Source organism: Colletotrichum acutatum, assembly GCF_030867785.1.
Source record: "Colletotrichum acutatum strain CBS 112980 chromosome Unknown BDZ83scaffold_80, whole genome shotgun sequence".
Classification (NCBI taxonomy): Eukaryota; Fungi; Ascomycota; class Sordariomycetes; order Glomerellales; family Glomerellaceae; genus Colletotrichum; species Colletotrichum acutatum.
In genome coordinates, this window is record NW_026849074.1 from 117,383 (window position 1) to 184,215 (window position 66,833).

The 66,833-nt window shown below is 53.9% G+C and overlaps 16 protein-coding genes and 1 non-coding gene across 17 annotated transcripts; 5 read left to right on the forward strand and 12 right to left on the reverse strand.

Moving 5' to 3' along the window:
* Positions 1 to 343: 343 nt before the first annotated feature.
* On the reverse strand, positions 344 to 2,340 carry BDZ83DRAFT_583186 (uncharacterized protein; the record flags this gene model as incomplete). The annotated part of the gene is made up of 3 exons (XM_060505627.1): positions 344 to 706; positions 773 to 2,028; positions 2,079 to 2,340. 3 exons carry the CDS (start codon positions 2,338 to 2,340, stop codon positions 344 to 346), a joined length of 1,881 nt encoding a protein of 626 aa, XP_060362450.1.
* Positions 2,341 to 5,316: 2,976 nt separating this feature from the next.
* Positions 5,317 to 6,521, reverse strand: BDZ83DRAFT_428326 (uncharacterized protein). The gene has a single exon (XM_060503028.1). It carries the CDS (start codon positions 6,297 to 6,299, stop codon positions 5,589 to 5,591), a length of 711 nt encoding a protein of 236 aa, XP_060362451.1. The 5' UTR covers positions 6,300 to 6,521; the 3' UTR covers positions 5,317 to 5,588.
* Positions 6,522 to 7,265: 744 nt separating this feature from the next.
* Positions 7,266 to 8,362, reverse strand: BDZ83DRAFT_428373 (uncharacterized protein). Its single transcript, XM_060503029.1, has one exon. The coding sequence runs from the start codon at positions 7,940 to 7,942 to the stop codon at positions 7,322 to 7,324; it is 621 nt and encodes a 206-aa protein (XP_060362452.1). The 5' UTR covers positions 7,943 to 8,362; the 3' UTR covers positions 7,266 to 7,321.
* A 2,099-nt stretch (positions 8,363 to 10,461) lies between these two features.
* On the reverse strand, positions 10,462 to 11,226 carry BDZ83DRAFT_653991 (uncharacterized protein; the record flags this gene model as incomplete). Its single annotated transcript, XM_060510680.1, has 1 exon — positions 10,462 to 11,226. One exon carries the CDS (start codon positions 11,224 to 11,226, stop codon positions 10,462 to 10,464), a length of 765 nt encoding a protein of 254 aa, XP_060362453.1.
* Positions 11,227 to 12,636: 1,410 nt separating this feature from the next.
* On the forward strand, positions 12,637 to 15,008 carry BDZ83DRAFT_754424 (uncharacterized protein; the record flags this gene model as incomplete). Its single annotated transcript, XM_060514475.1, has 3 exons — positions 12,637 to 12,676; positions 12,734 to 12,812; positions 12,884 to 15,008. 3 exons carry the CDS (start codon positions 12,637 to 12,639, stop codon positions 15,006 to 15,008), a joined length of 2,244 nt encoding a protein of 747 aa, XP_060362454.1.
* A 727-nt stretch (positions 15,009 to 15,735) lies between these two features.
* BDZ83DRAFT_754425 (major facilitator superfamily transporter) lies at positions 15,736 to 17,588 on the forward strand (the record flags this gene model as incomplete). Its single annotated transcript, XM_060514476.1, has 3 exons — positions 15,736 to 16,118; positions 16,175 to 16,700; positions 16,749 to 17,588. 3 exons carry the CDS (start codon positions 15,736 to 15,738, stop codon positions 17,586 to 17,588), a joined length of 1,749 nt encoding a protein of 582 aa, XP_060362455.1.
* Positions 17,589 to 17,784: 196 nt separating this feature from the next.
* BDZ83DRAFT_428396 (uncharacterized protein) lies at positions 17,785 to 18,720 on the reverse strand. Its single transcript, XM_060503030.1, has one exon. It carries the CDS (start codon positions 18,593 to 18,595, stop codon positions 17,981 to 17,983), a length of 615 nt encoding a protein of 204 aa, XP_060362456.1. The 5' UTR covers positions 18,596 to 18,720; the 3' UTR covers positions 17,785 to 17,980.
* Positions 18,721 to 21,284: 2,564 nt separating this feature from the next.
* On the reverse strand, positions 21,285 to 23,194 carry BDZ83DRAFT_784084 (uncharacterized protein; the record flags this gene model as incomplete). The annotated part of the gene is made up of 6 exons (XM_060515604.1): positions 21,285 to 22,306; positions 22,357 to 22,414; positions 22,502 to 22,606; positions 22,698 to 22,853; positions 22,923 to 22,941; positions 23,177 to 23,194. 6 exons carry the CDS (start codon positions 23,192 to 23,194, stop codon positions 21,691 to 21,693), a joined length of 972 nt encoding a protein of 323 aa, XP_060362457.1. The 3' UTR covers positions 21,285 to 21,690.
* Positions 23,195 to 24,946: 1,752 nt separating this feature from the next.
* On the forward strand, positions 24,947 to 26,072 carry BDZ83DRAFT_428578 (uncharacterized protein). Its single transcript, XM_060503031.1, has 2 exons — positions 24,947 to 25,705; positions 25,765 to 26,072. Exons 1-2 carry the CDS (start codon positions 25,038 to 25,040, stop codon positions 25,916 to 25,918), a joined length of 822 nt encoding a protein of 273 aa, XP_060362458.1. The 5' UTR covers positions 24,947 to 25,037; the 3' UTR covers positions 25,919 to 26,072.
* BDZ83DRAFT_t202 lies at positions 25,369 to 25,440 on the reverse strand. The gene has a single exon. It is a non-coding gene; the product is annotated as a tRNA-Thr (tRNA).
* Positions 26,073 to 26,225: 153 nt separating the features above from the next.
* Positions 26,226 to 28,086, reverse strand: BDZ83DRAFT_583127 (WSC domain-containing protein; the record flags this gene model as incomplete). Its single annotated transcript, XM_060505619.1, has 2 exons — positions 26,226 to 27,805; positions 27,861 to 28,086. 2 exons carry the CDS (start codon positions 28,084 to 28,086, stop codon positions 26,226 to 26,228), a joined length of 1,806 nt encoding a protein of 601 aa, XP_060362459.1.
* Positions 28,087 to 32,098: 4,012 nt separating this feature from the next.
* Positions 32,099 to 36,198, reverse strand: BDZ83DRAFT_428605 (eukaryotic translation initiation factor 3 subunit A). Its single transcript, XM_060503032.1, has 3 exons — positions 35,976 to 36,198; positions 35,559 to 35,822; positions 32,099 to 35,495 (listed from the first exon to the last, which is right to left on the reverse strand). Exons 1-3 carry the CDS (start codon positions 35,976 to 35,978, stop codon positions 32,469 to 32,471), a joined length of 3,294 nt encoding a protein of 1,097 aa, XP_060362460.1. The 5' UTR covers positions 35,979 to 36,198; the 3' UTR covers positions 32,099 to 32,468.
* A 1,029-nt stretch (positions 36,199 to 37,227) lies between these two features.
* On the forward strand, positions 37,228 to 39,343 carry BDZ83DRAFT_721444 (GGL domain-containing protein; the record flags this gene model as incomplete). The annotated part of the gene is made up of 3 exons (XM_060512385.1): positions 37,228 to 37,393; positions 38,770 to 39,115; positions 39,223 to 39,343. The coding sequence occupies 3 exons, from the start codon at positions 37,228 to 37,230 to the stop codon at positions 39,341 to 39,343; spliced, it is 633 nt and encodes a 210-aa protein (XP_060362461.1).
* A 3,383-nt stretch (positions 39,344 to 42,726) lies between these two features.
* On the forward strand, positions 42,727 to 43,375 carry BDZ83DRAFT_529344 (Rdx type Seleno protein; the record flags this gene model as incomplete). Its single annotated transcript, XM_060503314.1, has 2 exons — positions 42,727 to 42,789; positions 43,133 to 43,375. Coding segments are annotated over 2 exons (306 nt in total), but the record flags the coding sequence as incomplete, so codon positions are not given.
* A 2,014-nt stretch (positions 43,376 to 45,389) lies between these two features.
* On the reverse strand, positions 45,390 to 46,609 carry BDZ83DRAFT_754432 (calcineurin-like phosphoesterase; the record flags this gene model as incomplete). The annotated part of the gene is made up of 4 exons (XM_060514477.1): positions 45,390 to 45,488; positions 45,553 to 45,852; positions 45,929 to 46,330; positions 46,430 to 46,609. The coding sequence occupies 4 exons, from the start codon at positions 46,607 to 46,609 to the stop codon at positions 45,390 to 45,392; spliced, it is 981 nt and encodes a 326-aa protein (XP_060362463.1).
* A 7,587-nt stretch (positions 46,610 to 54,196) lies between these two features.
* On the reverse strand, positions 54,197 to 57,897 carry BDZ83DRAFT_754433 (PHD-finger domain-containing protein; the record flags this gene model as incomplete). The annotated part of the gene is made up of 3 exons (XM_060514478.1): positions 54,197 to 55,271; positions 55,323 to 56,356; positions 56,416 to 57,897. 3 exons carry the CDS (start codon positions 57,895 to 57,897, stop codon positions 54,197 to 54,199), a joined length of 3,591 nt encoding a protein of 1,196 aa, XP_060362464.1.
* Positions 57,898 to 64,921: 7,024 nt separating this feature from the next.
* BDZ83DRAFT_428964 (biotin-requiring enzyme) lies at positions 64,922 to 66,357 on the reverse strand. The gene has a single exon (XM_060503034.1). It carries the CDS (start codon positions 66,225 to 66,227, stop codon positions 65,046 to 65,048), a length of 1,182 nt encoding a protein of 393 aa, XP_060362465.1. The 5' UTR covers positions 66,228 to 66,357; the 3' UTR covers positions 64,922 to 65,045.
* Positions 66,358 to 66,833: the final 476 nt, after the last annotated feature.

A 66,833-nucleotide genomic window follows, 5' to 3' on the forward strand; every position in this document is an offset into this window, starting at 1 on the left:
ACACATTGTCCCTTTTCTCTCTCCGTCATCCGGGGGAAGTAGTTTCGGAGTTTTTCTTTTGTTTGTTTGTTCTTGACTCATCCAAAAAGATTCCAACACCCTTTAGCACCCTCCCAAAATTTTGTCCCATCCTCCAAAGGTATCCCGTGATGCCCAAGTCTATAAAAAGGTAGGTCAGGAAAAGGTTCGTTGTTTTTCGTGACGACGTTTCGGTAGTGTACCACAGGCACGCGCTGCGGCGGGGGTAAGTCTGCGTGACAAAGGAAAAGAATAACAGGAAAAAAAGTGGTATCAGTCGTGTTTGTGTGTTGTTTCTCTGCCATATCAAGACCAAGGAACCGCATCAAATCATGCCAGGCATGCCTTCCATAGGATTGATGACGTTCCTCTGTTGGACTTGGTTCTGTACCATCTGCCCTTGGTTCATCTGAGGCATGGGCGGCGGCACCTGTTGAAGGTGTTGGTGTTGTTGAACCTGATGCTGGTGCTGGTGCTGCTGTTGCATCTGCGCGGGCGTAGGCGTGCTTGTGACGGATGCCGACGAAGTTTGAGGCGTGATTGGAGTCTGCTGCGGCATTGGAGGTGCTTGCTGGGGTTGTTGAGGCTCAACCTTTGGCTTGGCCATCTGCGATGCTGCAAGGTTGCGGTTGTGATTGCTCTCACGCCGACGCTTTGGCGCATCCTTGATCTTGGGATGGGTGTGACACTACATTACTGTTAGCCTGCTGTGCAACGATAAAAGACCCTTCACGATCGATGCCGTGTCACATACCTTGTACGCGTGCCTGAACCATGTGGTGCCTTTCTTCTTGCTGCTGACGAGCGCAATCCAATCGTTGCAGCTACCGCACAAACCTTCCCATACATCTGGGTTCCCGTCCATTCGTCGCGTCTCTTGAGGCTCTTGGAATGGGTTGCCCGTGGCGGCGCTGATACCGTGAGTGAACGACTTGTCGTACCAGAAGGCCGAGTTCTTCAGCACCAGCCAGCGGCCCGGCTTGCAGATTCCACACCATCCCTCGCGCTTGTTACCGTGACCTCTCACCCATCTCGGCGTGTACAGGTCGCCCTCGAACCGCAACTCTTGCTCGTGGGGAACAAGATCGGGGTCAGACGGGTTCATGTCCTCGGGAGGCGGTGGGATCTGCTCCTCGTGAAGTGAAGCGTAAAGATCGGGCGGGTCGGACAGATCCGTGTAGTGGCTGTGAAGCGAGTGAGGATCGGCGTTGCTCTGGAGCATGCGGAAGAGGCCATGGGACAGAAGCGGCGGCGGGGCCTCAAAGTGATGAGCATCGGGATGGAAGCCATTGGATGGCAATTGCGACGGCAAAAGCATACTGTTCATGCTGTTTCTCTGATACTGCGGCGGGGCGGCCATCATGAAGGGATGCTGCTGGGCGGCCTGGAGATTGGTGAAGTTCAATGGGACCTGCTGGTGCTGGATCGTCGGCGATGAGTGTCTCGAAGACATGCGCTGGTGGGCACCAAATGCATCGTGCCCCTGATGAAACACGAACGGTGTCTGACGTCTGTTCTGTTGAGTTCCGTACGATCCCGTAGACCATCTCTTTGTCGTTCCACGCTCGACGCTGTAGGGAGCAGATCGCATGCCTGGGCGAGGCGAAGGGGAAGCACGACCGCGGCTTTGAGTCCTAACAAGTTCAGATCGGCTTTGGGGAGTCATCCGAGGAGACGCAACCGGGGACAATTGGGTTGACGACATCAATGAGTTGCGGTTAGACGGCGGCGGGTAGTCTGAACTGAATGATGGCGCCTCTGACAAAGCAGCCGAGAAGTCTTCGTACGAAGGCATGTCCGAAAGGGCACCGGACGTAGACATGGTGAAAGATGAGCCTGACATGCGTCGCGGGTTGGGGCCACAGTCAAAGTTGAACGGTTCGTTGTCCTGTTGCTGGTACCTCAGATCAAGCACAGGAATGGCCTCATCGGTGGTGTATGCCTGGCCAATCATCTCCGTATCCAATCCATGGAACTCAAAAGTGTCTTCACACGGCTTTTGTTGCCAGTCTTGTAGAAATGATTAGCAAAAGAGTTAACCTCTGATGAGGTTGACTCACTGTTCTCCATGGTGGTGACGGGGTAGAAGTCTTGTTGATGAACTGATACCGGTCGGGACATGGCATCGCTGGGAGTCTGCTGCATCGGCAGTGGCGAAGAGTCCCACGATGGGAGGGTGCCATAGTCATCGCCCATGCTGTAGGAGAAGCCTTCGTGGATGGTCGCGGGTCTGGGCCTCATGCCTTGAGACGTTGGAGTTGTCCATACACCAGCGGGTGCTCCCACGCCCTCTTGCTTGATGGGCATATCATTACCGTTCATGTTGATGATGGTCGTTGTACGAGGCGGGACGTCTCTTCTGAACTTGTTGTTGGGGTTGAAGGTGAAGGAAGGTGTGTGTATTTGTTGCCGACTAAATTGTACTTGTAAGTCATGTATGCCGGAAGCTGCAGGGACGGGATGGGGCCTACAGCTGTGCCTGACCAGAGTCCATGGTGCTTAGACAGGAACAAGGGAGCGTGCGGTTAATCAATTATCGGGTTGATGCTGAACGGGGACGGTGGGTTGTTAGCATTGATCCTCGGACGAGGGACATCAAGGGTGGCAGTTGTATCTGACGGCAGTCGGGGGTGAGGGGGATCCACACTGCCCACGTATCGACGAGCGCGATCCGGCAGGCCGACAGAGAAGGGCTTCCAGGAACTTACTTGGAAGAATCTGGCGCAGTGGCCAACCTGAGCGGAGAGAGACAAATAATCTCCGGACCCGACGAGTAATGGATGGCGACGTGAGTGGTTATGTTTGTTGGGGCCAGGGGACGCGTAGATTTTTCCTTTCCCTTCTTGGCTCCTTTCTCTTTCTGCTTCCTCTTGCTCCCTTTTCCGGTCTCCTTCCCTCGGGGACGGGTGGACGATGATGAGCGTTAAGGACAGCGGGTCCTCGCGATGAGGCTAGTGGTGGTGTATAGATGGCAGGCGGTAGGGATTCCCGTCCTCAGCTAGACAGCGCTGTTGAGGATCTTTTGTAATAAGAGTTTGTGTCGGGTACTCTGTATTTATATTGTATGTATGTATGCGAACGACCCTCAAAGGCAGTAAAGGAGCGTGGTGAGTTTGCAATAATCGGCAACCTCGTTTGGTGCTTTGATGGCTGAAGGTGTGTGTGTGTGTGTGTGTGTGTGTGTGTGTGTGTTGGAGCACGCAGCTGGCCGTCCTGGTTCCTGGCGGGATGAAGAGAGCCAGCTCCCGGAGAGTAGGTATTATAGATGCGAAGAGGCAGCCCCCTCGAAAAAGGAAAAAAAGTATTATAGGTTACAAGGCTCGAAAAAAGGAGTGACTAGCAGAGAATCAAGGGCAGTGAGGCCTTGGTAAGTGGGACGCGAAAGGAGAGCAAAAAAGAAGACAGGTCGAGGGGCGGTGCAGACGGATCCTGGAGGTATAAAAGAAGTAGTGCGGAAAAAGAAGCATCATCCATGAACGGACCAATAAGTCAGCACGGTCAGGTTCGGAACGTCGGTTGGAGCTAAGCCGGATTTCCCTGATACAAACCTCTTCCTGTCTGTGAACTTGGGGCCAGAGGCAGGTGTGCGAGAATCTGGCTTGGCCTGGCTCAGCAAGAGGACAAGAATTGCAGGGGGGTTCTTATGGTGGTGGACAAGGTAACATCTGTTCGTCGATGTGGATGTGTGGGAGTAAGATGCCGATGAACCAGGGAGCAGCCTACTCCCGACTGCTTTTGGAAGACGGGGACAAGGATCAAACACGCCGACAGGGCTGTACCCAGATGATGGATGTATGCTCATAAACTATGTACATGGCACGAACTCGGGTCTGCGATGAGAGCGTGATGGAAAATATAGTTGAGGAAGAGGCAGAGAGAGGTCCGGATAGAGAGTATAATGAAGGAAGCAGAGGGGAGGAGGCCTGATGGTGGTGTGGAGAGTCCGAGGGACTGAGAGTCGGAGGGGGGTGGAGGACCAAAAAGACAGACAGACAGGAAAGCCGGGAGTGAGCCAGAGAAAGAGAGAGAGAAAAAAAAACAGAGATATGAAGAGTGTGAGTAAAAAGCGTAAGGAATAGCCCATGAACATAGCAAAACTAGCCAGTCAGGAAGAGAGTAGCGATGGGATGGAAAAAAGAGGGTAGACGGTAGGAAAGACATTTGCCATAACGTATGGAGGTTCACTTGCACCTAACCGTGGGCCATGGGATACTTCCTTTCACACTTACTCTGGAGTCTGGCCTGGTTCTCCATCCACCCATCCACCCATTCACTTCCATACGGATACACCTGCAAGACCTTGTCAAGACCCCTCCCCCTTCTAGACCTTTTAGCCCCCCCTCACCTCCCCGTCCCCTCGCCATATTTTGCAGCCCACGGCGGCGGTGCAGCTGTGGGTTTGTAGCAGAGAAATTCGTCGTGACGAAATACAGGACCAAACTTGGACCAAAGGCCATCCACTAGATCGCCCTGTATCGACGATAACCGCACTTGACGTATGAGCTAGAAGGGCACTTTCGGTGGTCTCCGATTAGGGCCGTCAGTTATTCAGGGCTGAGAATTGGCGAGGACCCTAGCGATCCGAAGGAAATAGCTCCCGAGGAGGTGGCTTGTCTCATCCCATACACCCACATGTGGCGACATGGCCCCCAGGGGCCGAGGGGCAGAGGGGCAGAGGGCAGAGCCTAGAAGGAGAGTATCGGGGAGGAGGAAAGTGAGGCAGCGGAATGGATCACGGCTACTGCTAGTGGCTTGCAGCCGGCGGTCGGTACGTTGAACTTGCTGAATGTATGATTAGTGAGAAGTGGGCGCGGAGCCGAAACCACCTGAACTGGGCCTGATCTGGAGCGGGCCTCACCTCAGTCATCGTTATTGGTTTCTTTCCTCGGGAGTTCCAAGTGACCACAGGTAACACTGGACAGTAAGGTATTCTCATGTCCACCCCTTGTCCGTAACTCTACCCTTCTTCCCTCGTCTCTTTTAGCGGACAAGTTTTGCGTTGCGTTCCAACCTTTCGCAGCGGAAACCATGGAAAAGGCAGGGTTCACGGACGAACCTCAGTCCAGTATCGGAATGATACGATACGACTTGGTCTGGAGTGTCAGTAGGCCGAGTACGGCACGTCTGCAAGGTAAATCCGCCGCGGTACAAGGCCCAGTCCCTCATCCCGTCCCAGGCCAATGGGGCATGGGGGCCATGGGGAGGGGCCTCGGGCAGAGACTGCAGAGCGACTGGTGTGGAAACCTGAGATTTTACCCATGAGTACCTGGGGCCAATCAAGCTCGGGTATGAAGATCATGAACGAGAGTGTTTGGCAGGAGAAGCAAGAGAATCCTGACGTCGGGCTCTTGTTTTGGCAGCGAGTGCGGTGCAGGGATCATGCCTGTTACTGTTTTGTCAAATCCCTGGTTCCCCACATGATGAACCTGGCATCCTATCCTTTCCAGCAGATCCGCTCTCGGGCTTCTTTTTTCTTGTTCGGCCGTTGTGCCAATGGCGAGAACAGGAGCGGCAGGCATAAAGTAGCACAGATGGAGGTACGTGCTCCTGGGTCGATGCGTACAGAAATGTCAGTTTTCAGATAGGCTGATGGCTCGGTGACGGAGGCAGCGGCGGCTGAGGAGGAGGAGAGATTGCCTTCGATCGCAGCTTGATTTAGCTAGCTGAGCTTGAGCTAAGGTAGCTTGGCTAGCTGCAGCATGCAGAGCACACACGGCTGGAGATCGGAGAAAATGCGTGAAAGGTTGCGGCGAGTGGATGACAGTTTGTTCGTCTCTCCATATGTCTTCTGTCTGTCTACGGAGTACAATCTGTCTGGCTGCGTTCCGGGAGGGCTGCAGGGGATTCAGGAGCGGAGGGTTGCCGAGAGGAGGGAGCCTCGGGACCATGTGGATGAGGGGGTCAGACGAAGAAGTTCCAGTCGCAGCTCCAGTTCCAGTTCCATTTCCAGTTTCCAGGCCAGTCCATTTGTTGATATCCTGAGGCGATCCATCGAAGAAATGGAATCTTCGGGCTGTCTGCCTAGGATAGCGAGTGGATTCAGATGTTTTGGACATGGTCGAGTGAGAGGAGTCAATCGCAGTTGCTGAGCAGCAGCAGTGACTGTGAGCACGAGCCGAACATGGAGAATGTCCACGCGACAGGCATCGCGTCTCCAAAATGGACGACACGATGCCGCACAGAAACCTTCTTGTGCCTAGGATGCAAAGGAGAGACAGAGACCAGATCACGCGGATATTACCAGACCAGAGACGCATCTCGAAAAGGGGGGAAGAGGTCATAGGTAGGCGTGCCCGTATTCAACAATTAAGGAGGGTATATGAGTGCGCCATGATGAAGCTGGGACGTCTTCAACATCGTTGACATTGTTGGTGGGCAGACGTTGTCGTGGTGGTGGTGGTAATGATGGTGATGGTGAGGGTGATGGTGAGGGTGATGGTTGCTGTTGCTGCCGTTGCTGGTGGTGGCACGGAGCAAGCACGTTTGAAGTTGACTTTGAGCTGCCCGGCGGCGCAATATGATTTGTCGCTGAGGTAAGCATCTGCAGGGGGTAGTCGAGGGGGGGTGGGAGGGGGTGCTGCACTGCAGCCTGCGGGTGTGTGGGTTGGTTGGTCTTGGCCTTGGTTTCTTCCTGTCCCGTTGTTCCGTTCCTGACGACAGTACGTACCCCTTGGGCTCGTCCTCTCTCTCTGCCTCTCTGTCTCTTGTGCGGCGTGCCGCGTGCCTCGTCAGACTCGATGATGGATGCACCAGTGTGTGGATGATTGTGTGTGTGGTGTCCTGCTGTAGTGCATGGTGCGGCGTGCCTTGCAGACTGCAGTGTTGGCACGTCGTCTACCTGCGAATATCCGTACTCTGCGCGTACTGAAGTTGTTCGTCCATAGCTCGTAGGTGCCTATCGTTCCATCCATCTATACTTTTCTTGAGTCTGAAAGTTACGAACGGATGGATGATGCGGATGATCATGATGGAAGTTCATCATTCTCTCATGCGTTCCATCTCTCAAATCAACTGGCCAAACTTTGCGTCCTATTCGGTGCCGAACACTCTCAACGTTCTCCGGTATCGATCCCGTCTTGTCCTGCGATATGCTCCCACTGGGCCCTCTAGGCCGCCTTCTCATCGTCTATCCAGTTGTTGCCATGCCTTTGATCTCATCCGACTCTCGCCTCGTTCTCACCCTGTAGCGTAGCGTAGCTTCCTCTCCATTCAGCGGGTCACTGGCCATGTCCAGGCGTTGGCAGTGACACATCGCGGTAGAATGAGAACCACGGTACGCCATACGGAAAACCTGTCGGGGACACTATCCTCTGGGCCTCTTGTACAGCGTGTCGAAATCCCACCCACTCGTTGCTGACTCGTGGTCGTGACTCGCTGAATTTGGGTCCAGCCTACTGCAAGTCCACCGGGGACGCGGGGGCTGTGCCAGGGGTTGAGCAGGGGCAGAAGCTGTCTCAGATCTGTCGCAGAACGACGCACCCTTGTCTCGCTTCAGCCCCTCGACTGGGTTGACCGTTGACCGCAGTCCTTCTCTTTGCGAGTCTGTCACTGTCGCCCTCATCCCCGCCGGGACGGCCTGCCTCTCGCATCTTTTGCTTTCTCCGCGCCTTTCGTATGTCGCTGGCCTGCCAGGCCTTCTCTCGACAATCTTGCCAGCTGCTAAAGGCAATCGATCGTGTTGGCTGTGAGGCACACAAACAAACGAAAATGTGCCGTCTCGTCTCGTGCAGTGTCCTGATAAGAGGGTCGCCAGTTTAGAGGTGCTCGAAAACGATGCTAGGCATCTTCGTGCAGCAATATCTCCCATCACCAAGCAAATGTTCTTCCCACATAGATCCGTAGTGCCTTGAACTTTAGTGATCCGTCGCCCGTCACCCCGTCTAAGATCGATCTGCCCAGCATCTGGATGCCCGCCTCGTCCCATTTGCTTCCATACATGGCCGGCTGGCCCTGCATCTGCCACACCACGCCTATAGCAGCTGCTGTCAACTGCTCTGCGGCTTCGTTCTAGCCCCGATCGCTTTCGTTTGCACTTGTACTTCTTTTGCGAAGGCCGTCAATCACCTGTGACACGCCTTGCTTGGTCCCAAATCAGACATGTGCGGCGCCGTCCGTGTGGTTTGTCCCCCATCTACTATTATTTCTTGAAAACTGTCCTCTTTGAGACTCTGCCAATACTTCAGCTTCGACGGAAATCAAATCAAGATGGACTCGAATTCAAATACGCCGCACAGATCATGGCGTTTGGGCTCTTGTATGAGACGTGAGACTTGTCCAGAACTGGTCATCTCAGGACGAAACCCAGTGTGAGCTCGACTGCAGTCGACCTGCTTAGACGTGGCTTTCTGTTCCGCCTGTCGTGACTTGTCCGCTTACTCAACCAATTTTTCTGGGTGCCGCAACCTAAACCTTTTTTTTCCCCTCTGACGTGCTTGCCTGCTGTATCCGTAGAGACAACTTCGGTTTGGCTGTCGCGCCAAGAGGGTTCACCGGGGCTGGCGATCCAACATGCCTGACTACGCGACTGGCTGTTCTTCCCCCTTCCCCTCACATTCAACCCGGGTTGCCATTCATTGACGCGCCTGTTTGTGAGCCGCGCCCACCTCGCCGCCAGCAGCCTGTGATTCGCTCCATCGTCTGCTCTAGTATGCACAGAGAGTTGCCCCTCTAGGCACCCATACTACCGCGATGAGCTGATGTGGATCATGACCATCAGGTTTGACAGCCATGGGTCGGGCTGAAAGCCGGCTGAAGACCAGCGTAAATGGGAAAAGGAACTTCTTGTTCCTGTAACCAAGAATCAGTGAAGAAAAGACCAATCATTCAGCAACTTACAGGCGACTTGGCGGCAATAACACGTGTCACGTTAATGCCTCTGGCCTTTGCTGCTCTATTCGTGTTGTTGGTGGAGAGTCGTTCATCCATATAATGGTCACCCGCTATAGCTCCTTCAACCATGGATGTCCTTGATAGAACCCATAATGCCCTCGCCTAAGACGGTCGCCAGCTCCCGCCATCGCTATCCAGATTGCGGGCGCGACTTGACGCCCGGGGACCGCCATCCGGCACGGATTGTACACGCGTAAAGTGGCTCCCCCCTTCCATCATTCGTCGCTAGGAAGAAGGCCGTGTGCTGTTAAAGCTTGTTGAGCGAATACGTTGGCGACAGTCTACCCGCCGTAAATATTGAGGTGGCGCTAACGACGCACATCGCTTGTCCGTCAAAAACTCTGTCGTAGGGCTCTGTGTGTTGTACAGCGTTAGTGAAACTTAGCGTTCACTTCCTCAGTCAGGCAACGGTCGCGGGTATCCATCTCGACGCCGTGGTACGCCGTAAAGCATCTCGACAAACGACACTTCCGTTAGATCAGACGTGCGAATCTGAGAGCAATCACATACGAGGCCGTCTTTGACAATTTTGTCTGTGCGAAAGTGCAACGTCTCGCGCCGGTGGCCTCCAAGAATCCCCCAGTATCCGCCGTCAGCTTCTACCGAGCCTTCGATGAGTTGTTCTGTGGATCCTCCGGGCTGGCCGCCGACAAGGAGTGGCTGTCTAGCTTGCATAACAACCTCGGACGTTTTGGGAAATTACGCCAACTCTCCAGCCGTGGCCGCTGTCTATAGCTCGGCTCTTATGGAGATCATAGACCAATGATGACGCGACTTTACCCCGCCATCGGTTGCTTGTCGACTGGACTCGATACTGAGAACCGGACATCAGGCGGATCATTGGGAGAGGCTGACAAGATTCCATCTGCAGCCGCAAGGGGAAAAGGGGCGGCGAACAGGGTAGCGATGAACTCTCTCCAGTACGCTATGTTAGTCGGCGTTTTATCAGTCTTATCGATGTGTTTGATGTTTACCATAGCCAGAACGATTCCAGCTCTCTGACGGGATGGCTAGGAAATGACGGGCTCGACAAGGTAGAAGTTCCGGCCGACGTTAGTGTAAGTTTAGCACCAACGATTGCAACGATGGAAATAGAAAGTTGGAGGTGACATAGACTGTGTTAGCCTTCGGTCTTGGACGCGCTGCTGCCACATCGTGACCCGGGCAAGTCTCGGTTTCTCAAAAAGAAAGCAATTAAGACAGAACCGCTTGCAGTGATCAAGGAGACAAAGATGGAATCGCGAAGCCGAAAAAACCTGCGCTACTTAGTCTACTGGTGCGAGGTGTTAGAATGGATCAACCTGGGAAGAAGATGAGTAAGGGTGAGGGGCTTAGAGAGCTAGGCGCCTGATGCCTACGGTTGGAGACTGACAACATATCGCCAGCTGCACCCGGCCAAGATAGCGCAAAATAGCCGATGGCAAGGCTTCGAATCGATTCTCATTGAATCCACAAAGGTGCCCATCCGAAGCTAGAGCTCAAAGTGATGGGCTTGGTATTTGATAGTGTGAAGTTGATTGATACGGTGGCACGGAAAACTCGTGACTGGCTATGCTAGTCTTTGTTGATTCTTCGCCAGACTTCTTGCTCGGCCGCAGCCAGACTGCCACCAGCAGCTTGCGCCCATTTCTTCGCAGTGTCCCATACTCCTTCTTCCGGTTGACTCTGATAGCCTTTCTCTGCCGATGATGCTACGGCAGCTTGGTGAGCAGCTCTTTGATGGCTACTGAATTCAGACGCACTAACGTCTTGCTGGTATCCTGGAGGGTGTTCAAGGCTGAGTGGAGGATCGCCTCCTAGTGGGACAGGTCGCGGCCCAGTCATCTGAGGTCCATTAGTAGTAGACGTGGAAGATCCTCGCAACGCCGCGTGTGACATGGTTGGAGGAGGGATACCCATTTGTGGAGGGTAAGAAACGGTGGCCGTAGTGGCGGGCGTTGGGGCTGGAGGCTGGTAGGTCTGGCCTGCCTTCGGCGGAGGAGGCAGAGTCGATGTGCCCGGGACCGGCACGGGGGCAGCACCTGGTTGGGGCGGCGGAGGACTGACATCATTCGTCTTCTGAGTTGGAGTTGGGCGCGGAGCAGGATATGCTTGTGCGGAAGCTGTCTGGACAGGGAAAGACGGGGCGGCACCAGGCTGTGCCGGCGGGTATGGCTGCTGGCGGGTGGATGATGGTGCGGGTGCGCCGACTTGACTTTGCGATGATTCGGCGACGTTATTGGAATGGTCCTTGGCTTGTGGTTCCTCGGTCTGCGGAGTGGCTCCCGATGCCTTGGAGGCGTTGATCGGAGTGTCCTTGAAGATGGGAATGGCAGGCATGGCTGATGATGATGCTTTTGGCCAAGGTATGAGAGGGGGGACTAAGCTGTGGGGTTTGGGCGCGGGCGAACAGTGGGAAATGTCTAGGCTGTTGGAGAGTTTTAGTTGAAATGGGCGAGATCGCGAGCGTCCTCGGTGAGATGTATCTGAAGTCGGCTCGGAGTCATGAAGCAAACGTGGCACAATGTGTGGTTTCCCATCTGGCAGGCGAAACCTTACGTGACGACGTCATTGCTTGGTGGTTGGGGCGATGTCAGGTGACTCAAGGTGAGCGAGTGCCTACCACTTTAGTAGTCAAATGCCTAGACCTAGAAGGTGAGCACGTAGGTAAGGTACCAGCTGCCTAAGGTAGACCTCATTGCTACCTTGAAAAGAGGAAGGGCGCATCGCCTTGGAAGGAAACAAGGTCGCCATCGTACCTAGGTGAACAAAGAGAAAGATAGACAATGGCCCTCTAGGCACCTTACACTAACGTCGATAGAGGAAGCTGCTGAACGTTGGAATCAAGTCGTAGAACCTGATGCAGCATCGCTTTCCAAAAGTCACATCCTGGTAAAGAAATGCAATTGCAACGCGGAAACTTTCAATAAGTCGAACGGCTCCCGCCAAGGCTTCCAGGAGATGCTGGTATCGAATCGTGTTGTTTGAAATCTTGATTCGGCGGAAGTCGTGTCAAGTTCATCCACTCAGTGATCGCTCATGCAAAACAAGCAACAGTTGAGCTGCAGAGCAGCAAGCAACCAAACATCCAAGGCCGAGTCCGAGCAACCCAGCTCATGACCAGTGGTTTGCTGCTTCTGGAGCCGCAAAATGGTCTGCCACCGCGTGGTGCTTGGACCCCCCTGAGTCGCGGATCTAAGCTTCTTTGGACGAGAGAACGGAATCGTATCGTTGATGACCTGACTTGACCTTAACTGTGCCCAACTGTGCACTCAATGCAAAGATCCCACAAGGATCGCCTAGCGGACGTCGTGCCAATGTGGTCAATAGAGCAGCTTTCACCAGACACACTTCGTGCCGCGCCAAGAAAAGTGGTTATGTCGTAGGGTAGAGTCGAGACGTGACATGCGACGTGTCGGCGGTGTTCTTTTGGGCATACACCGGGCGAAGAAGGCCCGACCTGACGATATTGAGGATATTACATAATATCTAGCATGTCCTCGGACTTTTGTACTTCCGTTCCTGCATGCTTAGCCACAGGTCTCTCACGTTCGTTCGGCGATAGCAATACCAGCCACACTTTTCTGCACGGGCCAGCGGGCTGCCAGGCGCGATGGTTGGCTGCATGTAGGAGGCTGAGAGCTATCCGAACCTTGAGGCTGGCGATTCTAACTGTTCTTCTGCTTGGAAACCCATAACACCAACGCCAGCTCGCTCTCTGGCTTCAATTCCGAGGAGTAAGCCGACATTATGGTAGGAAAAGTCAGCGAGAGGGTTCTCCTTCGGGAGGGTAAGTGAAAGTGGAATCCTTCAGCCTTGAGAGCGGCAAGCTGACCGTGTACCATAGGCCTGGAGAGAACCGACAATGGAATGAAGCAGACCAGCTGGCCAGACGTCACACCGATCAATCAGAAGAACTACTACACGTACGTACTCAACATCAGACTATCTCGCGTTAAATTCATTGTAGCGATGCTGACAATTGTCTGTTCAACAGGGATTATATGAAGCGCGATGACCAGATTCTCGCTTTGCGACTTCAAGGCGATGCCACCCGCGACAGGATCGTTCAAGCTGCTAAGGACAGAGATCGTGCTCTTGCGCAAAGCGGGCGCGCCGAGGTTCCTCTCGTTATACCCGAACTTCAACCTGACGAAGCACCTGCCGATGCGAATGCCGGCCTCGATCCTTCCAAAGTTATCGTCATTCACCCTGGCAGTCAAAACCTCCGAATTGGGTTCGCCAGCGACGCACTTCCAAAGTCCATCCCCATGACACTTGCGACAAAGTTCCCTCAAACCGAGGCGGAGATGCACGAAGCGCTGCCCCGGCGCCAATTCGAAGCAAAGACACAAGACCAACAATATGGCGAGGAGTGGTCAAAGAAGTATACCAAAATGTGCAGCGATCTCAAGTTGGAGATGCGCGCAAACAAGCGCAAGGTTCTACCTAACTCCAAGGAACTTGTCTTGAACTACAACCGCCGGACCGAGCCCGAAATTATTCAAACACACAACGACCCCCTACAAATCGACTGGACCGATATCAACAATCTCGACGACCCCAAATCATCCGCGTCTTGTTTCATCGGACATCAAGCGCAAAGAGTGCCAGACGATTCTCAACCTAAATTCAAGCTCTGGTGGCCCATTCAGCATGGGCACATGAACGAGGATGAGTACCTGAACGCTGAACACATGTTTGACGATCTCGAGACCCTCCTCGACAAGGCAATCAGACAGGAGCTTGGCCTGACCAAGAACAGCACCTGGAGACAGTACAGCTGCGTCTTCGTCATCCCAGACCTCTACGACAAGAAGTATGTGGAGCAGGTGCTTCGATCTTGCATGACATGGTTCGAGTTCAACCGGGTATGTTTCATTCAGGAAGGCATGGCTGCTACGTTCGGTGCGGGCTACACTCAGGCCTGCGTCGTCGATGTTGGTGCACAAAAGACATCCATCACCTGCGTTGAAGATGGCCTTTGTGTCGAAGACTCTCGGATTAACTTGAAGTACGGTGGCTACGATGTGACGGAGACATTTGTCAAGATGCTTCTTTACGACAACTTCCCCTATCAAGACATCAATCTCAGGAGGCGACATGACTTTCTTCTGGCTGAGGAGCTCAAGATGAAGCACTGCACGATGGCGCAAGCGGACATTTCTGTCCAGTTATATCAGTTCCATCTACGAGCTCCAAACCAACCGACGCACAAGTACCAATTCAAGACGTATGATGAGGTCATCCTAGCTCCCATGGGCTTCTATGATCCGGCCATTTTCGATAACAGCACCAAGATAAGAGGTCGGAGGAAGTTGCTTGACCGATCTTACAATGCATACGACGTGGATATCCCCGACGATCCGACATCAGCAGCCCAGTTTGGAATTCTGGCTCTCGTTAAACCATCATTGAATTCTGCGCCTACCAATGGCTTTACCCAATCGCAGAACGATGTATCGACGCCGGTAAAGGAAAGGCTACAACCGTTCGACTTCTTGAAGCGAGGCGAGAACGGCATCAACGGCACTCCATCTGGATCCAATGCTCCATCGCCGGCACCGGAGGGTGTCAGCACGCCTGTGGCAGCTCCCTTCGTGTTTGGCGGAAGCAAGGAGGGCGCCAACGGAGGAAGCCCCGCTCCCCCCGTGAGGAATGGCGGTACGCCGGGCCCGAACGGCACAGCTGTTCCACAGCCGCCCCCGGGCATGTTCGTTGACGCCTCGGCGCGCAGCGCCAAGGCCATAGCAATTGAGCGCGACGGCGTTCTGCCCACTGCACCTTTGGATCTTGCTATTCTGACCAGCATTTACAACGCAGCCAAGGGTGACGACAAGAAGCTGCGTGATTACCTGGGCAGTATCATGGTCATTGGAGGTGGTTCGAAGACGCCCCAGTTCACTGTTGTGCTAGAGGAGAAGCTCAAGGCACGGCGACCTGATCTCTTCGATCGCATTTTGGTCAGTCGAAGTGCCAGGGATATGGATGAGCAGGTTGTGACCTGGAAGGGGGCTAGCGTTTTCGCCAAACTCCCGGCCAACGACTCTTGGGTCACGCCGTTCGAGTTCGAACGACTGGGGGCTCGCGTGCTGCACCACAAGGTGCTCTGGTCATGGTAGATTGGAAGGACAACGGCAAAATATCTCAACGGAGGATGCGATCACGAGAAAGCAACGGAGTCGGGGAATGAACAATGGCACTCGGGAACTGGCATTCATGGAGGCAAAAGTCGTAAGGAACGTCTAGCAGCCACTGGCGTTTGGTGTCAAAACGAAAGACTACTTTCCGGAGTTAAACTTTTGGGGTATTGTGCGAAAATGTATCGAAGTATCCGTAGATTCGAGGCGATTGCCAGTCTCTCTCAATGACTTGATCTGAGTGAGCTACATAAACCTAAATGTAACATGCACTTACTGATCGTAATTGTCAATGTCGGCGGCCACGGGGTCCGCACTGTAGCGGGTGTCCGGCCGTATGTGTACCGGTAATAATGAGGCGGTCATGGCAAGCTTTGTCGTTCTGGAGTGTCATCGAGGGGCTTATGTAAGGCGGCTCGACCGGAGTTTAGAGCAGGGAGCTCAGGTCAATTCAGGTGTATGATGCTCACCCGACGTCCCGCACCGGCACTCACTACCGCAGGTGCGCAGCTACCCACCCACTTCTTACCTTTGGGTACTTCACGTCTCTCCCTTGTGATCAACAACAACAAACAAAACCGCCCGACGTTCCTAGCATCTCCTCCGCCCGCCGCGGGATGTAAGCTTGGAGCTGATCGGTGGTCTGCGGCAAACAACGAGGATCAACTCAATTGCTCGTCGAAACACCACGGCGCTCGACTTTTCCATCATGGCGATTCTCTCCCGATACCTGCCCTTCTCCGAGGCAACTACTACGCTGCAAGCAGTGACATACCTCCTCGGCATATCTCTCTTTTCCATTTCCTTCCTCGTCTTCCTCAACAGCAGCATATCCTTCGTTATTACCGATCTAATTGGCGTCAAGGATGGCGTCGGCGACATTGTCGGCACTCTCGGCTTCGTAGACGAGCTCGTTGCCCTCGTCGCATGTCCGGTCTGGGGTCTCGTCTCGGATCGGCTCGGTGTGAGATGGGTGGCAGTCATCGGGTATGCCGTCATCGGCGCAGCATTGCTTCTTTTCGTCCAGGCGAAGAATGTCTACCCGCAGCTCCTCCTGGCGCGCATCTTCTTCGCCATTGGCGCCACGGCGTCGTAAGTGACAAACAGAGGTCGAGAGCGGGCATTACATGCTAATATACTTCCCTCAGCGCCACCATGGTTACGGCCATCTTGCCCTCGTTGACGGACGATGGCGACAATTCCGACAGCTCCGCAGACGCTGCGAATAAACCGACGCATAACCCCCGCAACAGTGTGGCCATGTCCCTCGAGTCCGACATGACCATTACCCCGGCGCGGTTTCATGGTTTCGGCGGAGACGGACAAACCGCGACAGCGGGTGAGAGAGAAGAGGCAAAGGCTGGAAGGCCATCCTCATTGGCAGGCTACGTTGGGCTATTCACAGGATGCGGCGCGCTGGTTGCGCTTTCTCTGTTCCTCCCGCTTCCCGCCCGATTTGGGGAGATTGACGGCATCACGCCCGCTACGGCTGTCGCCGACAGTTTCTATGTGGTGGGCATTGTGGCGTTTGTGATCTCGGTGTTTGTCTTCTTTGGGTTGAGGAACCTCAAGGGCGAGGAAGGCAAGGGCTGGAGTGTCCTGTTGGGTTTGAAGACGAACTCGGACTCGGAAGACGAGTCTGACGAGAGCGGATCAGATCACCCAACACGGCCGGTACGTTATTTGGTACATGTTCCCGCAGAAATTGCTGACGATTTACAGAAGGTGCTTCCATACTTCCGCCTCCTGCGCGACTCCGTGACTCTCGGTTTCACGGATTCTCAGATCGCTCTGGGATACCTGGGCGGCTTTGTGGCTCGCGCATCCACTGTTGCCATTTCGCTCTTCATCCCCCTTTACATCAACACCTACTATATCAGTAACGGCTTCTGCCAGGGCTCCCCGCATGATCCCTCGCCAGAACTGAAGAAGGAGTGCCGGGCCGCCTATCTCCTCTCGTCAATCCTGACTGGCGTTGCTCAGCTATTTGGTCTCTTCGCCGCGCCTGCGTTCGGATACTTCAACAGAAGACGCGGCCGTATCAACTACCCCATTCTCCTTGCCACCGCTTTCGGTATTATCGGCTACATTATCCTGCCACAGTTGCAGAGCCCAGAATACAAGAACGTCGACGGCCGAGGCGGCAGCCCCGCCATTTTCCTAATTGTAATCCTGATCGGCATCAGCCAGATCGGTGCCATTGTCTGCAGTCTCGGGTTTCTTGGCCGTGGCGTTCTTACTGCAGACATCCCCAAGTCTCAGGTTATCGACACGGTCGAAGACTCGGCAGAAGCCATGGAGACTTCCCCGGAGTCTGCGCCTCTATTACAACACAATGCCAGCGTGGATGCCGTGTCGCGAGTGCGACTCAAGGGCTCCATCGCCGGCATGTACTCCTGGTTTGGAGGAGCAGCTATCTTGCTTCTTACCAAGCTAGGTGGCTACTTATTTGACACGGTGTCCAACGGCGCCCCGTTCTACATGATGGCTTCCTTCAATGCCATCCTCTTCTTTGCCAGTCTGGGCATTGATGCTGCTCGTTTTTACAGGGACAAGCAGTGATGGTATGAATTACGAAATACACGTATTATTACCTTGATGTATCATTATTCTGTCTGTGAACTATCTATTTATTTAAGAAACATACCTTTGCTGTGCTATCGTTTCCCATGAGCCCAACTATGTATCTAAACCTGCTTTTGTACAAATTGCAAATGTTACCTTCCGTTTCCTCGAAACCTGATGTTCTATCGTGCAGCCCGTCTCTCCGCGTCAAAAACTCCTGATTGGACCAAACCGTCTTCGTCTCCAGTCACTGTCTCCTCTACGATAGTTTCGAGACCACTGGCTACGCCGACCTCATCTTTTGCACGCTGTTGCTGCTCCTCTTCAGCGGCCCTCATAGCCTTCCGATCGCTCATCCGGATCCAGGGGCGAGAGCGGCGTTTGGTCCGTTAGAGTCTCTCCCAACCCTCATCTTCCTTCTTGCGGCGCTCCGATTCCGCCAGCTCCGGGGGCTTCGGCGCAACCATGTTGACGACACAGAAGCAACAGAAGCTGTAAATAAGTCTCTTTGCGAGCGAGGGTGGAGGAAACCGAGTGTTGCAGCTTTCCCCGGAACCGCTGCTCCAGAACCACTCGTCCACTCCGGCGGGTCTCTCGTGGTGGTACTCGTGATCTCCCGGAATCAACGGCTTGTATACGAAGTCGGCTGGGGTTTCGTCCATGGGACCTATGTTGTCAGTTGGTCGTTGGCGGGTGGTAGCAGCAGCAGAACCGGATGATGATGATTCTGACTCAGCCTCTGGCGCGGGGTTCCAATTTGGTTCGGCGAGTATCACCGTCGCGCGGCCCTCGTCGCCGCACTCGGAGCAGACGGAATGTGACGGGGATGGCGTGCGACGTCTGAGCTTGTTCGTGACGCGGCGGAGGCGGTGAGTGATGGCGGCAGACTTGCCGGGCTTTTTGCCTGCGTCATGGCGGGCTGGGATGCAGAGTGAGCATCTCTTGCTGACGGTCCAGGGACCTTTGGAGTCGTCGCAGTTGTGGATGTAAGGAGGCGTGTCCATTTCGAGGGGGCCGATACCGTGGTATCAAGGAGGCCTATGTAAGTAAGTATATCCGTCAAAGGCCAGCGAGCCGAGTATATCTTGAGGATGGTAGCCAAGTACAGCGGCTTTTACAGTATCTTGGATGGGGGTTCTCAAGTATTCCTATATATTCATCAATGCTCGCATGGGCCAAGAATTGTCTTCTACAACAAGCCCATCAAAGACGTTAAGGACAAATACATTCTTGAATGTTCGGTAACACAGTCACGGTATTACATACCCCTCTATGTTGAACAGGAACGTCGGTAGGTCAAGTCCTTTGTCTGAGGGCTTTGTGGGTTCTCCATGACTTTCACGAGGGACTGTGGTTTTAGGTCTAGATGTTCTTTCTCGGGATTGTGTGTTGAATGAATGGCACGTCTCTTTATTGTATCAGTAACATTTACCGGCTTGTATTAGAGCTCTATTCTGTCACAAGGTCTTCGCTATGTCGCGTTGTAGATCGCGTACTTTGTAGCATCTTCCTTTCTCTCATACTCTATATTCGAGGAATACAAAACAGAGATGCTGGAAGTTTGAAAAATGGGCTGATTCAGATACACCGTAGTATTGCGTATCTCTTCTCCAACCTTCAAGGAAATAGTAGCTCAGATTTACTTTTTCAGCCAATGCGTGTCGTTGCTACCAATCTTGTTGGTCAAAATTGGATCACGAAGAGCATATTAATAATTTGTTTTATGGATTTCCGAACTCAACACCTCCAGTAGCCTCTGGAGTCTTTTGGCCAATACCCAGACCTTGAGAATGTGACCGAGCCTAGGGATCGCCCGAGGAAAATCTGCCGTAACTTCCATAATCATAAGTAAGGTGTTTTTAAGCCACGCGGATGCCGCATGGGGTTTGTAAGATGTAATGAATTATACATGACATTTCCGTCTCCTAAGGTACTTGATACTCATAAGTCTAGCTGCAGGTGGCCCGAAACGGTGCTTCAACTGTATATTGAATACCCCCGCTTTCTCGGGATGACTGCATGGCACTTGAGACCATAAGCACAGGCTACCTACAGAACATGGCCTTTTCTGCTCATCGTTTTATGCTTTGCTTCGCACCGTGGTGAATACAGGCAAACACTTCCCTCGGCCCAGGGTTTCAGTGTAAGTTCGGGAACGGGTTTGCCACAATTGCCAGGAGCACCAGCATTCCGCCTCGCCGGTAGAGGCAACACCAGACAACAACATTGATTCCTTACTCAACAAAAGTTTCTGCCAACAAGCTTGCCCGTGACTGCCAGTATTAGGAACCTCAGATATCCATATCCAGCATGGTGTATGTTCAGGACGCATCATTGTAAGTCCAGCATGGGTTCAAACCCCAAAGAATCCGATTTTCCGAGTTGGTCGTCTTGAACACAAAAATGCAGGCTGCGGCTCTACTTCTTTGGTGTATAGCGTGATTCCCGAGGTCGTCAATATTCGCAAGTACTTCCTCGTTCGAGAGCTTGGCTTCGTTACCAATCGATCATAGCTTCAACACGTACTGCAAGGAGACGGAACATCCAAGACATCGGAAGGCGTACGGCCAATATGAGTGATGGCCTTATCGCCTGCCAGTATTTCTTGCCCTAAGATCTCTCGGGCTTTATACTCTCGGTCAGGTTGGCAGACATAAACGATGTACAGACTTAACGGCCGATGTTCACAATTCATCTAGCTCCAGGTCCTGAGTTGTCATTTTTGTGGCTTCATTTCCCGCACTGCTAAATAATGATAGCGTGTCGCTCTGGGTTACCTTTTCGTCAGGTCGTAGCGTATTCATGCTAGAACACACAACCGCAAAGCAGTGAGTAGGTGGAGGGCTATACGTATGAGCTGATGCTGGCTTGTTTCTTAATTTTGGGAATAGTTCCACGATTGCTACTCTTGGCGCCGGATGTGATACCCAATTTTTCCATCTACAAGATATCCAAGAGCTTGACGAGGTGTCCAACAGTCTCTATGGCCTGGAAGAAACACCCTTTCCGCCCTTCCTCGCAAGTGATATAAATAGGTACATCAATTCACATCACCTCCAGCCTCATCTGATAGTCGAACATGAAGTGGGCGCTCATGGCCCTCTCCGACCTAGCTCCAGGAACAGCTCAAACGTCGTCGATATCCCAACAGTCTAACTGGCTATAAGCACAAGAAACCTCACAGGACCCGACATCGTAGACCACCAACTCCTTTATCTAGTTGACGCACCTCAAGCTTTCCCGCGCGGTTGAATGATAGGACTCACTTTCCCTATGATCCGCCTCCAACTTATGACATGATCTCCTGAAGTGAGTGCACCTGACAACCAAAGAAGCACTGCCGCTGCCGCTGTCGCAGCCGATGTCAGCATCCATCAACCAGTCTCTGGTACAAAGACAAGCGAGCTCTCGTGTTCACAAGTTGATATGCCGAGCCCAAGCTCTTCCCAAAACATGAATATCGATAAAGATGAGTTGTCTCACGGAAAGTTAAGTAATGTGTCAAGAGCCAGGTAGCTACGCTTCCTGTAAGCCAAGTTCTGTGCTGATCCGTCGGCATCGAGTGGAAGCTACCAGGATGACAGTCCGTGGATGAAGCTACCCACAATGATAACCATCTACAACCAAAAATAGGCCGACTGATAATCGTACAATGTCGTCAAGATGAATATGATAGAGAGGCACAAGAGCTTTCTCGACATGTAATATCCCTTTCCACTTACCTCACTGTCACAAAGTAACATTTGATAGACACATGTCAACTACCAGCCATCAGGTAACACACGACAGTAGATGGGACATCTTTACTCTCTTCTTTGAAAAAACCAATGCAAACGAGACCATTTTTGACTTTTTTGAACGATACCGTCCATGAGTACCTAGATAGAAAAAAGCCTTTCATTTATCGTGCAACGACCAGAAATCAGCCGGCCCAGTCCTCGGAAACCTTGACGCAACCAATCCTTTCTGCAAATTTTCCCCGAAAACTGGTCCTTCCCTTCCGTTCTCCATCGTTGACTAGAGCCGGATATATGTGTCGGAGCACATTTTCTCAACCTATATGTGGGCGAATATAGGCGACCTTTGTGGGCGTGGGCATTTATTTGCCGCCGAGGCTGGGGAACGCAGACTCGTCCTTGGTGTTGATCTGCGCGCCCTGGGGACGGCCGCCGCGGGGGGCACCACCACGGGGGGCACCGCGGGCACCGTCGCCGCGTCCGCGACCGCCACGGTCACCACGGTCACCACCGCGGGCACCGCCACGGGGACCACCACGGCCACCACGGGGGCCGCCGGCACCGCCGCGGGAAGAGCGCTCGGGCTCGACGTAACGCTGGTCGATATCCAGGAGCTGCTTGGTCTTGCGCTCACGCTCGCGCTTGGTCTTGCCTCCGGTGCCGATCATGAAGTTCTCGTCATCATCGCGGGAGACCTCCTTGGCGGAAGCCCACTCCTTCTTGAGCTTGGTGCCCTCGTTGGCCTCGCGGACCTTGGTGTTGCCCTCGATGGCGAGCTTCTTCTCGGCAAGCTGGGCAAGGTACTCGGTGTAGGAGACCTGCTTCTCCTCGGGCTCCTCGGGCTCGAGGGGAGCGGCGGCCTCGGCCTCAGCATCCTTAGCCTCAGCCTGGGCAATGGCCTCGCCGGCAACCTCGTCCTTGCGCTCAGCCTCACCCTCGGTGGCGCCCCAAGACTGGGCAGCCTGCTTCTCGGAGCCGCTGCGACGAGTAAGTACGTGGAGTGTTATGCGTGAATCGGTTCAAATTACCTGGCGAGACCCTTAGACTGGCGGTCATCACGCTCACGGGGGAAACGTCCACCACGGCCTAATTGTATTTGTTAGTACGCGAATGGTTCCAACCTTTCTCCACGCATGCGGCGTCGGGGCATGGAGACGGCGGGACATCACGAACCTCCACGGGCGCGGGCACCGTAGCCGCCACGAGGGCCGCCTCTAGCAGGCTCGTCGGTGGTCTTGCCACGGTTGCGGTCGCTGCCAGCACCGCGGTCACGGAAGGCTATGGGCGAGAGAAGTCGTGTCAGCGGGTCAAGGTCCAAAGCGGGGTCTGCATTCCCGAGGTCTGCAAATTGATGATGGAGCAGACTCACCAGCCTCGTTGCCAGAGGCGTTGTTGCGACGGGCACCACCGGCAGCGGGGGCACGGGAAGGAGCCTCGGGCTCGACGCCGCGCTTGGTTGAGCGCAGAGAGTTCTTCTCAACCGTCTTCACGGGCGCCTGAGGAGTGTCATCCTCGGCATCGTTGCCTGTTGTGGGAAGTTAGGGCATTGGCTCAGAGGTACGATTCGTGGGGTCGTTCATTCGGGGACTCATACCGAGGAGCTCGAACAGGTTCTATTCAAGTAGGCTTGTTAGTTCCCATTGTCTTTGAAGCCCAGGGGCATGTATGGCAGGAGCGAAGCCAGAAAAAAAGTCGAGCAAAACAACATGGAGAAGGAGGCCGCCAGCAAGGGCGACAATGAGGCCGACGAGGTCAACGCACAAACACACAACAACTCAGTTGGCAAACAACTCGCACCAAAATAAAACGCAAAACGACATCGAGAATAGAGACAGAGGTTCAGCTTACCTTGCTTGCGACCGACATCTTGTCGCCTGGATTGTGGTGTACAATAGCGACCTAGTCTAGGATGATGATTGGGGTAAGAGACAAGGTTAGAACACCATGACCTGGCGGTGGTGGTGATGCTCAATGGGGGGGTATGGGACCAATTGGTGCCGGTGCTCTGGTGATGTTACGGATGGGACCTGAGGTGAAGAAACTGCGCACGATGGGGCCACTGGGATTCCGGGCGGGACAAATCACAGCACCACACACAGCGCAACAGAGGGAAGCGACGGGAAAGTACAGAGCAAATTAGGTCAGGCAGAAAGGGCACGCTGTGCTCACTTGGCCCAATGACAGCCCGGAAATGGCTTCAGCACGGGCATTGCACACGCTGGGAGCAGATCGCTGTGCCCTGTAGAGGGGGGGAGAGGGCACTGTCTTTCCGTCTTTTCCACCCAGCAAAGGGCAGTTTTGGTGTGAGATCATCGCTCTGCGTTCCCGGCTCGCTTAGCAATTCTTCCGACCTCCAATTTTGTGTGCCGTGCCTGCCAATTTCAGTGTGAACAACCTGCCGTGTTTAGGGTTCTAGACGCGCCGGCCTCTTTCCCCCCCCTCACCTCAGGTACCTTACGAAGTACCCTCTTACCTCACTTTTTGCCCATCACGCCGCCCAAACCTTGGTTCACCTTGCTAGCTTCCGTCTCGACGGCTTCGGCCAATCTGAGGTCCCGGTCTCCGGTCCCGAACGGTTTCCAGCATCATTCGACTCGGCCAAACTTCGCTCTAGCATAACGCAAGTTCCAGGTCCATGCTTCTTGCGCGAAAACCAAGAAAGTGAGGACCATTGTGAGAAAGAACAATCATGAAGGAGGGGCGGGATCCTCGGCACATCCTCTTCGTAAGGCAACCAATCGTCCCTTATCTTGTGCCAGCCGGCGCCCCCGGCTCCGAAACGGAAACCAAACCGAGCACCGAACTCTCTCATCCGTATTCGCTGCCGCTGTCGCTGTCGCTGTCGCTGCTGTTGCCGCTACTGCCAACAGTTCAACCGACATCGCCTGTTCCCAAGAATCCTAAGAGAGCATGACATGGTGCGGGGCAGGTTCGAAATGGTCAATGTAGGAGCTCGGTGCCCCTCTCTGCCCTGACCTCCCAGCTCTTGAAACCCAGCTCTCGGTGTCGAAGCACACACACGCACATCGTATTCACCCCGCTGCGAGATGCGAGCCAAGCCTCCTCGGTGGCTACCCGATGACGGCCAATACCATCTGAGCGCAGAGCTCCACAAAGCTGGGGAAGACGGCGAACTCAATCCCCATTGGGACTGCTGTCGACTCGAGCAACGCTTGCAGACAGACACACACCATCTCACAAGCTCACGGCTGCCATGCCAGTGTCTTTGGTGTGCACCACATGTCCCGATGACATTGTGACATGTAGATATGTCCCAACCTTGCTGTGATGTCAAGTCGTGTTACTCGCCGTGTAAGACGCAACCAGGCATATCAACCCGCCGTCGTGGTTCGGGTCATTCGAAACTTCCGATACAACATGACAGCATTCCTGAATACTGACGGTAACAACTGCGTATCTCCAAATCCTCCCTTGGGAAGATCGACAAACTAGTCGAAGTCCATCCTCTTAAGAACTTGGTTTGGTATTGAATCGCGTCCCACCCAAGGCTCTTGACGAACATCATGCCGTGACTCTTCGCATTACCTCCAAGCTGTGTGTGTGTGTGTGAGAGAGAGAGAGAGAGAGAGAGAAAGAAACCCTCGGCTCAAGAGGCATATCATGTTGTTTGAGGTATCACTGAAGCAACTCCGACAGATGATCATCTACGACAACACCAACCCCAGCAGCGGGATCTCAATACCGAGACATGGTCAGAGGAAGAAACCTCGTGTGTCTTTTGTCCTCGTCCGCATCTAGCGAGTCTTACAGCCAGTCACGGCCCGACCCAATCCAAGCTGCCGCTTCCAATTCATCGACAACGTACCCCTCACATACCATCCAACTCAAAGCTCCCAGCAACCCCAATACCACGTACATCGCTCCCAAACTCGAAGACAACAATACGATCCTTGAACCAAAAACATTGAACGACATCCCTCCATCCCTTACAGATCCTCAAGTCAAACACAAAAGAAATTGCCCAACATCAAAGAAAAATCAAAAAGAACGAGAGTTAATGGTGATCAGCTCTCGCGCAGTGCCAACACTGTGGATCGAACACAGGATCCCCGCATTACAAGTGCGATGCCTTACCACTTGGCCATGCTGGCGAGTTGTGCGATGCATCGGCGAATCCGCACGAGCCATCATGACTCCCTCCTCACAGCTAGGCACCCTCCCTCCGCAGGCGGGTCATCGCGTCCGACCTCACTTCAATGCCTGCGTTCATACTGAGAAACAGGTTTTCTTATTTCTTACTTCCCAGTTCCCAGGTTTTCGATCTGCGCTGACTAGCCACTGCTATCTCGATTGCTGGATCCCAAATAGGATACTCGAGACCACCTGGACCAAGTACTTTACCTCGGAATTTCATCAGTATCTAATTTACCCCGGTTTTAGCATCACGCCACGGGCTGACTAGCTTCCATCTCAAGCGCAAGATCTAGTTTCCGGTTTAACATACCACGCGCCTACCTCGGTCAGAAAATTGGCAAGACCCCAATATCATCTTCTTCAACGCCCAAAAGTTTTCCGAGAATGACACATGCCGGCAGCCGCGGTAGTGAAGGCAAGCGTGGCCGGATGTAAATGCTCGCTCTGAGAATCGGGCCCATATAGTATAGTATGCTGCCGTGGCTTCTCGAGTTGTCACCAGCTGTCGATAGTGTTATTGTGATTTTCAACCTTTTTGCAAAAGCATCGTGAATAGACATGAGTATGAACAAGAGCCGGGGCCCAGTGATATTGAGAAAACTAGCCATTAAATACCGATAAGGTTCAACCATCTAAAGAGTGTAAAGTTGCCACCAATGCCTTTTAAACTAAAAATCAAACTCCCCATCTATCACATCTACTCGTGAGCATTATCCCCGAGAGAGCGAGCCAAGCAAGCTCTCTAGTAGCCGGTGCCGAAGGAACCGCACTTGCTGGCCGCATAGGAGTTGCGGTTCTCAGAAAGGCAGTCGGTGTACTGGACAGTGCACTTGTTGATGGCGACGCTGAAGTTGTCCGAGAAGAACCAGCGCTTGGCGAACTCAGGTGCGCGGGCGTAGACGGCAGCGTCGTCGCGGCGGCCGCGGCGGTTGTTCCAGGTCTTGCAGCCCTGGGCGTAGGTGTTCTGGCAAGCGTTGTACTGCTCCTTGCAGGCATCCTGGCAGACGCTGGCGACGCTGCCGCGACCAAAGGACTTGCAGAGCTTGGTGTCGGCCTGAAGGTAGAGCTTGAACTGGTTGCCGGCCTTGAAGTCAATGGCGATATCGTTGCAGGTGACGATGGGGATCTCGATGCCACCGACGGGGTTGCCAGGGCCGTATCCGAACCACCAGCTGGAAGGCTGCTTGCAGACACCGGTAGGAGGAGGAGGAACAACGGTAACCGGGGTGGAGGTCGTGGTAGGCTTGGAGGGGCAAGGGAAGGTAGACACGGATGTGGTACCGGGCTTGTAGCCCTTGGGAGCCTTCTTGGCGAAGCAGTCCTTCTTGGAGCAGGATCCCTTGCCCTTGCAAGAGCTGGAGCAGTAGCTGCTGACGTCGCTGCACCAGGCCTTGAAGTCCATGCAGCTGGCAGAGCCGGGCCATCCAGCGTTCTTCAGGCAGGCACTGACCTGGAGCTTGCAGCTGTTGTGGGCCTTGGTGCAGCTGTCGTTGTCGTCAAAGTCGGGGAGGTTCTTGTTGCACCAGCTGCCGCAGCCGTACTCGCAAGTGGCGGGAGTGACAATGGTGGTAGTGCAGACAGCGGGAGCAGTGGTAGTGGCAATGGTAGTGGGAGGCTTGGATGTGGTGACGGGAGGCTGAGAAGTCGTGACAGGAGCAGTGGTGGTGGAAGGAGGAGCCTGGCTAGAGACGGTGGTGGAGGTGGTGGAGGTGGTGGAGGAAGTCGGGGGAATGCTGATGGACGGGATAGTGGCCGAAGTGCTGATGGAGATGGTGGAAGAAGACGAGACGGAGTTGACGGGAGGGACGTATCCGCAGGGCTCAAGAGACTTGAGCTTGCTGGCGACGTAGATCTCCATGACGGCAGAGCCACCGCAGTTCTTGGTGCTGTCGCCGTTGCAAGGCTTGTTGCACTTGTCCATGGTAGTGGCGGTGGTGTAGTTGCCCATCACGACACCGCAGTAGCACTCACCGCCGTACTCGACACCGGCGAAGGCATATCCCTCGCTGGCACAAGCGGCGAGACAGGTGGAGGGAGTCATGGTGGCAGAGTCAACAGAGTCCTGGCGCTCAGCAATGGTACGGCCGTGGTTGGTGTCGTCGGTGTAGCAGCCAATGGAGGTGTAGTCGTCGACGGTGGCACCGCCAGAGGGGAACGTGGGATCTTGCCAGACAGAGAAAGCCGAGGGACCACCGCAGGTCTCGGAGCTGTTGCCAGTGCACTTGTAACTGCAAACAGACTCGTCAAGGGTAGGGCTGTTGATGGTAGCGCTACAGTAGCAGACACCGTAGTAGGTGAGACCGGCGTAGCGGTATCCATTACCTGTCATCGTGTTAGGCTTTCGTGTCAAGTCTCAAGCATGGTCAGGACGGCTTACCCTTGCAGGCATCAACACATGTCTCGATGGTCATGTTCTGCTGGTTGAGGCTGGAGCGGAAGTCGAGGGCATTCTCGCCCTTGGTACCCTTCTCCTGGAAACATCCCTGGTAGGTGAAGGGTTGGAACTCGTCGAGGCAAGGCGGCAGCTCAGTGGTGGTCGCGGTGACCTGGTTAAAGAGGGTGGCAGCTGCAAGAGCAGCCAGGGCCCGGATGATGGGAGCCATTGTAAACGATGGTGTGTATTAGTTATTAGAAAGAATGTAGTATCTCTTTGCAAGAAACGAGTGTGCAAGAGTGAGCGAGTGTGTTCCCGGATTGGGTTGTGAGTGATGAGCTGGAAGAAAGACGGGGATGAGAGGTATCGAGGCCCATCATATATAGTGAAATTTGATCATAGCAGGAGCTCAAGATTGATTGATAGACATCCCGGCCGGCAGAGTCACAATCAGGGGAACAGCCTCAACGGGTGATGCAAGTAGCGGCCGATAGAGTGGTGTCAGGTTGGACGGGGGCAGAGCGCCACGACTAGAGGGTTAGTGCGATATCTAGAGTAAAGCATGGAAGATAGCCAGCGTGAACGGTGCCTTGGCAGACATTGTTTGGAACTGTTGGTTTGCATACACGTCTTTCACGGAAGCCACGGTGACGGAACGGTCACATCGAGCCCGTGATGCCAGGTCGTGAAAAGCTAGAATAGACTCGGCAAGGTGACAGAAGTGGGCGGCGCCTCGAGGGGAAGAGGGATACAAGTTTAGACAGCAACGTTAGGGGGGCGGCGGTCGGTGTGTCCTCACCTGCGCCAGTAGTCAGCTCTACGGACCCAAGTCAGCGAATGCCATGCTTCTTTGGGTCAAGAGGCAAGGGCCGAGATGCTGTGATGTTGGATTATCCGCCCAGTTGGGGCCGGACAGGTGCAAAAGGGCAAAGTCCAGGAGTCCGAGCAAAGGTAGCCCACGCCAGAAGTGGAATAGAGTTGAAAAGTGAAGAAAGAGACCAGACTCTTTTTGGATCGGCGGAAGTCGTCGGATGACGGTGGGAGGATTCATGGACACCTTACTGTGGTAAGGTACCTTAAGGTCGGTAGGTAGGTAGGTGCAAGTTTACAGGGCTTACCTTAAACCCACAAAGACTCAAAAGAGAGTCGCGAGGAAGGAAACAAAACAAAAACCGGGTAGCCCAGGCAGGAACCAGGGTGCCTCCCAATCGGGAAGGATGACGGCCCCATACCCGGGGCAAAAACCTAGTTCTATTGGCTGTAGCAAGTGTTAAGCTCAATTTGATCCCAGTTCATCCCGTCCAACAGGCGAACAGGGGGGTTTCCAAAGTCCGTACCTGCATTAGGCCGCTTTTCTGGTACTGCTAATCTCATCTCTCGCCCTCTTTGCCTTCCCTCCCGCCCTTCTTGGAGGCTTCGTAGTCCCGTCTCTTGGGCATCTGACCTTCCACCGCGTATTCCATTTGCCGCTTTCTCAAAAAGTGCCCTAAACAAGCTTGAGCTGGCCAGCTTTCCTAGTCTACAGCATGCTGTCAGATTCAATCTCCTTGGAATCACCTTTTCCAAGCACACATTAGCCACCGACGTCGAACGTGGCTTTTAGAATATGCTTCATCCTTCATGCAATCTGAATCAGGGGTAATCGGCTTTTGCTTTTGCTAAGAATATCTTTTTGTCATTCACTGCCTTCCAAGAACGACCAATCCAACGCCCAGAAGCCTCCATCGTCGACCGCGCTTCTTGACCTCACCACAAAGATACCTCACAGAGGCACTGACTCGGGCCGGGACCTCTCCTCTTCTCTTCTCGTCTCTGCGTCCCAGCGTCATTCTCATTTCCAGACGATGACCGTGGTGGACTGGACCCTCTTAGGTTCTTAGCAGCGCAAACTCCAAGCCCAACATCGTACCAGCAGTCTTTTGCTCGTGCGTCTAGGCCGGTCGACCTGTCAGGATCCGCACAGTCGCTCGCCGCTCGCTGCGCCCCTCTCAACTATGCATAATGCAGTCGGGTTGCAATATTGAAGTCTGCCCCTGGTTGACCAGAGACACTGACTAGGGCCTTGATAGGATCCTCCGTCTTTTTTTTTTTTTTTTTGGCTTCCGCAGTCGAAAACAATTCAGCCGCTGGCAGTGGGCACCGTCTCAGAGCACAGGGCAACTGCTGCAGGGCCTCGCAACATGCACCCGCTCGGCCAAAATATTGAACGTCGATGCAACGTTCCCGGCTTTTACACGAAAACACCATGAACCTCGGACGGAAATCCCGAAGTATGCTCTGGCATCTGCTCGCGCAGACTTCATGTTCCGTGCTTCTTATCCCTTATCCCTTCCAAGGTCTCGGGTCTCCGGCGTCGGTGCGTATAAACAAGTGTATCTCGGACACCTCAGCTGTCGATCGTATGCGGGGTGGTCTTGATCCAATATCGTGGTGCTTGAGATAGAGGACCGCAGATCAAGGGCACTCCCGCCAACAGGGGTCGGCTGCCTCCTCTACCTTGCTCGAGTTATTTATCGCTAGCAAGGCTGTCAGGCCTGCCAACATAAACCGCGCGGTGGACGACGAGACACAGACCTCTCAACTTCAGGTGAGTACAGTCGGGCCCTCAAATGGAAAGTCAACACAGAATACGAGTGAGCAGCGAATCCGAAGTGGAATCATCAAATCGGCCTTCCCAACGGCCGTAACAGAAGACGATGCCTTATTGCAAAGGATTGATTTGGTTTTTGTGTGTACATCCGATATTGCATGATTCAACGACCAACTGACTGAAGTCACCGTCGACAAACTGATAGTGGCCCAACGTCAGTGGACTGGCCTAATATTCACATCAACCCTCTATTTGGCTCTCATGATCTCTGTTACAGGGACTGCAGACTTGGGATGAGGGCGCCCTCTCTTTGAATGGCTGATCAAAAACCCACGGTGTCTGAACGTTCCGAGTGTATCCGTAAGCGGCCGAGAAAAGCGAGGTAACGAATCGCCTACGCCAGCAGCTCGACTCTTCCTCGTTCTGTTACCCCACACGAGCCACAGACAGGAACCGCGACACAGGGCTCTCCCAAGGCAACGGCTCCTTTGCACAATCAATAAGCTTATTGATAACCTCTTCGCAGTTCTTGCAAGTAAAGATCTAGGACGTTGGAAGGAGAGAGCTGCGCCCCATTCTCCCGTCGACGGCGCCGGCCCAAATGCCAATGCAACTGAACCATGCCCACCTGAGAATATGGGCTAACGAGCCCCCTTTCCCAAGAGAAGCTAAGCTAAGATAGCTAGCTTTAGACTGTTTAGTCTGCAAAAGTCCGACCGCCCATCAACTGAGGATAATGGTTGCTCGGTCGAAAATCTGCGCCCAGCCAAAACGGCTTCTTGATTTCTTCAACAACGCTGACGGTCGCCGGCGCCACACCGTGGATGCCAAGGCCACCTTTTTCGGCTCTCGGTATCGTCTTCCTGTTGGATCTAAACCCCGTGATGGCTTCTCACACAAGTTACTCCACAGGCTTTGATCCTCAACTCCACCCTTGGGGTCCTTGGGGAGGGCAAAGCTGAACCTCGTATCGACGGGAGACCGACGACGGCTCAGCCCAAGGAACCCGCGGCGTCCCGTGGATATCCTAGCATCCTCCGAGATCTGTTCGATGCGAATGCGGAGTCCGGCGCGATGCCGACCTTTCCTGAGCAGTGGGTAGGGTTTGATCACCCCTGACGAGGCTCTGGGCAGATCGTCGGGATCGCCATAATTGTTGCTTACCTTACCCCCTTACTAGACCTTTCCAAAGGCCTAGACTTAGGTGGACCAACAGAAGGGTTTGGACAATTCGGGACTTCCGATCCAGCTAGATGGACTTTGGAGATATTCTCTGATCCTTCTCGTCTTGCTTGACTTCCTACACTCCCTATCAGTCTGGCCTCCATCGCACATGTCCATTTGCAACCCAAATCGAGGCTGCTTCGCAATGACTGTCAACCAAGCCATTGCCAGATCTAGGTGTTAGGATTTTGTGAGGCCTTTATCAAGTGGACACCCAAGTGTTGGAAATATTAGGCAACAAACCGACCAAGCTGCTCTCTGTACCTGGGTTTATGCCGTGCCGATGCCCTGCGGCGTCAACTTGCGCTACGAGGTTTATATGCTCTTCTTCAGCGTCATTGGCGGCGACTTGCTGGGCAGCATCGTGAATGTAGTCCACTGCAGACCACGAACAACATCAACAGCATATATTCGAGCATCACCGTATTAGTGGAGATGGGTATAAAGTGCAAAAATAATTCAATTCCGGCCAGGAGCTATGCCAAAAAAGTCATGTCACATTTCACCTCCGTCCTGATCGACGATTAAAGGCTATCTGTTACTTCCATTCTAGCTTGCCCCCTCTGTTAAAGGAGCGGGTTTCAGAGAAGGAAACCATCCTTCTGGGGGGGGCATCTAGAGTTACATCCTTTTTAAAACAACTTCCTGCCTAACCTAGAACGCCGATGCAGAACTTGCGGTAACCACTTCTTCACTTCCATCTACCCCTCCTCCCCTCTCTTTTTTCCCTCACCAGTTCTCTTTGTCCTTCCGATGAGACTGTGGCCATGGTAGGTGTCTTTATCGACACTACGCATTTAGGCCTTGTCGCGAAGGTGACGGGGAACCCACTTGCCGGGAGCGCCAGAAGCCTTGAGGGGCTCTGCCGGCGTGGCAGGCGAGGCGGTTCGGTCGGGGCGGCCGTTCTCACGATCATCGCGTCCGGAACCTCCGCGGTTAAGGGGGGCACCACCACGGTCGCCGGAGGCGCGGGGCGGCGGGGGCGCGCTGTCGGACGACGCACCACCACCAGAGGCGGCCTTGGCAGCCTCACGCTCACGCCAGCTGGGCTTGTTGCCGGCGAGGGCGAGACGGGGCGGGCCACCGGCACTTGGGCGGTCCTCTGAACGTTCAGGGCGCTCAGAACGCTCCGCACGCTCAGAAGGACGCTCGTAACGGTCGGAACGTTCGGGGCGCTCGGAACGCTCCGGGCCACGGGACGGGGGAGCGCGGGCAGGGGGCGCGCCATCGGCGTTGGCGGGGGAGGCAGCCTTGTTGGCGGCCTCGCGCTCGCGCCACTTTCCGGCACCGGGCAGGTTGAGCGGGCGACGACCCTCGGGGACGGAGTCGGTGCCACGCTCGGGAGCGCGGGAAGGTGGTGCGGCCCGCTGAGACTCTCTCTCGGCCTTGCGACGGGCCAGGGCCTCCTCCTCGCGTCTCGCCTGGAGGGCAGCCTTCTCGAGGCCCTCCTGGCGCTCTTGCTCGCGCTGCTCCTTGAGGCGCTGCATCTCGGCTCTCTTGGCCTCGGCACGTCTCTCCTGCTCCTCCTTCTCTCTGGCGGCACGCTCCTCGGCCTCGCGGAGGACTCTCTCTTGCTCCTCGCGCTCGCGCTTCTCGCGGAGCTTGCGGTCGCGGTACTCCTTCTTGCGAGCGGCGATCTGCTTCTCCAGCTCCCTCTCTGCGTCTCTGCGGCGCTTCTCGAACTCGTCGCGGCGACGCTCGTGGAGGTTGGCGCGGAAGGACTCGTACTCGGGCATCAGGCGGGTGAGGCGGTGCTTCAGCTCGACGCTCTCCTTGTGCTTGATCTCGGCCTCCTTCAGGGTCTGAGCCTTGACGGCCTCGTAGGTCGCCCGGTCCTGCTCCGTCTGCTTCTTGTAGTCCTCGGGCAGCTTCTTGGCCTCTTCCTTTCTGAAGGCACGCTCCAAGTGGTCGATACGCTTCCAGACGATGCGGAGCTTCTCTGAAACATCGTTCTTCTCACGCTTGAGCTGCTCCAGCTTGATGGCATGAATGGCACTGGAGTCGAGGTTCTCCAAGTTGTCCATGTCGATGTCGATCGTCTTGTTGCCGATCTTGAGGTCGGCAATCTGCTTCTTGAGCTCCTCCTTGCGAACGCGGTCACGCTCGGCCTTCATGCGCTTCTCTTCACGCTCCTTCTGCTCAGCGGCGAGACGCTTGTCCTCGGCCTCCTGAAGCAACTGCTCACGAAGACGCTTCTGGCGGGCATTCTCTCTCTCCTTACGAGCCTGAGCCTCAGAAGCCTCCTCCTTGCGCTTGTGGATGACCTCCTTTCTTGCGAGAATGGAGTGGTGCTCCTGCTCAGCACCGGCGCGGGCACGCTCCAAAGCGGCTTCTCTTGCGGCAACGAGAGACTGGTTGTATGTAGGGTCGATGTAGAAGCAGGTAGTGTGAAGAGACTTGACAAGGCGGGTAAGCTGAGAGCGGACAATCTCAGAGGGAGTGCTCTGAAGACGCTGAACAGAGCTGCCATCAGCCTCAGCTGAGCCAGCGGAAGATCCAGCGTGAGCAGCCTTGGCGGAGGAGAAGACGTCGTTGTCGAAGCTGAGGACACCGGTGGCGTGGTCCATGCGGATGGCCAAGTCACCCTTCTTGTTGCCGTTCATGATGAACTTCTCAATGGTGCCGCGAGTAACCTGGAAAGGCTCGGGGAACTGAGCAAGCTTCTCAACGAAGGCCAAGTCGACAGTCTCGTACACCTGGGAGAGCTGCTGGAAGAGTCTGGTGAGAATGACCTGCTGCAGGGGCAGGATGTACTTCTCCATCTCGGCGTCATCTCCGATCTTGGTAAGAATAGGAGAGATCTTCTGGCAAATGGAGAGAGGGTGGAAATCGACCTCAAGGATGTTGTACAGATCGCGGATCTCAGGGCGAGCGCGCTTCAGCATCTGCTTAGCGAGGGCATCGCGGAAGAGGCCAGCACGAGTAGGGGCCTGGCCCATGCCGAGCAGGTGCGTGAGGCGGGCGTTCTTGTTCTTGCGGGACTCATCGAAGTCGACCATAGCACCGCGGGAGCGAGTGGTGCTAATGACGGGGATGGCGAGAGCAGACAACAGCACGAAAGAGGCGGCCTTCTGAAGGTCGTTCTCGGTAGCGGGAGGGTTGTCGGCCTTCTTGCCCTGTCCGCTGGCAACGACAGCGGCGGACTGGCGGAGAAGGGTGTAGTATCTGGACCAGGCGGCGGCGTGGAAAAGGTAGTTCTCGCCGACAAGGAAGATACGGGTGAGCTTCTCGTAGTAGTTGGCCATCATGATGTTCTTAGGAGGGCGCTTGCTGAGGTTGAGGAGAGTGTGGATGTCCTCAACGGAGCGGAAGGCCTCCTGCCAGAGCTCCAACTCGACGGCAACGTTGAGCTGCTGGAAACGGGTCTCCAGGTGACGCTGCAGGGTGTCGGGGTCGCTGAGATTGATGGCGTGCATCTGTGCAGAGTACTTGGCCGCAGTCTGAACATGGTTGCGAAGCAGTTCGCAGAGTCTGCGGAACTCGGTCTTGCGGGTGTACTTCAGGCAGAAGTCGAAGGCCTGCATGGCAGTGCTCTGGTAGAGGATCTCGAGACGGGCATTGTTGCGGAGGATGTCGAGAACGGTGCGGTATGCCTCCCAGAGGAACTTGAGCCACGGGGTGACGATGGCACGGTCAGTACGGTCGCGGGACTGCTCGCCGGAGACGGTGGCAAGGAGGATGGACTCGGGTGTTTCGCTGGCCTCCAAGTCGTCGACGTTGGTGGTGGAGGTGTTGGCCTCGATGCTGGACTGGACCTCATCGGCCTTTGCCTGGGCAACGGTGACCTTCTCGGCGGCGAGCTCGATGAATTTCTTGAGGACCAGCTGCGTATCTCCCTGTTAGCAACGGTTGCCCTAACCCATTTCCACGGCGGCGAGACGGCTTACCTCGATGGTGCCGATGTTGGTGTTCTGGCTAATGTTCTTGTACTGGTAAAGGGCATCCTTGGCCAGCTTCCCCTTCTTTTGTTCGACAGAGAGCTCCACCAACAGGAGCATCACCGGCTCCAGCGACGCGATGGGAACATTTCGGCTTCTCTTCGAGGTGATGTGCTCGTGGAGGAGGGTGAGGGCGGCCGGGACTTGGTTGACGCCGATGAGCTCGTGAGCACGCTTGAGGACGTTCTCCGGCTTCTGGTGAGGTGGAGGAGGCTATAGCTTATTGTCAGTACTTCGGTTCGACAACAACAGCAAGCAAGATGACGCCCCGTGATAGCAAGGTTGGAGAGGGGTAGCGTCAAATCCATGTGGGAAATTCTTGGGCAGGCGGGCCCAGAGGTTGAGAAAGCAAACAGAGAAACTCACCATGATGGGCAACCTCCTCTGCGGGAAAATACTATTCTCGAGAGGGTCCTTGGTTTGAAGAGTTGCAGCGCAAGCCTTTTCGTGCGAGCGGGATATTGACTTGGCTGTCGCTCGGTGCGTTGGCGTTGATGCAATACACAGCAAAGACGAATTTTTCAATTTCGTGTGTGGCCGCTATGCGAATCCTGAGGGGCTCCGAACGTCCGTGCGTTGTGCGAAACGGAGATCACGTGGTTGAAGATTATGTCAGCCGAGGCTGACTGATTTACCACTGAAGGTTTGCGGCACCTTCCCGTCCCTCAATTCACTGCAGTCGACCCGTTCCAAAACATCAGGCAAGGACTGAGGTACCTCCGATGTCATTTGTTGTTGTATGGCTCAACTCAGTGACGGGAACGAGGTCGCCGACTACACTGTTGAGATGATGTCCAATTCGAGTGAACATTGCGCCTGCCGTTGCGCTAAGTCTCTTCAAAACCTTCCTTCCCGTCACTTCACTTGATAGGTCCCAACCGTGATTTTCAGACTTACTTGCCAGCCTTGTCGGTTTCTAATCAAAAGCCTCCCCGAACTTTCTTTGATCCCGGATACGGACGGGGGCATGCTCCCGCAGTGCTCCACCGAGACCGAGGTAGATGGTGACTTCACACACTTTTCTTCGGCAGAGCGGGAAGATCGAGAATCACCGATCTTGAATCGTATGTCCTCACTTCCAACCTACAAGCACAGGGGACATGTGCATAGTTATACATTATTGGACGGGTAGGGCAGCAGTATGAATGACTTCCCCGGGCAGGCTTACAAGTTGCGAGTACCTCCTGCGTAAGTACGAGCATGTCGTCCTTTCGGGTAAGCTGGCAAAGAATTCGCGTTGGACAAGACTAGAGAAGGGCCGATATACATCGGTCCTCCTCTTATGAAAATTCCCGATATAGAGCATGGCGCCGTGGACATTTTTCGCGAGCGTGTTCTTTCAGCTAGCCCCTCGGCAGCTCTCCGTTCTTTGTCTGGCTGAGGGCCCAGGGTCGTCAGCCCAACTGAAAACGTCATGAGGGAGAGTTCCATGGCACGTCTCGATGTCAAAAGCAAAAATGTCGTTGGCACCCTATCATATATACGACGGTCCCCGCGAACACTTCACGACATCTATTAGCTTCGGCAGCGAGGCGAGCCGGATAGAGAGTGCCGCACGATATATGGGAGACAGACTTCTGTGTAAGAGTCGGCAGTGCAGAGTTAAAGTCTGATCGAGATGCCGGGTCTCGGTATGGCAGTTGGACACGGGAATCGCAAAAGAAAGGAGAGAAAAAAACAAAGGCCAAAGGTTGGGTTCGCCACATCTGATGCCCAAGATGTGCAGCTCATTCATCGTCATCAAACACCACATGCCGCGACTTGGAGTACTCCGTACAGTCGCGGTATCGCATCTTGTGCTCGTCGTCATGATTGTATCCGTATTCTATGGGCGCAATCGGGGTGCCGGCCAACTAAGGTAGGGGAAACCCAAATGTGGGAGATTGCCCGCTCCGGCCAATTTCCAACCAATCCCGCCAATGCTGGTCTACACCAGATGGGGTCCGTGCGGAGCGTCGCTTCTTTAAATTTTCCCTCTTTCTTGAGAGGCGACAGGAACCTCAGCGAACACCCCCGCCGGCGCCGGGTCCAGTCACCCACCCTTGCCGACCCGTGGGCTGTCCAATCCAGAAGCCACAAGGATGACTAAGGAGAAGAAAGTGGATGTACCTTTCACCGCTTGGAACACACTGTCAGGTACCGCACTCCACCGGGGGAGGGTGCGGCCACCAGCAACGCAAACACATTTGACCTGCAGCACTGCAGCATGCAGCCTGTACAAATGCACAAACATGCACACAAGCACACATACTGTGCAGTAGACCCCAGTATGTCGACCTGCAATGGTCTGGCAGCAGCTGGCAGGTACTCTCTCTTCGCTTCGCTTCATAAAAACCCGCGCGCAGTACTTCGTACAGCAAAGATGCAATGCGGCTCGGTACCCTCCAGGGACGGGGCGGTCGTTGCTTTCATGGCGCACCTGGTGGCCCTAGCGCAAGAAGGTAACCTTGCGTCCATGGACCTTTGACCTTTCCTATCACGTTAGGGGAACCTTTCCCAAGGGCTCCGCAATCCAATCCAATCCCAGCTTTCCCAGTCCCAGTCCCCAGTCCCAATTCCCAGTCCCAGCCGGTCTCCCAGACACTAGGAGTACGTGACTTCCCTCCCGTCCTCTCTCACTCAATTCCCAATTCCCAACTGTACCTGCGGCTTGCCTGCACCTACCTACCTACCTCTAGGCTCTCCGTACCTCTCTCTACCTTTCCTTCCACTCACTCACTCCCTCCTCCTTCCCCGTCGCCCGTCGCCCGTCCCGTCCTCTCCTTTGCTTTCCCAATTCCAAACCCATTATCCGAGCAACCAACCTACCCATCTCTTCCAACACCCGTAATCCTCCCCCCCAAATCCAATCACCCCCGACGCTCTTTCCTTTGTCGATTCGCTTCGATCGAAACCGGCCTTGATCACTCTCTCAATTCCCCCGCGGTTCTCGCTGCTGTGAGTTTTTTCGCCCCCCTACTGACCATTTAAATCCTCCCCATCCCGCTTCCGATCCTGAGCTCGTACCACGGGGTGGTGGGAAAACGCGGCAACCACCGCCAAAGCGGAGTCAAAGGAGGGAAACTTTAATCAAACTGACACGATATGCTCTCTCATCAGGAACGTCCTTCTCACATCACCACCACCACCTCTCCTACCACCGCCGAATCATCTGCTGTAGCCACCACAGCCACTCCTCCTACCTCTCGCCAGCGGCAGGATCAGGTCCAACAGCCTCGTTCCGACGACAAACAATCACGACGACAACACGCCGCCGCTGAACCCTCTGTCGCTGCCGCCGCCGCGTCATCTTCCGCGACACCTTCTTCTTCATCAAAGTCTCCAGCCACCCGATCCGCGACAGCAATGCCTCAATACACTTCCCGCGATGTCGGCGACCCGTCGCAGATCAAGAAGAACAAGCAGTCGATGGCCGACCTCAAGCTGAGACGATTGACGGAACTCAACAACCGCCTGCGCGAGGATCTTGAAAGGGAACGGATTCCGGTCAGCAATGCTTCTAAGAGGTAGGTCTTGGATTGTCAATCGCCATCATCGATGCAAATCAACGCGGCCAACCAGCCATTGATTCCATCGCGATCAGGCAAATCAGCGACTAATTCGGTCATTCTAGCATCATTGCCTACTGCAACAGCACGAGGGACTACATGGTTCCATCGGTTTGGGGCGCTGTCCCCCGCGGCGAAGACCCCTACGCACCACAACAAAGCGGCGGATGCTGCTTGGTGATGTAGAGCAACGTATATCATGGGTTAGCGATGTTGATATCGGAACAGTCGATATGCTCCGATCGGATTGTCATTTTTCAATTTTACGCGTGGAATACCAAGACCCCCGAGCGCCATCGGGAATGCAGCAACCTTCTGTAAACAGCGAACGATCACCTCTTCTCGAAGAACCGGAAAAGAAAACAGAGGACACACGCTGGTTATCCTTTTACACGGTCGTGGAATCATCGGAATCCCAGAAAAAGTCCTGGACCAGCGCGGAGTCGAAGAGGAAAAGCAAACAAAAGTTCCCTGGGGTTAGGAAGGGTTTAGGGGGTTCTAAAATGCCAGCCAAACGACAGATACCTTTGTCCCCTTGGACGGATCAAAACGAAAAGCCACGGACTGCGACACGGGTTAGTAATACTTGAGAGAGTGGGTGAGAGAAGTGAGCAAGCTCAGCCAGTGGAGGAGGTGGGTGAGAGGAAGCGAGGGGAGATGCTTGAGAGTCAAGAGGCAACGGACCCCGCTACGATAATGCTTCTATGTTGTTCTTTTTCTGTTGTTATTGGGAGGTTGTCGTCGGGGAGGCAGGGCTTTTTGGCGGGCAGCTCTTCAGCATGTAATAATTCTCTTGATGTCCTGTACTCTTTTTCCTTCTCGGGTCTCCCGCTTATCCACTATATCCCGCACCGAGTGTGTGAATAGCTTCAATCCATCAATTCCCCGGTCTCCCCGAAAAACAGCAATAGTTTGAGCAATCATCACGGTGTATGGTCGCGTACTTTGATGTCAGGGGTGCTTGGTGCCATGCAGTTGATCGATCACTAGGGTAAGGTAGGTAAGGGGCGGATAGGCGGCGGCAATCATTGACAGCAATTCGATTGACGATGAATCAAACAAAGTGGTGTGCATGTTATGGATACCTGAATCCTGAAGGGGGGTTTCACAGGAGGGCAGATCACCAAACCCTCCTCAAGCCTGCATTGCGTGCCCCCCCCCCTCCCCTAAGAGCCACGAAATCACTCGCATCTGCGGTGGTCCCATATCAGGTCATTTCGGCCAACCAATGGCCGCATTGGCGGGACCCCGGGAGCCAGTCAATGCATTTTGGGGGAGGGAGGTTGAGAAAGAACGTGACCTTTCCTCACAGTTCACACTACCTTGCGCAGTAGGAATAGGAACTCCCGAGACCTGAACCAGATTTCCGCATCGCATCTCCGAAATGATGGGGAACACGATCACGTATTGGTAAGCAAGCGAAAGGAGAGGTGAGGGTGGTGAGTGAGTGACCCAGAGCCCTGGAAGTAGGGAAGAAACGCGAGACATTGCAACCAGTCCACATCAGGCCATTTACCTACCTTACGGATAGAGAGACAGGCCTCTGGGGGGAAAAGCAAAGAGGGATTGAAAACGGGAATGGGGACAAGCTTTTTCGTGTGGCATTTTTTGCTCCCCCTCCTCGCCTTGCGGTCTTCCATTCCGGGGGGGGGGGGGTACGGTTCGGCGGGTGCCACTTCAGGTCACAGGTGAGAGCAGGAAATCTGAGACATATGCAGCGTCCCTTTTTTTTTTCATCTTGTCCTCACTTCCATTCTCTCACTGTGAAATTGTGAATAAAGCCAGATTTATGGATTCATGCCCCCCCCCCCTTGGCCGAGCGAGACTGGGGGATGAACAGTTCGGCGCCGACTTTGAACTCCTGGGATTGAATCATTGGATGCTGCCGATGGGGAAGGGAGGTTACAGCACTCCGCCTGTTCGAGGCCGAAAAGAGCTGCGAGAGCACCAACTTTCATTTCCCGAGGATTACATCGGGCCTGGCCCGCCTGTCAACTCATCTTTTTTCTTCGCTTCGAGCCTTAGGCTACCAGGGGGGTCGGGGGGTCAAGAAAGAGTAGTGGCGGACCTGTGGTTTTTCCCTGGACCATCGGTGAGCCGCTATTGCCAATTGGAGTTGTTGTATCCGTAGCCTGTACATACGGCGGATTAAAACGCTGGTAAGATGAGGTTCAATATTCTGGTTTGCCTCATACGGCCTTTTACTGTGTTTATACAGATACCGAACGATGACTACTACTTCTACTGCTTTCCCTCCCCTTTCTCCCTCTAGCCCTTGCCGCTGCAACACTCCCACTCTTTCGTTTCACATCTCCTGGTCTACTTCACCTTACCTTCTGGTGTTCGTTGCCGGACGGGGCTCCGTTCACCAGCACCCCTGTTGCTACGCCTCTATTCCGCGGTTGCTGCTGTACCCGAGGCGGGTGATAACCGTCTGCTCCTCCCACCAAACCCCAAGATCAAGGCAAAGTGTCCGCCGCCAGTATTCACTGCTTGTTTGCAGGCGCTGGCTGCATCACTATGCAGTAGGGTAAGATACCTCACCTCACGGTCAGGAAATTCCGGAAACCACTTTCCACGGGTCCCACGGGTATACACATACGTTTCCAAAAGTCTCGCCCGCCCGGAGTTATGTGTGCGCACTTTATGCACACGTATCCGTACCTTACCTTACCTACCTCGGAGTCGACTCAGGACCGGCTTTTCCCAACGTCGTCTGTCGAGAATAGGGCTCGGCGGGCAAACGGGTCCCAAAACATCAGCACTGTTTCCGCACGACTCACTCCCCGTCTGGTGCTTCTATTTTGCACAGGCACGACAAGTCCGAAAAAAAGCCCTGCCGGCCCTGATCCCTGGTTGTTGGCCCACCCGTACCTGAATTGCTGCAGGGCGTTCGAGCCACTCGCTGCCACCGACGTGCTGGGTGCTGGGGGGGGATGTCCTGGGAGGGAAGTTCATATGCGGGCCCGTTATTCTCTCTTTTTCTGGCGTGTGCCTGACTTTTCTCCTTTTTTGTTGCTAAATTGGACGTGATGCCAGATGCCCACGGCGGAGAGCAAGGCTTCTGCCGGCTGGCTGCTGCATCACCCTGCTTCCGAGTGCGAGTTCGGATCCGAACAGTTTCCTCCAATAGGTCCCTCCACTCCATCTCTCGTGCACACTTCCGCCGGGTCCTTTTTTGTTTCGTAAGCCAGCAAGTGTGGCTTTTTCCCTTTCCCCTCCTCCCCCAGTCTCGATGGAAGCAGCGCCGGCATGGCCACAGCTTCATGCACGCTTACCTGATCATCAGAGGAAAGCTGGGATGGCACCAACCGCCCCTCCTCCTCCCCCTCTTCCCCAATCCAAAAAAGTACTGGCTGGCCGCCAATGACGCAGGATGAACAAGAGAATAGACGCCATTTCCCACACCATCACATCCTCTCCTCGTGCAGCCCACCCAACTACTACAGACCAAAGATACCAAAGGTCTACACAAGTAGTCTACGCTCCTCTTTCTTGTCCCAGGTAACAGGAACGATTCCCAAATGGCCGAAACAACTACCGCACCGCAGTCAGCGTCGACCTCAACGCCGCTGCCCCGCGTCGCGATCCAGTTCTGCACTCAGTGTAAGTGGATGCTTCGCGCAGCATATGTAAGTACAACCCAAAGGGCAGGAAGGGAGGGCCTCACTGCCGGGTCTTTTTGCCATCCACAATCACTTCCTGCCTTTCCTTATCTGTAAACACCTACCTTTGTCTGCCGCGAAGCAGGCTACACTTACACAGGTCCTACCTCTATACGGGAGGTGGCCGTTGATGACCTCATCCTCGGCAACACCCCTGACACCGTCAACCTCCTCTTCCGACCCCCCAAACTGTGCTTGGCCTAGTGTTCCCCTTTCCACCGTTAATGAAGCCCATCGTCCGTCCCTCCTACTACGGAAAAGCTAGGTATACACAACTCAGCAAGAAACACCTCCCTAACACAACAAACAGTTCGCCCAAGAGCTCCTATCGACATTCGGAACCTCCATCGGCGAGGTCGCCCTCCAACCCTCCACAGGCGGCACCTTCACCGTAACGCTAACCCACCAACCCGCCGGCGCGACAACGACCTCCTCAACGATCCTCTGGGACCGCAAGACCGAAGGAGGCTTCCCCGAGACCAAGGAGCTCAAGCGCCGTCTCCGCGACGTCATCCAACCCGACAGAGACCTCGGCCACGTCGACCGGAAACACTCCAAGCCTACGACGACGGACCACCCATCAACGGCAACAACAGCAATCACACCCGAAACCTCTACCCAACAACCTCCGACTCTAGCCTCCGACGCACTCGCCACGGCGCCGACAATGACGATGCCTTCCTCCGCAGCCGCCTCGGACGTGGTCTCCCAGCTCAAGAAGCACCCCACCAACGCAGGCCACTCTCCGGCTGCCGGCGAAACAAAAGTCACCTCTGAGAGCAAAGAACAGAACTCCTCTTCATCTTTAAGCGACGCTGCCCGAGACGCCATCGGCGCAGCCCGCGCGAACAAGGGACAGCAGGCCAAGGCCGAGATCTCGCCCGCAGGCCAGCTGCCTGGCCAGCAATACGACAATCCGCCGGCCAAGTTCAATAAGGAGAAGTGCGAGGACTGTGCTTGAGAACCCCGAGTCCCTATAGATACAGTCGGCACCTGGTCTGGTCTGGTCTGGTCTGGCATGGCAGGTCAATCTATTCAGCCCTGTCCTGCTCTATTCTCGTATAGCCAGCCTTGCCAGCTAGGCTTGGCGCGGAAGCCCGGGGCGCGGGACTAGCCATATAGCACCAAGGTCACGGGATCCCAAGCTCGCAAAGTTCGCCTCGAGTGCTATTCCTAGGTAATTCAAACATGTCTCGCAAGATTCGTTGTCCAGTGGCTGCTGAAGTTGGGGGCGGTAGGCAAGGGCTTTGGAATGTGAACCGGGATTACTAGCGATGCGGACCTGGAGATCGGCACGGATGGGAACGTCTACGCGGCATCTAGGTGGCACGCGTGGGCATGGACCGTCTAGCTGACGACATGAAATATGCATTGCATCATTTCAAGAGCTCTCTTCTCCGTCAGCGGGAGCCCACAGTCATCCGTAAACACAATCAATATACACAATGAATACGTCGCGTCGGCATCCAAATGTCCAGTCAGGTTGATCAAATGTATAAAGTGGGCTTTTCGTTGCAATCACTAGCCGCAGCATCCTCCTTTGCGACAGCACTCGACGTGAACCTGACCACGCCGGGTCAAAACCACAGGAATGCCTAGAGCGAATTGTTTACAGAGACTATCAACTCGGAGCCGGATTGTTAGACCCCCTCATTCCAAGATCGTACACACAGTGAGCTGTGCAGCGATCCCCTGAACGCATGTCTCAGTAATAGACCTCTGTCGACCATACGCCCCTTCTCCTCCAGCGTTACAAGAAAAGACGGAAAAGAAAAGAAAGACCAGAGTCAATGGAGAATAGTACAAGCAAAAAGGGAAGTGAAAAGCGACACTCAACCCCGCCAAACATGATGGCGAGCCCCCCTGTTGCCCGGCCGATGAGCAATGCCTTCTTTGAGAAACCAGAATGCCAACCCCACGACGGGCTTGCTTCTGCCTATGCCGAGTAAATCATAGTCTTACAGGTGCCACCGCGATATTGAGCTGAGACGCGGCCCCCTACGGCCGCGACGCAAGCTCGTGGGCACAAGAGCGGATGTTCAAGTTCAGGTGATCCCCGTGACCACATGGATATTGCCAATTGACGCCTCAGCACGATGACTTTTGGACAAGCCTTTGTGGCAGTGGCGACTGGGGGGGGACAAGTATTCCCACGATGGAACAGTGAACCGAGGCTGCTCTTGACGCGTTATTGGCGTGCAAATCACTCATTATTACACCCCAGGGTGAGTTCATGTCCACCGAGGGGCTTCGCACAGAGGCACGTGAGACGTTGTGATAGCCATTGCAAATTCCAGTGTTTTTGTGTGTTTATCTTCTGCTACCAGACAGCCGTAATCGTGAACAGTTTGCGCGGGTTGTAGTCGGTGGGTGGGCTCGGGAAGAATCGGACAAGTCGAAGAGTTGACGGAGGGTGACCCAGAGGATCGAGAAAGCGGGAGGACGATGTGAGCGGGTCGCGAGAGACCGCGTCGGTGGACGTAAAAGTAGAGCGGTCGATGTGGGCGGGAGGCACTTAACGACGGCCGAACCTAGAAACATGTGCATGTTCGTATAAACTCTTAATTTCACTTGGAAGCGGACTTCCGGGGAGAGATGACTGGTCGGCTGTTGCCTCCGAGACCACCAGGGACGTACTTTTGTTTCTTCTCAGCAGGTTTCAGAATCTGTAGGAGAGTCTCGTCAGTTTACTTGGTCGGGAAAGTAAGATTTCCATCGCCGTCTTCTCACCTGGAACGAGCAGAGCAAGCTCTCGTCCACACTCATCATGGCTCCGGCGTTGTCGAATTCTCCACAGTAGTTCGGTGCACTGAACAGAGTCACGAGCTGGCGCTTGGAGAAGAACTCGTAACCGTCTTCGACGACTTGGTGGGCACGGCAGATCAGATCCATATCGTGCTTCTGGAGGAACCGGGACACAACATCGGGACCGAAAGTGAAGGAGACACCTCTGTCGTTTTCGCTCCAGCCTGTAATGTCCTTGTCGGGATCAGACCACAACAGATCGCAGAGAAGACCGCAGTCAGGAATCTGTTGATCGAAGCATTAGTCAACAAGCAAATCGAGACGAGGCCAGCACTCGGCCTCGTGAAGGGTGCAAACATACGTCAGTGGGTCGCATGACGCGGCGAATCTGCTCCATGGAGTTCAGATCAGGGCTGAGGCCGCCGTGCATGGTGAAAATCTTCTCGTCGATGATAGCGGCGATAGGCAGGCAGTTGAAGCAGTCCGTAAATGTCTTCCATAGCTTGATGTTGTAGCGGCGCTTGCACTCGTCGTAGAAACCGTAGATACGGTTGATGGAGGCGCACTCGTGGTTGCCGCGGAGAATGAAGAAGTTCTCGGGGTACTTGATCTTGTAGGCGAGCAACAGGCAGATGGTCTCGAGAGACTGCTTGCCACGATCGACGTAATCACCCAGGAAGAGGTAGTTGGCCTCGGGAGGGAAGCCGCCGTACTCGAAGAGACGCAGCAAGTCGTAATATTGTCCGTGAATATCACCGCAGATCTGGGTGAGGGGTTGGCGTCAGCAGGTCTGTGCAACTCGGGGGAGGCAAAGCATTAGGGAAGCAAGATGACCTAGCCAGGCCAAAAAGACTGAGCGTACCTTGATGGGAGCCTCAAGCTCGAGAAGAATGGGCTGGGAGATGAAGATCTCACGAGCCTTGGTGCACAGGTAGCGGATCTCTGCCTCGAGAAGCTGCACCTGCTTACCGGGACGGCTTCCACGAACCTCGAGGAGGCGGTCGATTATCGAGTCAAGGTCGACCTCATGTTGGTCCGCCATCTTTAATCCTCACCAGCCAGAAAGATGGCCCGCTGATACCGAGGGAATTGTTCGCGACTGCGGCAGGCAAGAGCACTGAAGGGAGGGTGTACTTTGCAGCGGCCAGAGACAAAGAATGCCCAGTTTACGGGGACGATGCACTTCTCGTGTCTGTTCAGGAAAAAACGCGTAGTCAGTATACCGCAGATGTCGAGATGTTTGTTTGGCTGCTTTGTTTGGGAAGCGCGCGGGGAGGTTGAGGGCAACGTGGTGGTGAGTGGGCAGGAGAGGGGAAGCGCGAGCGGGACAGGGCGAAAGACTTACGGCGAAGTGATCTCAGCTCTTGTAGGCCTTTCTTTCCGGGGAAGAGAAAGCGGCGACAGAAATGCTCGATGTTATGGATTATTCGCAGACCAGGAAGTGTGGTAGCGTCTCGCGTCGTCGTTGAGAAAATTTTCGTCGTCCCTGTGCGGGATCGAGTTCGCCTGTATGGGGTGGGATTCGCCGCTGGAGATAGGGCCGTCTGTTGATAGCTTCGCCTTTTTTTTTTTCAGCAGGAGCCGCTCTTGCCGTGAACAGCGATGCGGAGTTCGTCTGTTTGATTGATCGTCGTTGTTTTGAATGTATTGAAGAGATGGAAATCTCTGGATCGCGTTGTCGTCTTGAATAGACGTATCGTCGCCGTTGGGTCAAGAGGTGGCCTCGTGGGGGGGAAAAGAGGCTTTGGGGGAGGGAGAGGTGAGGGTGGGTTTGAGGGGAGGATTTTCGTGTTTTGTGTTGGGCGGCGGCGGGCTGCTCGGTCGGAAAGGCAGGAGTCGGCAGGAGGAGCGCAGAAAATGGGAGAGGAAAAGAGAGAGAGAGGTGTGGAGGAATTGGTCTCCTCTGCCTGCGTGTGCGAGAGAAAAGCGTGAGGGGGTCGCTCGTACTACAGGGGGGAAGGCTAAAGAGGGATAGTGCTATGGGCACTAAGTGATCGCTGATGGGTGTGGGTGGTGCAGATATTATGGGCTCTCGAAGCGTTAAAGGCAGGCAGGACGGGCAAAAAAAGAGATGCCAAACCCAGAGACGACAGAGAAAATTAAATTAGGTTGCCTTTGAGGTGAATTGGCATTTTGTACGAACATCAAGGATGCAAGAGGAAAAACAATGTGACAGCGGGCGTGATGTTATGCCTTCTTATGTTTTTTTTCCTTTTTTGCCTCTTCTTCTTCTATTCGCGTTTCCGCTGCTTCACCCTGTCTCTTAAGAACGGACAAGCGGCTTCAAAATATGAAAATGAAAAGCGAAGCCGAGGATCGTGACTAGGAATGAGGCAAGGTGGAGGACGACGAGAAAAAAATTAAAGAGAGGGAGATCTGGACGGGATAAAATTGGGGTCGTAGTAATGGTCTCGACTTTTTTTTTTCCTCAGTCCCCGTCTAATCCGTATCTACGTTTCTTTCTTTTTTTTTTTTCTCGCGCCTGCCAACTAGGTAGATGCTGCCCCGACTTAGGTACGTACGCGCATCGCTCCACGTCTTCCCGCCTACTAAGAAAAGGTTGCCCTCCCTCCATAGGTAAGGTAAGCACACCAGCGAGAAAGTGAAGGTGTGGTGTTTTGAAGCGTGCCGCTGGTTGGAGTGGCATATTTTGGTGCATCACCGCATCTTTGCATCAGCAAGCGCCTCCCGTTGTCTGTTTCTCAGCACACCAGTCGCTCGCCCATCGACCAGTCAGGGAGCTTCAGGTTGGGCAGGAGTGGCAGGCACGTTTTTCTCGGCGACGGGAGGAATGGGAAAGCGCGACCCGGGCATGCGTAAGGTACTGACTGGTAGGGTAGCTGCGACAGGGGGTGCCTGCCCTTGGATTTTGTTCGTGCCTTCCCTTGCTTGCCTCTCACCTTACCCGTCTTGCCGGCCACAGCAACTACCGTAACACGTTTCCAGAGTATCTGCCTCACTTGGGATCAGACACATTTGTATGGCCTACCTTCCTTTTTTTTTTTTTTAACCTAGGTTGGTTGGTTTTGATATCTTACATTATGTGCAATTCCTATCTACCGGGCCTAGTTAGGTACCTTAGCTGAGGACCATCTCGAGCAAGGTGTTGAAGCCAGAAGGTGCTGCTGGGAGGTGCTCCATAAGCATACCTACTCTATCCAAGGAAGCATGATGGCAAATCTGCCATGGCATTGTCCACCCGTCGAACACTGAGAACAAATCCACGACCCAGCGGCAAGGATCCGCCACAGGGTCATCGAGCCTGAAAGCTTGTTGAAGGTGAAGCTCCTCAGTTGGGAGCGGTACCACTCCATGAGCGCGGAAGCCGGTGGGCCATATCCGTATGTCGTGGGAGTGGACGTTGGCCTGGGGGACTTGGAGGTGGTACTGGTGGATGAAGGTGTCACGCACCGGGGGTTGTGAAGAGATGAAAACCCCACCCGCCGGACCGACTGGCTGTTGACCATGGTCCAAGTCATCGAATCGACGGGACCCGCCGCGGGAGCTGGAGCTGGAGCTGGAGCTGGAGCTACGGCTGTTCTAAACTTGTATCATGGCGGCGTCCCGTCGAATATCACATCCGACTCAGCCCCCCCCCCCCTTGATAATCCCGAGCGTCTAGTGCCAAAGTCATCGCCAAACTACTCCGTATATTTGCTGCTCGGGTCTTGGTGCCCACATCTGGTTTGTTTACGTCCAGAGATGTTTCTCCAAATCCCCGAGTGAGAGTGCTTTCCCTCCCTTGCAACCAGATATCCGGCTTGCAAACTGACAGTGCGGCCCATGCGAGTCAAACATTTGGTCGGAGATTATCTGCCCAACCCTACGTACCTACTAGGTAATACGCAGTGGCTGATTGGCATTGCATTGTGATGACTTCCTTCCTATGCATGTAGTTTATTGATACATATGTTCTGGTTCTATACAATTCTACCTAGCTATGATTCGCGAGCGTCTCTGAATTACTTGTCTCGGGAGATATGAATGCCATTCTGCCGCCTGAGGCCTTCCATACGTCACTATCAATTGCGTGATAAAATAGTATGCTGGCCAATGCCCCAACATACTGAGGCAGGAACGTTCCATCGCCTATTGTCCTATCGCTGCTATTTTTCATGTTGCACTTGTCTTTTGTGTTATCTCTTTTTATGCTTGTTCACGTATATTATTTATAGGTAGAGCAAATAGTTGGGGGGTAGGGGGGGGGGGGGACAGAGAGAGAAGAATTAGTAATAATAGCAATACTAGCAGTAGAGATACAGATAAGTCGAGCGGGAAATTATTTTGTCACTCACATTTGACATCTCTCTTTCCTTCCATCCGTGGCTTGCGCGGGCGCTGAGCTTGACTTCCTTCTTACCTTAAGCTTTGCCTTCATGCATCTTGGCATTTGCTTTGTAAGACCTTTCCCTCCCCCCAAGCCTGTCACAGACCTGACGCTCATTGCCCCCTGGCACCTTACAAAAGTAACACGTCCGCTACCACCGTTTCCGTCCATCATTCACAAGTCTAGATTGCAAGACATCTCGGGCGAGAAAAGCAACGAACATGGCGATAGTCGTTTGCCAAACAGACCATCAGTCTTCCGTTTCAACTCTACTCTATTCATAGCACTCGAAATTCCACATGTTGCAGCCTCTGCGACGCTGAGCCGACAGGCTTGAATGAGACCGATGACGGACAGCGATGACCCCTTCTGGACCGACGGTTCCCCATCGCTCAGCTTGTGCTTCCCCTTCAACAGCGCAACGGAAGCAATCCCATCCATGCCGCCCTCCCTCGGCATCTCCCTTCCTCGCCTCCGCCTACGAGCTGGTTTCTGAGTGTCACTCCTCAACCATAGCAGCATGATCATCAGGGTCCGACCCCGAATAGGCCCCTGAGTAACGCCATGTCAGACGGTCTACCGGGTGACCACTCAAGTCAAGGCGCTCGCCAATACCACCATTCACCGCATTCATCTGACGCCGCTCGCGCTCGACACAACCTACCTTACCACTAGTCATCGTGTGTACGTGTCGTGTGTTTCTCGCACTGGAACTCTATCAGTGCTGCTGAAGACGACGGCGAGTCGCACGCAGACCAGACGCACCATGTTTCCGCGTCCAGGGACAGTCAACATCTGTACCTCGGAAATCCTCAAGCATCCGATTAGTCGCAGGCACCGCTCCATGCCAGTAGACTATGAGTAACTGACACGAGAGTCCTGTACTTGCCTTGTTCGATGAGTGATGCTCTCGGTCCACGTTCGCTTTCAGACACCACCTGCCCATACCCCAACCTTCCAAAGACTTCTCCGTCTCACTACTCAACAGATGCCAAGATTAGCCTCTACTCAAAAGCTTCCCCGCGTGGCACGGCCATTTGAGGGAAAACGCCAACGCTTCGAAGATCAGCTGAAGAGACATGCAAGCCAGCTCGATGCAAGACATTCGTTCCCTCTTTTTTGCTCGCTCCCAGGCCTCGCATCCGGCCCGAACATCTTGACGACTTGTTCGCAAGATCAAATCCGCGAGGCAACAAACCCAATGACTCAGATCAAGACAAACCAATCTAGCGTCGATCACATCGCGGTATCGACAGAAGTGTGGCTCTGACACCACTACAACCACCATTAGGTGCCGACGTCAACCCAGCCAACCGCTACCGTTGAGAACCCGAGCACTAGACTCTCACAAAACGACTTGAATCGAGGCAAGCACTTTCAAGGGCAGCATCCAAGTACAGCCATAGCGATATTTCTCAACTTACATCAAAGGCCAACTTCATCAGACCGGGCTGTGGAGCTCCTAAGATGGGCTAACTGACTCCGTCCCTTCGACCGGCTCGATGCCTATTCGTTCCCTCGTCCAGAGCCTTGCCCAGCTCTTAGTTGCTAACCAGAGGCTGACGGCGGCTTTTAACCACACCCACCAATGCGCTCTAGGTTCTGACGACCGAGACTTGAAGCGGTCAAGGCGAAGATTTGGCACGGGCACTCAATGGAGAGATATCACCCGAAAATCGAAAACTGTCTGACCAGTGAAATATTGGAGTAGCCTCGTTGCATCTGAAAATCCTCCAGTCGATCTTTGAGGGAATTTCGGCACATGCCGTACAATTTCTCCCTGCTCGAAAGGTGGACGAAACGGGGCCTCCCGTCACGTCAGGGTCGAAATGTCTAACAAGAAAGTGACTGTGGGGAGACACAAGCTGCGGAACGAACGGCAAAAGACTTCGACCGCAGCAAAAGTATGCCAACTACGTCAGTCATGTGTCTGTCTGCCTGTCAGTCAGCCTGCATCCACGGAAGCCGTACAGCATGTAAGTATATGGAGAGTGCATCAAGGTCATGTCGTGCAGCACATCCTCCTTGGTATTACTAGGCATTCTGCCTGATAGGTAAAACATTTGAGCCCGTCGACTATAGACACGCTCGCGGCCGTCGGCCAGGACCGAAGGATCTACATCTGCGTACGGGTGCCCCTCCTATTCAACAGATGCCATGGCCGCCGCTCTCAGTCGATGAGGAGAGGGGGAAGGAGGGGCAGTCGGGGGGAAAAGTGGCCCAGTTACATCAAGTCAAGTACTTTGTGTGATCCAATTGGCGGTGCCCCCCATCCATTTCGACGTCCCTCCCCCCGCTCGCTTGCTGACCTTTGCGCTTTCCAGCGTCCAATGAGAAAAGCCCTTCAGCCATGTCTCTGAAAGGGTACAAGCCACGCAATTCTGCTTTTCCATTCAGATGATGGCCTTTTTTTTTTTCTTTCTTTCCAAGTCCATCCTCCTCCTGGTCAATCCCCCCAACTTTTCGGTGGGGTGGGTACGCATCACATGACTGCCCCGCGACGTCCTCACTTCTACGCGGCGGTGGGTTGGTCGTGGTCGTCGTCAATTCCTCACCGATTCAATGCCCCTCCACCACAGACTGAGCGACGTGGCAGCGCATCCCTAGTGCCCACCCTCCTTCCCTCCTGCCCTTGAGGACGTGTGCCTAGGCAGACAAACAGGCACATGGGCTTTCACTTCCGCGCAGCCTCGTCATGATTCTGACGTTGCAGTTGTATCTATATACTCTCAGCTGATGGTTTGAGGCTCTTTACTTTCTGGGCATTAAGTTTTGAGGTCCCCTAAGCGTAATAGCCGCCGATGAGGCTCCGTCGAGTCCAGGTAGTAAGCTCGCCTTTGAACAATAGTGTCTCTGACTATGCTCACGACCTATCCCTTTCACTGCTAGAAGGCGTCAGTACATCCGTCTACGATTTTTTCTCCATCTTCCACTGTATTTCGAAAATATTCAGGGGCGTATAGAAGGGAAATATGGTCATAGACAAATACCTCGCTAGTACCCCTTAGGAAAGTACGTACGTATGTATGAATACCATCTAGTAGTCGATGGGGGACCGGGTGCTTGTGACCAAGTTGTTTGTCTGTGGGCGGAACTCCGCCTTCCCATAGATGGTGCCTGGGGTTCTCACATGATGGCAGTAGGTAGTGAACATGCGAATCTGCGTCGGCTCCTACGTTTTTTCCTGGGAGACAAAATACCCCATAAGGGCTTATCCATGTACAATACAACATAGCCATCCATCTCCGAGTTGCTGTTGTGCACTCGGGACGAGCGTCGAATTCCCCCGGTGGTCACGTTTCAATCTTCATATACGTGAACATGTAACACCAGAGTATTATGATCCTTCAAAGGATTTTTGAACTCAAGACGCAGGAGACAAACGCACAATATCTCAACTTCCAACATGGAACAATATCATGAATGGATACCACACAGTTGATAGATCATCCAAGAATTTCAAAATATCACGATGTAAGCAACGCGTAGTATATTTTCAAAACACGCGCGCATACTTTCATGTTGCACACTCAGAATCTCTTATTCGACCATCATCTCGTACCATTCACACTACATACAAGGTCTCGGATAAGGCCAACTCAGAACACCCTCTTTCGTCGCTCTATCCCAGAAGGAATATGGTAAGAAACACCAATAAGCAGGAAAACTGGAAACAACGACAACATCTCTTCTTTCCTCCCTCACTCTCGAAACATTTCATACTCATGATTTAAAAGGGAGAAGAAAAAAAAGAAGTCTCTCTCAATACTAGCTAAGCTAAGAAGAAAAGCCTCTCCCATCTCGCGTGGGCGGTATAACAGGGTGTTTGTGTGTGCGTGAAGCCTCCTCCAACCCCCTCTTTGCTAACCTAATAAAAACTCTTCCTTGATCCGAAAACGCCCTTGAAGCCAAAGCCATGTTTGGTGAAAGTTTGTGGGGTGAATGCCCCCAACTTCTTAAACGCCTTGTGATTAAACCCACTGAGTAAAGTCAAGGAAGAAAGAGGAAGAAAAAGTACTGATGGTAGCAATAGGCACGCGGCTTCGCTATAGTAGACGCGGCCCACGGGGTGTAGTTAAAGGATACTGTGTAAAGTTGGGGGAATCGTGACGCGAGGTGTAGCTATCGGGAAAACGAAAAGCAAGCAAGGGGGAGAAACAATCGGGACATGTCGTCGGGGTCTTCTCTTGTACAAATACAATTTCGTAAAAAAAAAACACAAAATTCATAACAAACAGGCATGGCGACTCTCCATAAAGAGAGGAGGTTGTCGTTGAGAGAGCCAGAGGGCGAAAGGCACAGTTATCTCCTCCTCGCAGATGCTCGGGCACTCGTGCGCTTGCGGACTCTGTTGTTGTTGGACTTGGCCTTGCTGACAATCGTGTCCGCCACTTCGTCGTTGACGGTTGGCGATGCAGTGATAGTACTGTCCTCTACATCAAAGGCCAGGCCTTCGAGCTCCTGCTCATCCATGTCGGTGAGGTCCTCGCTAAGACTGCGGAGCGCCTCGCGGCCGGTCCACGTCTCCTCGACAATGGTCGTTCCCTTGGGTTTGAAGTCGGAAAAGTACCAGGGTACGCCGCCCTCAGACAATGGATCTGTGGATTCATTGCCCAGGCTGCCGTTGGATTGCGGAGGCGTTGGAGGGGCTGGCTGCGTTGGTCTATTGGCAGGCACATAGCCCGCCTCAGGCGGCGTATCTGTGGGCTGAACGGTCGGAGCCACTGACCCTTCAATCTTGACAGCAGCCTTGCCGTTGCCCTCATGCCCCGCCACCGATGAATTCGATGAGTGGACGTCGCTCGGCTTGTCCAAAGTCGAAGTGTTGACTTCAATATTGCCGTCATCTTCTTCTCCCTCGGCATCGACGTCCATCTCGTCTGCTGCAGCGTCGGCTGTGGCGCCTGCACCATTGACGCTCTCGTCGTTTGCGACAGTGATCTGCTCGGTAGCAGCATCCACCATAATAGTATCCTGGTTGGGTTCGGTGCTCTCTTCTGTGCGGGAAACGGTGATGGATGGCTGACGGAATTCGATGCTGGCTTCTAGCATACCCTCAAACTCCTTGGCTAGAGTCTCATACGGCTTGTGCGTGATTTCGGCCTCTGTTTTGAGGGCCGTCTCAAGTTGTGGCTGGACAGCCTTGAGTATTCGTTTCCCGAGCGTTTTCCTTTGCCTCGGGTCGTGGAAGTTCTGCTTTACAGGCGAGAGAGTGCCACCTTGGGACGGATTTTCAAGGTGCGTAGGCTCTGTATTAATGCCGACATGAATGACTTCACATAAGTCATGGGTGAAGACGAGGGTGTTGGTATAGAATCGGCACTCTAGTTTCTCCTGGAGCTCCAAGAGACCTTCCTTAAAAATATTTTTGTCGAGGCTTCAAGTCCGGTTAGCAGGTTGATCCGGCAAGGTGGATGATATCACTTACAATATTGCCTTCTCAACGACTGGTCCCAGCAGCTTCGCGATTGGGAAATAGCAAGTGTCCACGAACTCTTGCTCAAGCTCTGCAGCGTCGAGCTTTTCTTGCTCTCTCTGGACGACGCTTTCCGAGAGAAGCTTCAGTTCCCAGAGGTCCTTGAGCAACGCCTCGGCAAATTCGACACGCCGTGAAAGACGGGCTTTTCCAGATGGACCCATCTGCGCAAAGTTCCGCCTTGTAAGCTCCATCGATGAGAAGGTCTCCATCTGCAACTGCAGTCGCTTGAGAAGCGCCGCACCACGGCGGGCCTCGCGCTTGAGCGTCCAGTAGCGACATGCTTCGCTGACGAAATCCTTGCGCTTGCGGAACGGGAACCGAGAAAGCGCCTGTTCCACAATCTCAAAGACAGCTTGGGGAATGATGGGCGCGCCTGAAGGCAGCTTCCAAATCTGCTTTCCGGGTTGCCCCTTCTTCTTATCTCCGCCAACAAAGGACGCAAATTTGGCCCCCGTCATTTGACTTTCGTCGGGTGGGTGCTCTGTTAAAGCATTACGGTGATTTGCAGCCAGCGCATGAGCTGTTGCTTGGCTGTCTGCCCAGATCCGTCCCTTCATTGCCCGCTTGTAGAACTTTTTAGCTTCTCGCGCCGCTTGAGCGACGCTATTGTCTTTGGAGTAGTCGGGAGGACAGTGTTTGTCGCAGAAGGCCTTCAGTATCATGCTGTTATCAAGAACTGCAAGCGCCCCGTGACTGTTCTTCATTTTGAGGAAGAGGCGCGACCGTCGTGCGCACGTTACGTGGAACGCTTGGTAGCAAGATTTGTTACTGCACTGTATGCAGGCACCCATCTTCTGATTGCAGATATAGCAATTCAACTTCCAGCGCGTTTTGGGCACTTTCTCCACATCCATGACAGGCTCCATGAAAGTGGCGTTCCCCAGGGACACCTCAGGAATCCACATTGCGCAGAGAAGGTGCGCCCACTTGGATGAATTGGTCTGCTTGAACGCGCCGTCTGTGTTGGGGCAGAAGATGCAAGTCTGTGGAGCAGTTTAGTAATGTTGTCAAGAAAGTGAAAGGGCGCGGGATGGAATCTTACCGGTACGCCTCGGCCGATGAGCTGACACTTCCTGCAAAGCCACTGGCCTTCTGGAATGAAGGGCACACCGTAACACTCCTGATGGACTGCGAGGTCGCATCCGTCACAGAAGACAATGGCATTGGTGTTTTCGCAGTCGCCGTCATCGCAAATCGCGCATTTGCTGTCTTGCTCCTCCCCAACTTGTGGTTCGCCATTGACGGCCGCGGCCGAACTAGACCTCGGCCGATGGGTCTGAGGCGGTTTAGGATTGGGTTTAGGTATCCGCTTTTCCAACGCATGCCACTCTTTTTCGATTTTCGTAATGGCAATCTCGAATACTTCGCGGGTTATTGGTTCCAGTTCATTGCCCTTCCTTTGTTCCCTGTTGTACACCTCCAACCACTTATCGTCCTGCTCGTCCATGTCGTACTCGACACGTCCGACATTGGTGCCAGATATCGGGGGCGCTTCGCCATCGACCTTGGCCGCTGATTGTTCGAGGTCGTCCTCTAAATTTGGCTCCGCCGCTTTGATAAGTCTGCCCTCGGAGCGCATGTAACGATCAGTCTCCTGATATCCTACATTCATCATCGACTTGTCTACGTATCGCGCTTGACCAAAACTCTTGCTCTCGAATTGCTCAACCTGGTCAGATCTGCGATAAGAAGGTGCCTTGAGGTCCAGACGCTCTTTCGGGGTTTGATTCCGAATAGGTAAGACTTGGGGTAGTCTTGGCGTCGCTGCTGGCGCCAGATCTCGACCGAGGAAGGAGACAGATTCACGGGGTGGTCTCGTGCGACGCTTTTGCGGCGTTTCACTTCCAGCAACAGGAAGGCTGAAGTAGGAATTTGTGGTGGGCGCTGGTGTATTGCCCGTCGAAGCCGGGTTCATTTCTCTCAAGGGCGTGTTGGATCCATTCATCGGGGTGGATGGCCGTATTCCTGCTGGTGTCCTCGGAGGCGATTTGGCGACAGGGAGAGGGATTCCATCGACTTCTTCAGAGCGGAACATCATGAATGTGGCATCGATATCGAGCTTGGGATGGAATTCCTCCCAGCCCCGTTCCTCTCTGGGCTTGTATCCTTCGTTTTCTGCAACAGCCGCTGCGACAGCCGCTGCCGAACTGAATTCCATATCTTCTCGATCCGCAGCGGTTCGTAATCTTGCGCTTCGTTCTCGTCTTGGGACTATCGCCGACACGCTGCGCGGCTCCCTTGGTGGTCTACGCACCGCTGCGATGGGCGTCTCAGTTCCATCATCATCAATGAAACGGCCTCCACCACCAGCACCTCCAGGAATATATCGTCTCCTCTTAGGCGCCGGCTCGGTATGGGGGACTGCGGAAGGGGTGGCGTGGTCGCGCGTAGATCGGCCGGAGGGAGGTGGTGCGGGGGAATCTTCGAGGTCGCGCGCACTGCGTGTGGCATTGGTTGTACCTGGAGGACGTCCTCGTTTTCGGCCGGTAAAGGATCGCCTCGGTGTTGAAGGCTTTGAAGGCATGTTTCGCGATTATTGGCCCAGTATTAGGGCTTCTTTCGATGGGGATGGAGAGAGGTGGTCGGAAATCACCGCGTCAGGAGGAGGTAGCGCGCGGAGTGGTGGTGCGGCTGGAGGAAGGGGCGGGGCATTGGCGAAACGGTACCGCGCACGTATCTCCGGCACGCAACAAGGTTACAGTGCAGTTGCGAAGGTGATGCTGAAATGGTAAAGAGTTGAATAGGTCATCAGGAGACGAGGTGAAGTCGAATTTGCGGCTCAGAGTTACGGGTGCGAAAAACAGACAACGCGTGAAGTTGAAACGCACGGACCCGAATACCATTGTTAGCCGCAGGGGGAACGCGCCATTAGTCATCCGTAGACATCTGGCAGGGCAGTCACAGGGGTGGCTTTGGATGGGGCGCTCGCCGCATCGGGGCATTGGGGCCTTGGGGTTCGCTTCAGGTTTCGGGGAAGGAACAAGGGGGCCTTGAGGGGCAGCCGCACCCGCATCCACTTTTCAACTTTCGCACTTGCCGCTAGCACCTTACTCCGTACCCGTCACCGTTGATTGGGCCGATTGCTCGTTCTTTATTCTATCAGATCAAAATGGAAATTCCTCGACAGGGCCACAGTTCCTTGCTAAATCAAGCGTAGCTGCTCTCTATACTAATCTCGCCTTCATTCGTATCACGGCATCAAGAGCCATTAATTCATGGCCTTCTCCCTACAACAATGTTTACTTCTGTTTCGTCTTGCGTTGTTCAGTTAACGCGGCAACTTCATAGTGTCTTCACAATATGTCTGGAGACGAATTAAAGGTATCCAAACCCACGTTATGCCTCTCCACAAGTTCGGATGCAGCGAGTCATTGTTTCCATGTCTAAAAGCAGAATCCAAAGTCAATTGAATACCGTTATAAACCACCAGACGAGCCCTTCGACTCGGCCGAAAAGCCCGTTGGCGCAATTCACTGAACTACGCCATGGCTGAGACTGGCACGACTGGGTAGTTCACCCAGCTTGAGATATAATCTGTGCACAATCCTTCTCTCTGGCCCCGGTGGCGCATGTCAGCGCATCGTTCGCGGATCTCTGAGCCGCTAGACTTGCGACCGGCATTGATGTCACCGCTCCTCTACCCCGGATGCCTCTCCACATTTTCGGGCCCCTTCCCGAGGCGGCCAAGCGGCCAATGTGCTTTCCCGCCCCTCCTCGATCGGCCACCGCTGGTCCACCGCCACATGGCCTCCCTGCTTGTTTACCGGTTAACTTGGTTGGTTTTCAGGGTCCAATCTCAGCTAGACATCTTACGGTCAGAGATCTAGTCAGGCACGCTTTGGGAGACCCGGCTTGTGAAGCCCAGGGGTCGGCCGCTCCATTTTGACTTACACTTGCTTCGTTCTCTTATGTTTTCTCTTCCCGTGCCTTTCGTCACTTCGAACCTTCCAATGACCTCGGCATGTCGCTTCCCCCTTCCTCCAGAGGTTTTAACACGATTTGAATCGTCGCCTGATACTCGGCTGGCTCACGGGATTTGTATTTGCCGACCTTTCTGGTTTTCCACCTTTCCCCGTCCCCGACCGGGAGATTCGACCTCATTGAGAATGTGTTACCCAGCTCCGGCCTCAACGAGGTCGCCTGATTCGGCTGGCTCTCACGCATGCCATGGTATTTTGGCTTCCACGGGAACGAAGATCCATTATGCAGTAACTATGCTTCACGCAGTCATGAGATCCAACTCTTCAATGACTCGCAATGAGCCTGGCTGTGCCACAAGATTTACCGAGGGCTGCGCAACGTCACGATCTCGAGGTAATGAGGTGGGCGGCGGGCAATAGCCACCACCTATGAGTCCGCGGAAGAAACAATCGTGAGCGATACCACATTGTCGCAAAACTCTCGAGCGACATACTGCCTTGTTCGCAACACCATCCCGTCGGCTTACCCTCATACACACACAATGCCGCTGACGTGCTATCTAGACACATGGATCTCATGTTACTCACAAACAGTCTGTTGTTCCCAAATGCAAACTTCATCTGACGTGCATAGGCGCTACCATTTCCTTCGTCGAGCTCGCGATCGGTAAGACGGTGGGCACAATCCATCGGTGTGCACTTCCGGAACCCCACTAACGAGATCTTTGCCCCCTTCGCCATTTGTTTTTCACTTATGTGTCGGTGGTCTCGCTTACCTACTTTCTGCGCAGATAGGCTATGGCAGTTTACCTTACCTTATGCGATCATGAATCCCCTGCTGCCGCTTCTCTGATTTTTGTTATGTCGCAACTCGATTTGGTCCCCGGCGCATATTCTGTTTGACTCGCACTTTAGGAAAATCGCACCTCCTACCCAGGAATCCAAAACCGTTGCTTCTCTGCACTTTGACAGAGACAACCTAAATAATAAAGCAATTTTAGCAGACTAGGGGATGGAGAATCAGTCAAGAGGAGTCTCGTGAACATGGACCTCGGAACTCTCATCGGCGCGGCAACTCCTTCCAGTGCAGAGAATAGACGCTTCGGAAAACGAGCACACTTTGACCCCTCCCAACCGCCGTCTCTCACAATTACTCTCAGCATGAAGCATCGGCGACTTTCTGGTTTTGAAAGCCCTTACGAAATGTTTTCCCGACAGCACGACTTACACTCAATAACCCATTGCTTCGCAACCACGTTCAAGCAAGTTGTTATTCTTCGCGTTAATTACCTTGAAGTCCTTCCGCAATAGCTCTCATTAAAGGCCGGTGTGATGAAGTCACCTCAAGGCCAAGCAGGAATCACTCTATTTGGTACAACGATAGCTTGCTGGCAAGCTTATCTTCTACTCTCCTTCTGGAAGTCTGCTCAAAATACCACGATCGCGCTCTAGGCCTATGTTATGGGCGTCAAAGCAACTGTTTAACATTCACTTGTGTAAGGTAAGCAAAGACACAGGCGCAAAGAGCAAGTATCGCCAAATTGAAGCACGAAGTTTCTCTCCGTACGGTGGCGTCGAGCGCCTGGGCTTATGGTGCTATTGGGAGCTTGTCACACGAGTCAACTGGCATAACCGGGGTTCTCATTCACTGCCGACCTCGGCAAACTTCCTGACCCGCTTTGCGACGTTGGCGAAGACCGTCCAAGTCATTCGCCTGTGACAAAGATTTGCGAACTTGCCATTCGTTACGTGATAATACCTTACGATGTCTTGCGTCTTTGCCATTCATACGGTGGCCAGTGTCCGAGGCTGCGTCTTTGATAGGTGAGCAACTCTCGCATTTCGAGACTTTGAATCCAAAGATGTAGAGAAATTATCTTGACAACGAAGTCCCTCTACTGCAATATACTCACTTATTTGGTCAAATTTGAGTCTTCAGTGTTGTAAGATGAACGGCGTTACCCTCTAAACGGATTGTGTGAACAGCGATAATACTCGAACAGTCTCTATAAAATGAGTGAGCCATGCGGTTGGCTCTTGCCTGCCCATATTCAATCTCCATCGCCGCCATTGAGGGTCTTCATCCTATTGAGGTGGCACTCAATGAGAGTGTACTCGGGGTAATTGAAACGCCTTTGCTGATGGCAATATGGCTCGGGAATAGCCTGGTGCTGAAAAATCTGTACCAGCGACCCAGTATGCAAACCCCGCAGTAAGGATTTTGCGGCGATGAGTTGACATGTTGCTTGAAGAGGCTGAGCATATCTATGTTGTAAAAGAAAATCGAAAAGCCAGCTCAGCTCCGTGACTTGCCGTCAAGAGCCTTTCTTTTGCGTGATATCATTGAAAACCAGGGTTGTCGGATATGCCGTAGAGTCTAGATCTCAGCGTCGAGGGGAAGATAAGAAGATGAGACTACTTGCCAGCTGTGATGAATGTACGTAGGCAGAGGGCTACCAAGTAAGAGCAGCAGTCTAACTTAGAAAGGCCGGAAGAACAAGGCGAACGAATAAAAAGGGAAATATGGTGAAGATACGTCTAGGAATGTTATGAATTTCCAAGTTCATATTTCGAGGTGTCATGTTGACGGTAGACTCTGTTGGAAAGTTTTCTTTATAAGGCGTGACGTAACATTTCATTATTTTTTTTCCTCCCCCATCCACAGATCATGTCTTCAGAAGTACAGTCTTCTGGTGTTGAAGGAATACACTGGTTACAACATGGCAGTCTGAGTGTACCCATACTCCTACCGAGCACCATGAGGCTCGTGGGCTAAATCGTTGAACGAAAGTCATTCTAAGAAGCCTGTCTTCGAGGAGTTCTAATCATCGTCTGCATATTCTCATGAAATATCCAGCAGAGGGACGGAAGGGTGGAGGATTAGCTTGATTCTGATTTGACTAGTAATACAGGACATCATCCTTACCAGTGCAGACAGAGCAATGGGTCAGACTCAGCCGGGACTCGCCTGTGGGATGTCACGAGTCTTCCTCAGGTATCCCACTACCATCTTGCGCCGACACCGGTACCGATTGGGCGGAAGTGAGAACACGGAGATGGCTGCTTTTATATTACTTAGTGCCTGGGAATCTAGTGACGTTAGCTTCGCCGGCGCGTTGTTTGGGGAAAGGGGAGGGGGGTTTGACAGACAGGGCAGAGGAGTTGTATGCAACAACGGACGTTAGATTCGGAACAGTATTGATGCATGGATTCTATCTTCAGATAGCTTGGTCACGCTTGATCTACCGTTCTTTGTGAGCAATCGTGAGTTAAGCGATTGTAGAGATCTAGACATGAAGCATGCTTCCCTGGCCGGGTCCAAGAAAGCGATTCAAACCCGGTGAGTCTCTATCGCAAGTCAAATCTTGGTCATTCTCTCTCTCATCGATCAGGACGTGTGACGTGACTGGGGGCGCGAGCCCCGTCGGACGTTTATCCTTGCTCCGTCGACGAGGGTTGGTTCTCGAGGCTTGAACTTCCCCCCCCCCCCGGCATAAGAACAAGAAACGCTGGAGTTGCAACCTGCCGAAATAAGTGACTGAGTTATAGCGAAGATCTATGGAAGCTGGGATTTCTCGCAAAGTGTATGGTGTGCAACAAAAGCGCTGGAAAACCTAAATTGCAGTTGGAGGTCCTCTGCTCGCTCTATTTGACACTCATCGTCGTCGCATGCAGGAATAAAGCTGCAGATTATCCGATACTCATGATCAAGGCACCTAATTATGAGATTTGGGGAAAATGACTCTCCATGATTCATAGCTGATGAGCTGTGAGAGCAAGTCAAACAGGGTTCGGATCTTGTTAGCCCTGCCTGCAGGGTCATCCTTTCGGTGCTTTGTTTGTGTTTCAGTTTTCTTGGTGAGTCAAACAGCCAGCGGCAAGATCCCGTAGAGAATTGATGGGTGTGTCATGTAAGTAGTTGTCATGTCATGATCCAGCTTCTGCCGGGAAGTTGTATCTACACTGACTGTCACTCTATGCCGTCATGTACATCCTGAGAAAGATCACTGCTAATCCAAAGTGAGTGATCGCCAGCTTCGCTAAGCTGAGTTTGGGAGAGCTGCATCTCTGTGTTAGCGCCGACATGCTCAAGCGGAGGTTGAGACTCACAATATGTCCAAGCGATCTTATGTCTCGTTACAAGAGACGCCTTGAAGGAGAAATTGCCGTCTGAATCAGTGTAAGGTATAGACTAGACTTATGACACCTCACTCCACACTATCTGTTCTAGGCGTAGGGTCTTCATTTCCCTACACCTACGGCTTGCTAGAGTTTCCATCATGACATAGTTATCTCGAAAGGGAATGAAGATCACGAACATCCTCCACAGGCCCGCTAGCTACCAACAACAATCTCAAAGTCCTGGAAGAAACAGAGCACTTTCGAAAGTGATTAGTCGAAGCGGCAGAGGGTGTGGGCGCAGCTGCGAGTTTCAATACCCAGCCATTCTTATAGAGACCCGAAGCGTCAAGCGGGACGGTGCCATCGAGGCAATCGACGCGGCGCCGGAGCACATTCTATATCAAAGTTCCCTGAATGCTCAACATTGTCCGCCTCATGCCACAGGGCCCCGATCAATTCATGTGCCCTTGGAAAGCGAATAGAGATTCCGCCACTCAAAAGCTGCGCCTTCAGTGAAGAGAGGCAAGGTTATATATACCGACGAATTCTGGCAAATCCTCGGTTTACGACCAGCTCCCGATGTAAAACCGTGTCTGCGGTGCGAGATGTCGTGAGTAGAGTAACGGGATGAGGAGTGAGGCTGATGCCATCTGGTAAAACCCGAGCTCGTCTTTTCCCTATGGATTGGACCAACCGAGAGGACAAGAGGCTAAGATCGCCAGTGACTTTCATATCGCCCGCCAAAGATCAAGTAGACAAACCCGTGGCTCATCCCCTGGTCCGTATTCGCATTGAAATACTACGCAGATGGACACCGAGACACACCACAAGGAGATAGGGTGAATCTTTCAACGAGTTTCAGCAGGACTCCACCAGCTTCTTGGGCCGCATCCGCTCTATTAATATCGAAACGAAAGATTCGCCTGCCAACTTGGAGGAGATGCAGTATGCCCGGCGATGTTCATAGCTGTCGACATCTACTTGGTCTGCTAAAAAGGACAATTGATGGCACATGAGGACCCATCCGATGTGTACGTCAAGCGGGCAGAGTCACCAGTGGAGATGAAATCCCAACGTAGTCCACACAAATCCAGTCTTCATCAGCGTAGTTCTTGATAAAATGTTCTATACTCTGTGTTGAAGAAGCACCAGGACCGCGACTGTCTGACGATTACTTGACGAAATGGAAAAGGGGGAGACGTTGGAGACTGATAGCGCCGCGATGTGGTTCCCAGGTCCAGTGAGTGAAAACCCACATAAAACACCCTTGGGCAAGATACATTTGAGAGCCTTTGCCAATAAGGTCGCAACTCATTCCGACAGCTGCAGGACGAGGCAGCTCGGCCAATATGGTACGGGCATTGCTCTTGACGACCAGTGAGGTTAGGAAGATGATTAGAAAAGCTGAAATTGGGACGGTGTATAGATGTATATGACGTTTTCAACTGTATCCCACTTCCATAACACGCTACAAGTACATTCTCTTCCCACCGCGTCGGGTGTAAGAAAAAGATCTCTATCAGTCTCCTCAGTTTGGTGATGATGAATATTTCGTTCTCATGTTCTCCACCAAAATCCACGGGGTCTCCCAAGGCGTCTCCGTCTATTTCTTCCTCACAAGTACAGCAACTCACAGAACAAGTCTGCCAGGCTCCTCCTCCAAAATCACCTTGACCCTCTCCAAGAACACCTTGGCGCGCTTCTCATCGCCCTGCGGCACCGTCACGGTGAACAGGTTGCTTCCCGACGACATGCCAGGGGTGTGGTGAGCAGCGACCGGCTTCTTAGCGGGGACAGCCTTCTTGGCGGGCGCGGCGAGGAAATCGATAATATCAGCCGAGGACGATCTCTTGGACGCGCGGGGCGCCAGGAGCGAAGACTCGGGCAGGGCGGAGATCTGGGGCAGGTAGTATCCGCGCGAGCCGCGGGGCGCCAGCTTGTCGAGGCCGAGGACCTGGTTGAAGAGCTCGTCGGTGGTGGCCTTGCGGGCCGAGGGGGGCAGGTCGTCGTTGGCGACCTCGGCGGCGCGGGCGACAAAGGTGGAGACGGGCATGAATACGCCGAGGGTGGACTGGATGCGCTTCTGGGCCTCGAGGACCTTTGCGAGGGAAATGGGGAGGGCGACCTCAGAGTCGACGGGGGCGGCGGGCGCGGGGGCTGCCTCGACCTTCTTGGGAGCGGGGGCCTCCTTCTTGGGCGCGACCTTGATGTTGCTCAGGTCGAGGTGGGACATCTTGACGGCGCGGTCCATGATCTTGGAGGGGGTTTCAGCGTTGATGGTGCCGAGGTAGGCGAGGACGTCGCCCTTGAGGAGGCGGCCGTTGGGGCCCGTGGGCTCGATCTGGTTGACGGCGTCCTTGTCGAGGCCGTGGCCATTGACGAGAGCCTGGACGGAGGGGAGGAGGGGGTATCGCTGCTCGCGGGCCTTGGATCCGGAGGTCTTGGCCGCGCCGCCCTTTTGCTGCGATGGGGCCGATGACGCCGCGGGGCCGTCGCTCTTGGGCGCCGGCTTCTCGGCGGCGGGAGCGGGCTTCGAGGAGGAGGAGGTGTTGTCTTCGGCGGGAACCTCGAGAGAGGAGAGGTCGTCACCGGGCTCGGCGATGACGGCGATACGGGTGCCGACCTGGACGGCCTTGGCGCCGTCGCCGGTGGTGATCTTGAACATGACGCCGTCGTCCTGGGCCTCGACGTCCATGGTGGCCTTATCCGTCTCGATCTCGAGGAGCACGTCGCCGGCGGAGAATGACTCGCCCTCCTTGACCTTCCAGCTGGCGATGCTGCCCTCCGTCATGGTCGGGGAGAGGGCGGGCATGGAGAAGTTCTGGGCCGCAAGGCATCGTGCTGAAGTCCGGAAGCCTGTTTATGGGGGTCCGAAGAGTGGTCAGCTCCGGTTTTGTCTCGCGGTTTCACGTCGTTGCAGAGGGACAGCAAAAGGGTATATCTGCTGACAGCTACAGCATCTCTGAGAGGGGACGGAGTGATCTACGGACCTCGAGCTGTGGACTCTGCCGGTATTCTCCGGCCAGCAACCCTCGCAGAAAGACGAGCCGCCGTCGCAAGGGAAGCCATCTTTACAGTTTACGGAAACCGTTCGTCGGAGCCGGAGCTTTATTCGGGGATGCGTAGGGAGCGGAGCGGGTTCGGATCGGTGCAATTGAGGGAGAAGTTCCTAAGGGAAAAAAAACCTCCTCAATTGATTTTCCGTAGTCGGACCACAAGACAAGAGGGCGTAGGCAACTCGGTCTTCGGAGGCGGACGGAGGATGGTGGACAAGGTAGGAAAAAAAGAAGAGGAAATCGCCAAAGTGGGTTGAAGGAAGGCTTGTCCGTTCGGGTGTGGTCGGTGTCGGTGGTCGAAAAAGCGAACCCGGGGCGGCGCCTTGTGCTCTCTGCGTCTCTTTCTCTCGCGCAAGGATAAA

Coding starts and splice junctions, on each gene's coding strand:
- BDZ83DRAFT_428326 (XM_060503028.1), bottom strand. CDS start 6,299: ATGACCTCTTCCCCCCTTTTCGAGATGCGTCTCTGGTCTGGTAATATC.
- BDZ83DRAFT_428373 (XM_060503029.1), bottom strand. CDS start 7,942: ATGGGACGAGGCGGGCATCCAGATGCTGGGCAGATCGATCTTAGACGG.
- BDZ83DRAFT_428396 (XM_060503030.1), bottom strand. CDS start 18,595: ATGGACACGCCTCCTTACATCCACAACTGCGACGACTCCAAAGGTCCC.
- BDZ83DRAFT_428578 (XM_060503031.1), top strand. CDS start 25,038: ATGGTCAGAGGAAGAAACCTCGTGTGTCTTTTGTCCTCGTCCGCATCT. Junction 25,706..25,764: donor TTTACCTCGGAATTTCATCA/GTATCTAATTTA, acceptor TTCCATCTCAAG/CGCAAGATCTAGTTTCCGGT.
- BDZ83DRAFT_428605 (XM_060503032.1), bottom strand. Junction 35,496..35,558: donor CCAACATCGGCACCATCGAG/GTAAGCCGTCTC, acceptor GGAGATACGCAG/CTGGTCCTCAAGAAATTCAT.
- BDZ83DRAFT_428964 (XM_060503034.1), bottom strand. CDS start 66,227: ATGCCCGCCCTCTCCCCGACCATGACGGAGGGCAGCATCGCCAGCTGG.